Here is a 72,089-nt window from a genome sequence, read left to right as displayed (position 1 = left end):
TCTTTTACTATGTCAATCTCATTAAAAAAATGAAACAGGTATGAGGATAGTTCTTGGCCTCGTGTTAACCTCGTTAAAAGATGAAACAAATAATCTGAGCAAAGTTCCTTGTCCTCTGTCAAGCTCATTAAAAAATGAAATAAGGTCCCCGGAAGCAAAGTTCCAAGTCGATTCTTTGAGTAGATCTCGTAAAATCCTAGTCAAGTCTTTCACTTGATCTCGTAAATGGACCTTCATTCCATCCACCTAATAGACACGAGTAATCTACTTAGGTGAATGTAATGAAGCTTGGGGGGCATGCACCTAGGGGTAAAGTTAAGTTTCCCTATAGGTTATGTGAAGGGAATCACCCCATTCACCTTTGTCCCTATTTGGACGAAGCCAAAAGTTGTTGGATAACTATCCTGCTTCACCAAAGCGACTTCCATCTGGTTACAGGAGACTCTCCTGTTATAGACATTTTTGTGCCTTACAGCTCTAAGCATGAAATGTCCATAAACCAAGGGATCCTAAGTCCCTAAAAGTGTTGTTCCAGACCCTAAAGGAACAAGGTCAACAAATTACAGCTTCTCCCAGAAGTTCTCCACCAGAAACTGCTCAGAATCAGTCAAATCAGGATCATTTCAGCTGCTCCACTAGCTAGCTGTGTTGCATAGCACCCAAGTACACTAGCTAGGTGCGTTGCAATGCACCTAAATGCACTACCAGGGTGCGTTGAGTGGGATATGACAAATGGAAGTGTCATTCCGCGAGGTGGACAGACAATGGAAGCTTCCAGAATCTTCCCCAATGACACTTGCCTCACTGAGTTCGACCAAGGATGAGTAAGAGGCTCTCAGTCTCCAAGTGGAAGCAAGAAATGACAGAGAGAGGCCACTAGTCAAATCATAAGCTGACTCATCCTCTTTGCATACATCTATATATGGATCCCTCATCCCAGAGATCCAGAGGCTGGAATTTTGTACATTGCAGAGAATTGATGTTGGTTTTGAGATAGATATCAGAGTATTGGGTGATTTATGCTTTGTTGGAGGTGAAGAGGGGATTCCTTTGCTGGGAGGTTGATGTTGGATCAGGAATCATCGGTCGTAACTCCTCCTGGATCTTCTTGTTATATCAATAAAACTATTTGAGTTTCTCCTACATGCTTGTGTTTCATTGATGTTTGTTACATTTGTATGTTTAGCTTAAATCTGATCCTAAGCTATTTATGAATATAAATCCATGTCTTTGTGTAGTTTTCTTCTTCTGTGATCTTACAGGAACTTGGTGAAGCTGGGCAAGTAAGGGAGCAGGTAGCTGGAAGCTGTCAAAGAGGAGAGAGATTGGATCAAAGGACTAGCGCAAGGCACAGGTTGGTTCATCCTATTCCTCTTCGTTTATAGTTCATAAAGAAGAATACGAAAGTAGTTTTCCTTGTTTGTTTCTAAGGTCACTGTCACACCTTAGTGGGATAGGGTCGTTCTGTATAGACACTTTTCCCGTTAACATCTCCCTTTCATCATGCTAGGGGCATGTAAGCCAATTTCAAGCATATTTTTTCGTTCAAGCATAGCTTGTGTAAACATGAAATTGAATCCAAACATAGTTACCTATGGTTCAAACTTGTCTAAAAATGAACCCATTTCCACTTTTAACCCTCGTGATTGCCATTCTATCAACCTTTTCAATCAGATGAGCCTTGGTTGTTTCATTCCATCACTACCATACCTTTGGCCGATCATACGCTTTCACTTGGTTGTTTTATCCTTTTTTGAGGAACAGTTGCAATGAGTGGCCTTATTAGCCAGCCTCTTCACATAAATGAGCATGTCTTGAGAAGTTCCAACATCACTGGAATCAGTTGCTATCCTAGACACCACTCGTTCCTCAAATTAGAGTCCTCTTTAAACTCTTTTCCGATTCTCTAAATAACAAAAGATAGTCGAGCGCCTGTTTTTTTTCCAGCTTGTTAAAGTATTGGAATTGACATCTCTCTTGTATTATTTTATCCTTTTTCGGACATGAGGGATTATTTTACGGAAAAGAGCTTTTGGAGTTTTCTTTTCGTCTCTTTTCAAACTCTCTAAACATGAAAAGGAATGAGTTATCTTTGTTATTAAACTCGTTAAAATAATATCAACAAACTCATCCATCTAGATGAGACCGAGTTTCACCGTCGCTAGACTTGTTAAAGCATCAAATAACAATGGGCTTGCCTGAAGGGCGAATTAGAGAACAAGCATATGTTATCCTCCTTAAGCTTGATAAAAAATAAAGAGGTACTGGTTAGCAATGACAGGGGAAAAAGGGGAAAATCTTGAAAACTAATGGTAGCAAGTTGCTCTTGAACATGACACTTTCACTTCATCTCCGTGATCCAGTTGGGTTGGGTTATTCCATTTATTGGTCATCATACCATTGGTCTATCATACCATCCATATTTTTGGGTTAACGCTACCAATTCATCTCAGTGTCACCGATATGTTCAAGAGAAGTCATCCAGTTGAGAAGTCATCTAGTTAAGAAGTTATCCAGTTAAAGTATCATCCATTGCAATACCATAAACCTTCATTTTCATGACCGCCATTCCTGAACCTTGTGTCGACAACTCGTTTTCATCTCCAAAATCATTTTCTCCTTTTCATGTCGTAGATGTGGGATACATCAAGGCCCTCCTACAACGAGTCGCTTCTTGTCGAAATCAACTCATTATCCAAGAAGTTGACTTAGAAACACCCTTTCAGTGCTTTGAAGCTTGCATACATCAAAGGCAATTTTCTCTCTTCCGGCGACAGGTTGACATCAATGGCCTTCGACCGAATGATTTTGCAAGGTGTTCAACATTGAATCATCTTTTCACACCACGTAAAATGTATTGTTGTACCTTGAGGATCATCTTCATTATCAATGATCCCTCTCACGTCTGTTAACAACTTACATCATTGGCTGGTAATCAGACGATGTCTCTCCATGTTCAACCTCAGAAGATCTTTTTGCATGGTTTGACTTATACGTTGAGTGAAGATTGAACAAGTTTGAAGACCTCGGATCTAGTTTCATCCATCTGGGTTGTGATATATTCAGGAGTACAAAAGCATCAAATGTACACATGCTTTACACAGATGGTCATCCAATCATGGATTACAAGTCTATATCTGCAGACGTTTGTCTGATCTATGTACATATAATGAAAGTTTATAAAGTTGAGCATAGGGATACCTCCCTCAGCTAAATCATGAAAAGTCATATTATCATGTATTGTATTGTAATTGATGCAAGTCAATTTCTAGTTCAAAACTTCCGATCCTCATGATAAAGCATTTCACCCAACATAGATATTTACGACCTCATGCTTTAGGGGACAACTGTTATAGACATATTTGGGCACATCAACCACAACTAATATGTTGATGATATTAGGGTTCATCAACCCATAAAATGGTTGTTTTATGCACTAAAGAAACTTAGTCATCTGAATGCCTCATTCCCCAAAAGTTCCATCTCAAAAATCATCCAGAAAGTCCCTGAAATGAATCATTGTTGAAACCCTTGTGTTAGGGTGAGATGCATCTCAGGTGTTTCACTGTCAAATTGAGATGCATCTTAGGTGCTACACTATCAAAGTGAGATGCATCGCAGTTTGGCCTTCTAGAAAGTGCGATGGGCGAGGTTGGACAAAATGCTGGGAGAGTTTGAGAGTTGGTTGCTCATGGAACCTTCTAGAAACTTCTCCTATGCCACCTGCCTCTCTGAATTCGCCCAAGGATGACCAAAGGAACTAGGAAACCATCTCCAATTTCCCTCTTTTATGGAACCAATTTCAAGAAATGAAATGGCATTCATCATCCCCCATTGATGACCCATCCTCTTGCAATCATCTATAAAAGGATCTCTCATCCAAGAGATCAGAAGGCTGAATTATTCTGAGTTGTAAGGAAGTGCTGCTAGTTTTAGTATTGAGGTGAGAGCATTGTGTTATTGTTGGTTTGTTCTTGCTAATTCATGAGGTGAAGAAGGCTTGAAGCTGGGAGGATGGCGTTGGATCAGACTTCTTATGGGTTGTAATTCTCCTTGTTATCAATAAAGTTATTCAAGATTTTTCCCAATTGATTGTGTTAACTGTAAATACATTCATTTGTTTATCATATTTCTGATTCTATGATGTTTATGCTGTGATGGATCATTATGCTTTGATAGGTATTTGTTTCTGTAGCTGTGCAAGTATTCTCCAAGCGTGTTAAGTATGGGGAGGAGTTACGAGATCTGCCAAAGGAGAGGGAGATCAAGTGAGGATTCAAGCAAAAGTTATAGGTTGGTCCTTCATAATCTCTTTCTTATCTATCACTAATAGGAAAGATAGTGAATTGCTTTGACTATTGTTTCTAGGTTAGCTACCAAACCTAGAGGGCTAGCATTTCTTAGAAATACTAGTTTTCCCATAAACACCAATGAACTGGTCAGCAACACTGTGGAATGGTTAGTGAAGCAGCATGAAGTAGCATCCATGAGAGCACTAGCAACAACAACAACAGAGGTAAACATACCAGTGCACGACAAAGGCAAGAGAAATATTATCAACAATGCGGAGGCAGAGCAAAGATGCAAGTTCATAACATATGCAAATGTGCAAAAGGAAGCTTTGGCCATAGAGGCGAAGAGGCAACAATGCGACAAGAGGAATGCACAAAGGAAGAGATAAAAACATGGGATGGAGGAAAAAGTGAATGTGTTGCGTGAGTTGAAGGAGCAACTATGGAAGGAACAGGAGCTACACAGAAAGGAGAAGGAAGCGTAGCAAGAATAGGTACAATAGGGGGCGCAACACGTGAAAACAGATGAAACTGCACATGTACAGGTAGTAGACTCATCTGAACAACTGGCACAAAGAAGACAGGGTGAGAAGTTGTAGGAGTAGGACTTTGCTCAAGAGATTGAACGAGAACTTGAGCAAATGGATATGGATATGGAGCAACAAGAGTTAGAGCAAGAGATCGACCTCATGCCTTTCCACCAAGAGGTTGACCAACCAGCTTCACTGGATCCGAAAGCAGAGCAAGTCCCTACCAACCAAGGGGACACCGATATCCTTGGAGATAATCTGAAAGAAGAGATGCACAACATATTAGTCGACGAGTTGCAACATAGAGTTGTTCAATCACACAGAGTGTCTACTCCAGATGACAACACATCTCCTATGTAGTTTGAAGAACAAGTGATCATGTCTGATGTGTGCAAGAATCTAGTAGCATTGGCCGATGCTACTAGAGCATATGTCAAAGCCACTAGCTCGAGTGTTCACTTTTTGATAGTTGAGAATGAGCCAATGGCTAAGGAGTTACAGACGACCAAGTAGGGAGAAGAATTGGTTACAACATCCGCCCAAGCAGAGTTGCACAAGGCAATAATGGATGAAGTATCATCCCTTGAGACATTCATGTGGGCATTGTATTCCAAGTTTGGTACCGTGCATAAGGCAGTTGTCCATCTCAATGGTTGGCAATAGTGATGTGCTAGGAGAGCACATATCTTGTTAAATGTGCATACTGCTATTGACTACATGCAAACATGCAAAATGAGATACAAGGGAGCCCCGTTACACTTGTCTAAGATGATGAAGCCAAGAGTGGTCAAGTTGAAGGCATGCATCCAGAGTGAGATCCAGAACTATGAAGAACTCCCATAGCTCATCACTAGTTTGCAAGCTTCCCATGCACGGGTATTCAGAAGCATGGATGTTTTTGTGCATGCACATGTGATCCCATCTATTGGTACACTCACCAAGGCAAAGAAAAAGTCACAAGTCCAACTGGAGCTTGACTTGTACTTTGATGAGTTGATAACCATAGCCACCAGTACATAATTAGCGATTAGTGCAGACACCATGCATCTATATGTCGCTAGTCTGGCCGCAATCAAGGCAATGATGTGCATGATATTAGATGAGTTGGATAGAGGAGTGAGAGCAGTGTACCTAGATGCAACAGAGGCAAGAGTTCATTTCCAAAAAGATGTCACTACAGAGTACACGGACACCATTGCGGACTACCGAGCTTGGCATCAGTTTGCCACGATCGACCATCGTGAGGATGTAGAAGAGCTAGTCTTCCCATAGTTGTGCAAGTCATAGTGATGCCTTGCATGGCTTGCTCAAGCCTATTTTGTCTCACATGGGTACATGTGCAGATTATATGTAACATCTTTTCAAGTGGAGGTTGAAGTGTCGAAAAGTGAATGTAACAGTCGTATAGTAGTTGAAGAGTCATCAGGGTAGATGAACGGTCACAAAGGGGAATGTCAAGGGTCACCCCACCCTTTGCTATATATAATCCCTCATAACTCATTGTAGAGGCTTTTGGTCAACCAAGTTTCCGATAGGAGTATGTTAGAGAAATCTTGGAGACTATTGTAACAAGCCTTGGCTTCTCCATAGTGGAAAGCTAGTACATCTCTTTGGAGGAGTAGGTGACAATGACTATAACGTTTTGTTATTAGGACTAGTGGGTTGGTAATTGTTGTGCTGTATGATTGGAACTTTTGCTTCTTAATATAACAGAGCCAACACATTTACTCTAATATTTCAGTTAACTTGTTTACTCTAATGATATATGTATATGTTTTCTTACGCATGTACGTATGGACTCTTTCTGTATATGTATGTATGGATCTTACTGAAATGTGTTGTTGGTTTAACCATCACTTTAGATTTTTGGTTCACCTTCCTTCTATCTTGTGATGCATCTTTGCTCGTGTGTTCCCTTCAAAACTACATGTTTACAGAGGTTTCCAAGGGGCGCATTCACCTCACTCTCAGTGTGTTAGAACCGTTGATGCACCTTTCCTTGACTTTTTGCATAAGTCACACCCTTGCTACCAACAGGGACATCTTACTTGCCTCTATGGGAAACTGTGGTCAAGGCGATACCATATGACCCACTGCTCAGACCTCTTCACCAAATGGTCTGAGGTATAGTTGGGACTTCTTTTAGGGGAGATCCCTTGACATGTTGGCGGGTCCAACACCATCAACACTTAGTTAATCATTTATATTTATAAACTATTAAATTTATTATTACCATACTATTGACGGTGTTGGACTTGCCAACATGTAAAGGGATCCCCCTAATAAGAAGTCCCAATTAGACCTCAGACCATTTGGTGTAGGAGTCCCAGCAGTGGGTCGTACTATAATGCCTTGACTATCATTTCACATAGAGGCAAGTAGGATAACTCTATTGGTAACAAGGGTGTGACAGCTGCAGTGAGCCAATGAAGGTGCATGAGAGGTTCTAACACATGAGGGCTGAGATGATTGTACCCCTTGGAAACCTGTGATAGCACACAGTTAAGAATGGAACACACAGGCGAAGATGCATCACAACATGGAAGGCAAGTTAGCAAGCAATCCAAATTGATGGTTAAACCAACAATACATTTTGGAATGATTCATACATACATACACAGATAGCTATACATTCATGCGTAAGAAAACCAATATATATATCATTTAGAGTAAACCAAATAGCATAGAATATAATGCAACATATGCATGAAACATGTCGGCTCTTGTTATATTAAGAAGTGTAAGTTCCAACCATACAATACATCCATGTCCAACCACTAGTTCCAATAGCGGAATGTTACAACCACAACCACTTGATCCTCCAAAGAGATGTACTAGCTCTGCGCAGTGGAGAAGCCAAGGCTCATTACAATACTATCCAATCTTTCTATAATATACTCCTATCGAAGCTTATCTGACCAAAAGCCTTTACAATGAGTTATGAGGTTCTACTTATAGCAAAGGGTGGGGTGACCCTTGACATTCCCCTTTGTGACAGTTCATCTACCCTCATGACTCTTCATCTACTCTATGGCTATTACATCCAACTATCGACACTTGAACTTCCACTTGACAAGACATTACATTTCATTGCACATGTACCCATTTGAGACAAAATGACTTGAGAAAGCCATGTAAGACATCACTGACACTCGGTCTGTTGTGTTGAGACCAACTCTTTTACATGCTTGTGATGGTGAAGGTGGTGAGATGATGCCAAGCTTGGTCGTCCATGATGGTGTGCATGCACTCCTTAGTGATAGCTTTTTGAAGCAAACTCTTGCCTCAGTTGCATCTGGATGCATTGGTGTGGCTCCTCCATTCAACTCGTCTGCTAACATGCATATGGTCTTCTTGGGTGTGACCGAGCTAGAACACACTGATGCATAGTGTTCATGTTGATATTCTAGTGTGTGCTGGTAGTCATGCACATCAACTGTCAACTACATGTTCAGCTCCAGTTGGACTTGCTTCTTGTCTTTGCCTCGGTGAGTGTGCTGAATGAGTGGGATTGCATGTGTGCACACGATGACATGCATGCTGCTGAATTCCCTTGCATGTGATCAACAAAACTGCTCATCATGTTTGTTCCATGCCAGCTATTAAGATGGATCTTTAACTTTTACGGGTGCAACTTCATCCATGAGTGCATGTTGAGCCTGCCATTGTACCTATAATTCCTACAACATATTCTCTTGTCTATGCATCTCTTGTTCTTCCTTGAGTTGCTGCTTGAGCAGTTGCAACTCCTTCTCTGTTTCGTTTTCTAACTTCGCTCATCTTCATGTCATGTTGTGACCTCGTAGCCTGAGTTTCCAAATTTTCTTTCACCACAAGTGGATCTGCTTGAGCTTGCAACTTTGTTCCACCTCTGTGTTGTCAACAACCTTCCTCTTGCATTCATTGCATCTGGTAGGTTGCCTTCAACTGCTGTTCATGGCGCTACTTGTTGTGATGCTCCTATCATCATATATTGATGTCCTTGTCTACGAACAACTTGATGTCTTTGTGGGTAAGCAAGTTCATAGACACTTGATCGACTGCATCCACAAGTGTGCTTTGAAGGATGTCTTCGACTTTGCTCTCCTAAAACCATTATACGTGTGTTGCTAAGAGGGAGATGAACACCTTTGATACCTGGAGACATGGAAACACTCATGGCAAGCAATCTGTCAGTCAAAAACCAAAATTACCTGGAGAACTGACTTGCAACATACCTGTGTGACTAGTCATGAAGGTTGCACAATTTCCGCCAGGAGGTCGGGAGACTGACTGCCAAGACTACGCAAGGCACAATACGAGCTATCAAGAGGTTGATTGGCTGTTGGAACTACACAATGCATAGTCCAGCTCAGTTGTTGACTGCTGGAATTGTGCAATGCACAATCTCAGCTAACAATGGTTGCAGGCCCAGTGACTGCATTGCGCAATTTTCTGGGCCAGTTGTCAATGTCCTTGAGAATTGCACAATGCAAGACTGGAAGATAATCATTGGTCAAAAATGCGCATCTCCTAAGAGGAAGATAGAGAGTTAATAACCAATAATCATTTCCCCAAGAAGACCTCACACCCACTTTGATAACTCCTAGTAGAATACCCCGTTTGTTTCTAATCCAAACAAACTTCTTTCAAAGAGATTTTGGGGAGAAATATCTCCAAAACCCCTAGTTTTACCAAATCTACTCCTGGGGATTTAAGTTCTATTTCCCAAAAGGCTGATGTAAATACCCCTAAAGTTTCTCCAAAGACTTTAGGCCTTTCAGAAGAAGAGTTTCCCCCTCCTATCTTTCCTTTCACTTAACCTAAGTTAGAGAAATAATATTTTGAATCATCTTATTTCTCTTTTTGAGTCTTCTTAGAAGTTGAAGAGATTAAAGATATTGTTATACCACTCACATCTCAAGTTCTTGCAGTCACGTCACAACATGTTCCAACAACTACAGTCCCTCTTGTTTCATCCACATAGCAAACAATAAATATTCCTCCATCCCCACTTCGAAATATGGAAATAAAAGGGTGTGTTCTTAATAGATATGCCCCTTTAAATATTCCACAATCAATGAATGATATTTCATAATATTATTTGAAACTCTTACCTTGTTTCATGGGAGAAGATGAAATAACAATTGAAAAATGTGTGCCAACATCCTGTGCATTTGTTGAGAATCATAATGTTGAGCATCTTGATGTTGTTATGAGGATGTTTGTACAATATTTAAATGGGGAATCAAGAAAATGATTTAAAACCTTACCTGATAATGGAATTAATACATGGGAGGAATTAGAAAATGTTTTCATGTAGAAATGGGGAGGGAAGGAAGATCACGGGTACCTTTTAACAAAATATAATGGAATAAAGAAAGAGGCTAATGAAGATCTTATTGAATTCATAAAAATATTTAATAAAAAATTTACAATAGTCTACCAGTAAAACTAAAGTCTCCATAAAAAACTTCAAAGTTAGTCTTTGCAGGGGCCTTTGACTCTAATTTTGGCTTTACTTTGAGAGAAAGAAAATCACCTACTCTTGACTAAATATAGATTGTTGCTTTAGAGGTGGAAGAAAATATAGAAACAACAAGAAACATAAAATTGAAGACAAATCATGTTGATAGGAGAAAGGAGAAAGAAGAGGTTGGTCCTACAAGGATGCAGAGAGATATACAAGAGAAAAAGTTAGATGAAATGACTAAAGTGGTTAGAAGTATTTCAAATAAGTTGGTAAAGTGAGAGTTGCAAAATAAAATTCCTCCAAGACAAATTAAACAAGGCCCAAAAACTAATTTCAACCTCGAGTTCAAGAGGCCCCCTCTGTATATTCTATAAAGGGAGAGGAAATATCAACATGATTAGGTTCAACCAGCTTTCTATATAGAGGACGAACCATAGGAAAAGTTGGGAGAAGCACTATAATTTCAAGAGAATTAATATTCTACATTGTCAAAAGAAGAAGTTGAGGCATAGGAAGAGTGTGTAGATTTGGATCCTCAAACCCTTTTACATCTAGGAAAAAGAGATCTTTGCATCTAGGAAAAAGATTGGATCATTTATTAGTAATTAGTACTTAGTGAATGATAAGGTTCATTGGCAATTGGGAGAGTCCTTAAGCCTTTCATGTAAATACTTTTCCAATTTTGTTGATGCCCAATCATTCATTGACATCTAGCAAAAAGTTCAAACTTTACAATATTCTACAGTGTTTTGATGGTCCATCAATCCCAATGGATTTGTTGATCTTATCATTGGCCTTCAACATAAGTGTGTTATTGACATTTTTAGGAATTCTCCATTCACATCATCACTTAAGAATAATTCAATATTTTTCAACCTTTTCCTTTTTTTGTTGGTGTTGATGGTTCACTGTGATTTCCTAGTAAAGTTTCCATTAGCATTGATATTTTGGGAAAACTATTTTCTTACTTATTTCACCCAAACTTCAACAAGTTCATCGGCATTTTGGATTGACATTTTTGAGTTTGTTCCCTTTTTCAAATTTTTTTCTTTTTTGTACTTCTTAAGCAAAATATGAGATTCCTTTTATGGGTTTCACAATTTTTTGAATTATGAAATGTGAAGGAAGAAATGTGCATCAAATTGCTAAGGGAAAAAAATAAATGAATATGCATACTATGGGAAGCAAAACGGAAAAATATGAAAAATGCTCAAAGAAAACGGTACCTAAAATTTAAATGAAAATTTAACGGGTGTGTTTTGTACTCAACACCCCCTATTACTTATATATTTTGGGCTACTTACATGTGGACTTTCAAAATATTTTAAAAGGTCCAAAACCTTATCACAATTGAGGGTTGAGAAAGGAAAAACCCTAACCCTAGATGGCTTTGCATTATGTTGAATACCTAACCACTAGGAGAAGAAGGGAATTCAATTCCTTATCATTGTATCTTGTTGCATAGTTGAGAAAAAAAATCTAAGAGTGGCATCTTGTGACCATAATAGAGGAGGCTGGGGGTTCGGGTGGGGGAACATTCTCTAGCACTTGTTCAGGCCACAGTTTCAAAAGGTAACTCCATAGTGTTGTTTTTGTGACACTAGTATTATAGGGACCTAACACATAGTGAGATAACATTGCTTTGTATCTACATTTTCAAAACTAAAGCAAAGATAGAAGAGCATAGGCCTCACCTTATAGCTAGGTTTTCTCTTGTATTGGGTTTCTTATGATAAATCTAGTGTTCATTGGAGTGAATGTTGCATTTATGTGATTCTTGTATCATTTCTATGTCAATTATTTCATAAATTGAAGCATTGGTAATATTTAATCAATCTAAGATCTAAGGAAAATTAGTTTGCATAGTCTAAGATTCCAAAACATTATAATATTTTTTGTGAATAATGATTTGAGTGCAATATCCATGACAATTTACACATAAGTTTGTGTCTTCAATTCATTTTTTTCCAAATCCTAGTGGGTTAATTCAAATGGTTAATATTATTGGGCCTAACTTGAAGAAAATATGGTCATGAGTCAAGTCCTCTTCATTGCCTTTCAATTGGCATTAGATTTGAGATCATTAATTGGATTTCAAGTCATTAATATCTAGGTAGACTTCATTTCAAGAAAATATGGTCATGGGTCAAGTTCTCTTCATTGCTTTTCAATTGGCATTGGATTTGAAATTATTAATTTGATTTCAAATCATTAATATCCAGTTATCAATTCTTATTTGTAGTATTTTATTATTCATTTTTCATATATATGTTAAGTAACATGAGAAAACCTAAGGCTTTCTAACACCATCAATAGTAATGTTGGGTAAATTTATATATCTAATTCTTATTTATGGTGTAAATGGTTTCTGAGATGAAAATATGTTTTATTGTTTTGTATTATAAGTTACACTAATTGCGTAGCATTGAGTTATTTAATTAAACATTATTGTCATTAAAAAAAATATTATTGCAATATTTAAATTTTATTATTAAATATTAAAAAAAAGTTAATTATATATTTTAATGATAAATAATATATATATATATATATATGATAAACAAAAAAGTTAATTATATATTTTAATGGTAAATAAAATATATATATATATATATATATATATATATAGATATAAAACCTTTATATTTAAATTTATAAAATAATTAAAAACAAAAACACTATAAATAAATAAATTAATGTAGAATACATTGCATCAAACTAGTGGGGAGTAATAACTTTCTTTGATTCCTATTCAAGCTAATTTTTCTGGGCCAGCAATTAGAAAAGTCTAAGAAACAATCCAATAATTTTTATTTTTTTTTGTTTCAGAAAGGAAAAAAGCATGATTATCTGTTCATAAAATATATAGGACATGTTCATCCACATCAATCATGGTATGTAGGAGAGTATATCATGCATCCTCACCCAAAAGTATCAGGAAATAATTATCTTTATTTATGCATAATATTAGACATTCAAGTTTTCAGATAACTCCTTTATACCTTTCAAGAACTGTACCATAGCTAGGACAGCTATGGTGTGTTGGAATGACTGGTGCGTTCTTGTTTTTATCAACCACTTGCAAAGCAGATATCTGATACATACACACTTTATCTAGTAATATACAAAATATCAACTCATAATAGGCATTCTAACGACACCATGGCTGGACCAATCTGTTGATGTTGAGGTTATATATGGTAGATTTTGGAAATATGACGACATTAAATAATTGATTTTTTTTAATATTTAAACTGTGAAATATTTTCTTGAAATCTGACAATATTAAACAATTGATCTTTTCCCTTATGAAATATTTCCAGAATCTACATCTACTTAAACATCCTTACAAATGACACCCAAAAATAAATAAAAATTAAAAACAACTAAGAAATCATTAAATGATGATTTTTTTATTTAAAGATAATTTTAGATATTCAAGTTCTGCAAGTTGGAGTAATCAGTAGCTTGGACCGCCATGTTCGGTAACTGGTTGTGACATACCGATGTAGTTGCAGTGACTGCAATTTCTGTGTTGGAATGACTGCCACATTCTTGTGGACAGATTCATCAAATCAATTCATATATTACTCACAAAGCCAAATTATAAGTCACATAAATAGTGCTCATGAGATCCAACAGATTCCAAACAAAAGGAGAATATTCTTGAGAAAATCTCTCAACAAAACTCCAACAACCAACAACAGGATCCTACCTATATACTAATGTAAGCATTATTCCAAGTCCCCCCTTAATGCTTACATTACATCATTATAAAGATTAATAAAAAAATAACAAATACAATTTACATGTCAAGTCTATTTGGTCTTCCTCAACGCTTATCCCCACTCTGAAGTCTCCCAGAATATTCTCTTTTCACCACCACAATATGCGAGTTTTCCATTCAACTCATTTAAGACATAATAATCTCTAACCATCTTTGATGAACTTTGTATAATTAAAGCTTCTCAATCTCCCTAAAAACAATCTCAATACTGCACTGTATCTAACAATCAAATAAATTATACAAGTGACATTTCTACACTCATAGATCTCATAACATAACGTGTAATAGATGATATTGTGGCGTCGAATTTATACGGAATATGAATTTGAAAAGTCTTTCAATATTTGATCCAGATTAAGCAGGAACGCAATAGATTACAGAGATAACCATAAATACAGAGATGCGATAACCATAAAAACAGAGATGCAGCGGAAATAATACTTCATTTCATTACTGTAAAATACTGAAATATGCTTACAAATAGAAATAACCCAGCTAGGGCGATGGTATCTTATCTCTGAGAAGAGATATGTCGGCTACATGCCTCTGAACTATTTCGAACTGTGTTTACAATGAGGCTCGAAGGCCTATTTATTATTGAGAAACAATGGAAAACCCTTCACATTCCAAGGCCTAACCCTAGAAGATGAAACACCAAATTGTGGGCCCCGTTTTGGGGTGAGTTGGACAGCCAACTTCCCGGGGTCGCGAATTGGTCGTATTATGTCCGTTTGACGCGCATGATAGCCCGTTGGAAAGATCTCTCCGAGGACTACGACGGAAAAACCAATTTTTCTGAGTGGATTTCCCAAAAAACGTCGTTTAGGGCCTCAAAACGGCTCCGGAAGTTTAGGACCCGAAAAACTGCTAAAAATAGTAAATTGTGCTATAATTAAGGAAACAGAAAAACTGAAAGAGACAGTTGTGGGGGTCCAAATGGGATAGGTGGGTGGCCACCAACATCCACCTGGATCATTCCTCCCCCCTTAGGAAGCAATGGTCCCCATTGCATTGAGTTCCTCCCTGAGATGAGGAAGCTTATGCTGAGTTGGGTCTCTGGTGAGCTGTTTTGCAATCTTTGATGTGTCCAGAAATGGTGGGGAGCATGGTTGGCGACGGTCCACATTGAACACTCGGTGCAAGAGAAAGAATGGAGGAATGTTGTGCTTCAAAGCATTGTTTCCTGTAGCCTTGTTACTGGTGTAAGGACCATGTCGAAGTGGTCTGAGTTTCTGATGGGTTCTGGTAAGGCGTTCTCTCTGAAGATGTAACCAAACTTTTTCGCCCACCTGAAACTTGTGTGGGACCCCTCCGGGTAAGGAGAAGTTGTTCCTGTGTTCTGTCACGATTGTATCCCTCTGTTGCTACTGCTTTGTGGAGGAACCCTTCGCGGGGGTCATGGATGTAGCAACGATCTTCCCCTTACTTTGGGAGTGAACTAGACAGAAAATAAATTTCCTAGTCTGTGAGATGAGCTTGCTGCCTTTCTTAGAAGTGATCAAAGAGGTGGCGGTAGGTGGGGCTACCTCCGGTATCCTGTATAATGAATTATCCAAAGAAATGATGACAGCGCGAGGCCTTGACTCATACACAGCATGTCGCCTCCACAAGTATGGCTGGCCTAATAGTACATCACAAACATCCAGAGGTGTAACATCACACAATACCTCGTCTGTGAAGGGCTTGATGCTATAGGGAAGGCGGCACTGCTGGCAAACTTTGAGATCTCGTCCTTCGTGAAGCCAACCGATGTTGTACGGCTGCAGGTGTGGTGTAGTTGGTAGACCCAACCGCTTCACGACCTCTGCTGAAATGAGGTTCTTTTGGCTGCCACTGTTGACAATGAATTGCAGCGGCGAACCCTTCACCCACATCTGTGAGTGGAAAAGATGTTCCCCCTCCTCTGGATCTTCGGGCTCATTTTTCTGGATCTTGGCAGTAGCAACAGTGGCGCTGGGATCCGCATCAATGATCTGCTTCCCTTTGTCATTCCCCTTGTCGGGTTCTGACTCAGAGTCGGAACTTGCATCTGATTCAGAAGCCTTCAACTCAGCCACCAGCGACTACTTGGTCCGACACTCACTTGTGTTATGAGTGGGACTCTTGTGGAACTCACACCACTTTCCTGTGTCCTTCTTCGGCTTTGTGGTGTTGTTCTTTTCTTGCGGCTTCGACGGGTTGTCTTGGGTCACCCCGCCTTGGCTTTGTCCTTTGGGCTTTGGATTTGCAGATCCAAAGTCTCGCTTCTTCTATTTGAACTTTTTCTCGATTTTGACAGCGTATCGGTATGCTGTGCCAAGTGAGGAGATGTTCAAGAACTCCATCTCTTCCTGGATGTATCTATGTAGGCAGCCGCGGTATTTGAGTACCAGATGCAGCTCAGAATCTTTGATACCCAATTATGTGCGAAGGGTATGAAAAATGTTTGTGAACTCTGGCACATCTTGGTCTCGTCCCTGCCGCAGTGTGGTCCATTTGATGTATTTGTCCTCATAGCTTTTGACAGGGTAGTACTGCTCCTTGATGGCATCCCGGAAGTCATTCCAAGTGGGTGCGGCTGAAAACAGTGAGCCTGTACTTTCATCCTTCTGTTCGCAGTAGGTTTCCCACCAGTCCTTGACGTGGGGGGCTACTTTGAGAAGAGTGAAAACAATCTTTTCCCGACTTGAAAATTCATGAACAGAAAAGTACCCATCGAGCAGATTTAACCATTTATCTATGGCATCTGCGTCTATTTGACCCTCGAAGATGGGGATTTCAAAATTAAATTGTACCTTAAACGGTGTGGCATTTCCAGAGTAGCTGTTGGAAGCCGATGCGTCGCCTCTAGGTAGCTGCTGAAGGATCTGCGCAAAGCTATCCATCATCGCGTTCCTTTGCCGCTTGAGGGCTTCTTCGAGCAAGATTCTGATAGGATCTCCTGCCCCCTCATCTTTCTTCTCATCCGCCATGGGAGGTCGTCGAGATTTGCGAGGCTGGTCCTGCAAAGGTTCGACCAATTCAAGCCCTAACTCCTTATATCCCGACCTCGTTGGGGACATGCAAAGAAAAACAGAGAAAAAGCAGACTGCTCTGATACCACTGATCCGGATTAAGCAGGAATGCAATAGATTACAGAGATAACCATAAATACAGAGATGCGATAACCATAAAAACAGAGATGCAGTGGAAATAATACTTCATTTCATTACTGTAAAATACTGAAATATGCTTACAAATAGAAATAACCCAGCTAGGGCGATGGTAGCTTATCTCTGAGAAGAGATGTGTCGGCTACATGCCTCTGAACTGTTTCGAACTGTGTTTACAATGAGGCTCGAAGGCCTATTTATTATTGAGAAACAATGGAAAACCCTTCACATTCCAAAACCTAACCCTAGAAGATGAAACGCCAAATTGTGGGCCCCGTTTTGGGGTGAGTTGGACAGCCAACTTCCCGGGGTCGCGAATTGGTCGTATTATCTCCGTTTGACGCGCATGATAGCCCATTGGAAAGATCTCTCCAAGGACTACGACGAAAAAAAGTTTTTTATCAAAAAAATCGCTGGCGGTGGATTTCCCAAAAAACGTCGTTTAGGGCCTCAAAACGGCTCCGGAAGTTTAGGACCCGAAAAACTGCTAAAAATAGTAAATTGTGCTATAATTAAGGAAACAGAAAAACTAAAAGAGACAGTTGTGGGGGTCCAAATGGGATAGGTGGGTGGCCACCAACATGCACCTGGATCAATATTTATATTGATAATTTTTCTTAATAAAAATGTAGAATTAAAACTTAGCCTGACATGTTATCAGAACTACAAATTCCATTTAATCTTCTCTACTCAGTAACTCCTCTGTCCCTGGACAAAAAATCGATCTAGATTCCCTACTCTTTCCTCTGCTAATTTGGAACGTTAATTCTCTGTTGGTGTGTACACTGACTTATCTCTTCGAAAAAAAAATTGTATGAAAAAATTTCAATTAGGAAAATATTTGACAATATATATCTTAAATATTTAGAAGTATATAATTTTCTTTCTATAACATCGAAGGTTTTAACTCATTTTCTTCTCATTGATTTTGAAATTTAAATAATTTCTATTATTTTTTATTAATATAAACAATTTTAAAATTACAATTAAAAAAAATCACTTTTCTCCATGATTTTTTTTTATTTTCAAAACTCAAAACTTTAATATAAAATTCTTTCCTAATTTTAAAATCTTTCTAAATTCATTTAGTAATTAATATATATTTAAAAATGGTTTACTCACAAAATGGTCTTTTTCATGACCTCGTTAATTTTAACAAAAAAAAATATTTTTAAAAACTTGAGTTTAAATCCATTTGTGCATTCAAAAATGTATTTTGAACAGCAAAAATCTTGAAATTGTATTTGATTAATTTTAGTGAATTCCTACGAAAAATGCTATTTTGTTTATAAATTAGACCTGGTCTTCAAAAATTAAATATTGAAAAACAAAGAAATTGGAAAACAAACATCGTGGACAGATTCATCAAATCAATTCAAAAGTCACATAAATAGTGCTCATGAGATCCAACAGATTCCAAACAAGAGAAGAATATTCTTGAAAAAATCTCTCAACAAAACTCCAACAACCAATAACACAATCCTACCTATATACTAATGTAAGCATTATTCCAAGTCCCCCTTAATGCTTACATTACATCATTACAAAGATTAATACAAAAACGACAAATTACACTTCACATGTCAGGGCTATTTGGTCTTCCTCAACACTTATCCCCACTCTGAAAACTCCCAAAAAATACTCTTTTGACCACCACAATATATGAGTTTCCCATTCAACTATTTAAGACATAATAATCTGTAACCATCTTTTATGAACTTGGTATAATTGAAACTTCTCTATCTCCCTAAAAACAATCTCAATACTGCATTGTATCCAACAATCAAATAAATTATACAATTGACATTTCTACCCTCATAGATCTCATAACATAAAGTGTACCCGATAATATTGTGGCATCGAATTTGTAGGGCTCATTCAACCTGAAACTAAGGAGTGTTGCTCTGTCACAAACGATGACTTGCAGATCACGCAACCTGAAAATCTCTCCTACGGACTCTTCTTTATGCAGGCCAGTCTATGGCTCTCCAACATTAATGGTGTCCCACTCATGGCATAAGCGTGCACACAGCAGACTCCTCTACAAATACATCGTTTAGTCAACAGCACAAGTCGAAGGCACTCCAATACCGAATGCGGCTCTGCCCAGGTCCCATGGAGGATTCTCCAACTCCATTGTCTGTTCAGATCTTACAGAGCTTAACTCTACCAGTCTGTGTTGGCTACTTCAAACTATTGGTTGTTAGCACTGTTGGGTCAACACGACCCACGTTGCGGAGCTTTCCCAATCCAGAGGCAAAGTCCTACTGAGATCGAGACATATGAACATCGTGTTGTTGTTGGCTGGTTTTTAGATCGTTGGAAACACAGTTATATAAATAGTGCTGATCAGATTTAATGGATTCTAAACAAAATTCTAACCATCAATAATCTAATCTTATGTATATAATCTTACTTATGTATGAATGTAAATATTATTCCAAATAAAAATTTATATAAAATTTCTCTTTTATATAAACACATTTTAAAATTCAATTACAGATAAAATTCATTAACTTCATAGCCCAAGTAATTTCTTTTCTTTTTATTCCCGATTTTCAACTTTCTAAACCCTTAAAGGAAACAATGAAATTGAAAAGTACGAATTTTTCTCACTGAGTTATAATTTAGAGGACACCACTCTACACATTCATGTGCACATTAACAATTAACAAATCCGTGTGGATATTCCTTAGAGTGTAAACCTGACTTCCTTTCATGCAGACAATTAGCTACTTACCATGTAAACCACATAGAATAATCTAATGGTCGAATTTTCATATTTTTTACTCCAATTTGAGCGAACTTGGTAACTATGTGTTGAACTCTCGATGCATTAAACTTTGTTCACTGTCATGTCTTGGTGTTTCCTCACTCTGCAATAATTAAAATCTTGTGAGTGCATTGAAATATGCTGGTATATATTGCTTGTACATTAATTAAAATCTTGTGAGTGCATTGAAATGTGCTGGTATATATTGGTTGTACGTTGGTCAAAGGAAATTGAACTTTCCATGCGTAATTTTGTGGTATGTTTTGGTATTATGTGCTCGCCAAACACCAAGTTTGCTTTTGTATGATATGTTTATATATAATGTATTTACTCTTTGTTTTTATTGTAAAGAAAATTATCACGAATGGTCTAAAAAGATAAAGCACAATCTCACTTTCAAAGAATTGTGGAAAGGAGTATCTAAGTAGAAGTTGGAAATCCACTTGAGAAACCCACACTTGACAAAAAGCTTGTCCTATGGGAAAACAAAAACAATAAGGCCTATCCCTTAATTACAACATCACTCAATGAAGAGTTGAGTCATCACATTGCACCATTTACAAATTCTTTTGAAGCTTTAAAGAAGGTAAAAGACGGATATGACTCACATTCTAAGCTTGAAGTAGTCCAATTAGTGATCAAATTGCTCAATTTAGAATTAAAAGATGATGATCGCCTTGCTCTAGTCTCTGAAACTAGATCTATTATGCATGATATAGAAGCTACCAGAGTTAAAATAGATGTTCCTCTCATAGATTTTGTTAAGGCACTATATCCCACACATTCTATTTATCTTAAGTCATTACAAGCGAGTGGAAAAACTAAGGAGATTTCCTTTGACTCTCTTGTAGAGAAGTTTATTGAAAGAGAGAAATTTTGGGAAGAATAAGACAAATACTCAGTCTTCTAAAGAAGTTGTGTGCCTCGTATAGAAAGAGAAGAACCATACACATAATTCTTCTAGAGGAAGAGGTGGCAGAAGAGGACGTGGAAAGAAGAATGATAGAAACAGGGGGGCAGACATTACCAAGGAGGAAGACATGATCTTCATTGTATATGGTGCGACAGAAATGGACATGATGCTTCCACATCTAAGCTCTCTTGGGACAAAATTAGATAAGAAAGGAATGAAGAGAAAGGAAAATCACTAGATCTAGGGAAAGGTAAAGAACTCGAATTTTCTCATTATATTGTGGCACATTGCAATATTGGATTAATTGAAGACTTGTTTAATGCTTTACTTGCTTCCTAGAGAGATGCATGGTTTCTTGACTCGTGAGAAACATGCCACATGACCTTTCAAAGAGATTTATTTGAAGAATTCAGTGATAATGTAGATGGAGTAGTCTACTTTGTAGACAAGTCAAAACTCAAGCCATCCAAACTTGGCACCATCAGGCTCAAACTGTTTGCTCTCCCAGACTTTCTTCTACACCATGTTCCCTAGCTCCAGAGTTGCGAAGAAACTTGTTTTCCTTGGTTCACATCCACAAAAGGAAATAAATTTTAGGATGCAACAAGGTATAGACACCTCGTAGGAAGTTTGAACTACCTAAATACTACCAGACCAAAAATTTCATTTGCTGTTGGAATCCTCTCCAAGTTTATGCAAAAACGTTGAGAGGGTCATTGGTCTGCTACAAAAAGAGTTCTATGCTACTTGAAGGGAACTCAAGATTTTGGAGTCAAGTATACATAGATGAATGGCTTTAGCTTTATTGGATACTTTTATTCAAATTTTGATAGAGAAAAATAAAATGGAGTATCTACTTCATGTTATGTTATGATTATTGGATTAGGATTTGTCTCCTAGTGGTCAAAAAAACAATCAGCTCTAGCACATTCCAAAATAGACAACGAATATGTGTTAGTTGGAGAAGAAAAAAATGAAATTGTGTGGCTTAGGAAAATTATAGAAGATTTTCAAATGACATAAGTGCATTCTACTTCTCTTTTGGTTAATAATACTTCTCCAATAAAATTGGCCAAGAATCCAAAGTTCCATGATCGAACCAAGCATATCAACACAAAGTATCATTTGATTCAACATCATGTTGAGTCCAAGACTATTCACCTATGCCATTATTCCAAAAATGAGCAGATTGCATACATCTTCACCAAAGTGTTTACAAGAGAAAAGTTTGAAAGATTCAGAATGATGCTTAGACTCACCAACATCCCTTCAAATTAATGGGGGGAAATGTTGAAAACTAATATTTAGGGATTAAGAAACTATTGTAAAGAAAATGAGAAGGTGAAGAGACATTGGAATATGAATTTCAAAAGTCTCTCTCTCAATGTATATATCAATATTCTTTCTTAATGGAAATGGGTCATTCATGGAGTTAACAATTTCTGGCCTAATAATTTCAATATGATAATAATAAATTTAACAGTGTAGAAATATAAATGATTAACAAAGCATTTATGATAAATTAAGCTAATTTTATTTAGAAGAGGTTTGGAACAATGGCATAGGCCTATCTGACTCCCTTCCATTACAAATTGATTGTAAAAGGAGTATATATAATTACTATAATGAATAATAACAAAAATGAAATGGGGTTTTCCTATTTCTTAAAAGTCATGAATATGTTATTATAATTCATGAGTAGTTTATTGTAGGGAGTAGCATACCAAATTTTTTGTGATAATGGTAGAAAAAATGAAAATTTATAAAAAAAATAAAGCTAGAGTGTTTTATATTAATTTTCTCATCCTTCTATATTAATCTAATGTGATAAGAATAAACCAATGGTCAATGAGTGCCGTGTATTTAAAGAAACTTACTTTTGTCCTAGCTTAGTGCATTCAATGTGAGTTTGTTGATGCCATAGTGATGTCACCACTTAACAAGGAAGATTCATACTATTAACAAAAACCTAGAAGGAAATTTAACCATCATTATACGGTGGCCATGTCATTAACAAATATTAATAGTTCAATATATTAATGGATGAAGGGTTTACCAACACTTCCTCCAATATAAATTCTCATCGTTGGGAAATTTAAGGAAGTGTCAACCAATCATTCCTATAGTAAAAATATTTTTGGTAAAGGGGGCTTAAGAAAGGTTTAATTAACCCTTCCTCATGATCAATATTCCTACCAAGAGGGATCCAAAGGAAGTTTTAGTTGACCCTTCCTCCACATTAGTATTCTCATTGAACTGGGTCTTGGAAAAGCACAAAGCTACCTTTTACAAAGTATAGTATCCCCTTTAAGAAAGACCCTAGAGAAGGGTTAGTGGACTCATCCTCCACAATAGCATTCTTATTAAAGGTGTTGCAGTAAATTCTACAGACAAGGAGCCATTGTTTCGTAATCCTATGCCCTATTACGATCACTAGACAAGAAAAAGGATGGCTAAATCAAGACAACAAAAATCCCCCAATCAAATGATCATGCAAGAAAACATTCATGCAGTTCCTAATGTTCCAGGGTTTAAACTGATACCTACCCTCCTCAAAGGTTGGTGAAGGGTTTTGGGTCTGATGCAAAATTCTCTCGCTCCAACCAGGAGATATCTCTCTTCCGCTGTCGATCCCAAGCCTACATATAAGCACAAATAAACAAAGTTGATAAGTAGTCTTTTGCAGAAGACGTTAGCTCAAAACATCAAGAAACACATGAATATAAATTACTGCAACCACTGGTGTAAAGGAAGGGAACATGAATCTTTATTAACCATAAATCAAATGTACATCAATACCTTCAACTTTGGTGTTCCTCTCCTAATTTCGACAAAGTCTCCCAACTATGATGAACAAGGACTCAAGGCAACATGTAGCTCTCAAAAACTGAATCATGATAGAAACATGTGATTCCCTATAGCTCAGACTGTTTGACCATAGATTTCAGATTTTGACTTGCATGGCCATCTATGATAACACAGTATAAATAGGAAGAAGAAGACTTCCTAGAGGATAAATGAAAACTCCTAAAATGAAGATAAATTGAATAAGCTTCTCAATAATGTGTCCTAGCTAGCTTGAATAGATGAGATAAGGTGATGAGTCAAACTGATCTCTTAGAAACGTAATCATCTAGGATAAGTTACCCAACCACAAGCACAAAACTAGTGAATCTCAGTTATAACAGCAAGGAATACTTGTCATGTGTGTTTTTGGAAGGTTCCAACCACACTCCTAAGTTTCTTTGCCTATTTTTGGGGATAAATACTAGGGAAAAGAGTATTCAAAGCCAAGGTAAAGTGTCAATGTTTTAGTGACTCAAAAATACTAACCCTAGGAAATAAAATATGCTGATAACAAAAGGAAGGTAGGGGAAGGATCATATGACCCTTCAATCATATTATTCCTATTCAAGATGACTCAAAATAATGGTTGGACAAATATTTTTCCAACATATACAATTTTTATGCTCAAGGAATGATTTCTCAACCTTGCCTTAAGCATGTTATTCTTATAGAGGGTGAATTGAAAAAAGGGTTGGATAACAATTCCTCCAACATAGAATTCATATATAGGTGTAGCTTGTGGAATGGTTAGTTGACTCATCAACCAACATAGCATTTCCATTAATGTGTAATGATATAGATTGGATCATTATATTCTTTGTCATCCATGTTAAATTTAGAGTGGAAAATTTTGGAGAAATTAGTTGATATGACCATTTTTAAGAGTGGATTCCTCTTTGGCAAATTGGTTTTTGAAACTTCTAGAAGAAGTAGTTTGAGGCATCAAACAAAATATTTTGGGGGTAAACTTTTTCCACTTAAGTGTGCACTCCTAGTAAAAGTTATGCCACGCAAAACTTGACCACCATGATTCAAGATGATGCCTTGTCAGTGCCCATTATTCATGTAAAACGGGATAGATACATAATCATGATGAAAAAGGCTCTATAAGATTCATTATTATAATTCTAGTTGAGTTGAACAAGTCAAACTTAACCATTTACAACTTGGGCACTAGGAGGAAAAGGGGTTCCACTCTATTGGAGTGAATTTTGTTCCATAGATGAATAGAGTATCTGAGAGTGGATACATATAGATAAAAAAATATTTATGTATTTTAGTATCCCATAGGGCGCAAGTCTCTTTCCTTTGTACTTGCATCCATTTCCATTGAGACAAAGAGAGGTAGAACAACCTCACTTTCTAGGTGGGTTTTCTCCAATAAGGGTTTCCCAAATCATATCTTCTATTCATTTTGGGTTTTGAGTTTTATTTCGTTGTTCTATATTTTCCATATTTTATCCATTACATGCATAAGCATAACACAATAATTATCAAATATGAAAGTCTTAGAAAATATTAACCCTCATAGTATACATTTTGGATATTCAAATATATTTAAGTAGATCTATTATGATGATATTTCCAATGGAATACTATGACAACTTATAGATCACTTAACTAGTGATCTAGGTGGATATTAGTGGCCACCTACCTATTCCACTTGGACCCCCAACATTATTTATTTCATTTTCCTTAATTGTAGCTCAATTTTCTATTTTTGGCAGTTTTTTGGATCTTAAACTTCTAAAACCATTTTGAGGTCCAAAAAAATATTTTTTGAGAAAACGAAGAAACAAAAAAAGTGCCAAAATATTTTTTACAAAACATCTTTTTGAATCCTCATGGATATATTTGAAACAAGGTATAATTATATCCAAAAAAGATCATATGCCAAATTTACGAACCTCGGAAGTTGGTGATCCAACCTACCCCAACGGGGCCCAAAACCTTTGGCACTTCATCTCCTACAGTTATGGTTTCACACTTCTTCTTTATGATAAAAATGCCTCTATGCATCATTGTAACAAGGTTCATACTCATGTAGACATCACACCACTTCTCAGAGATAAGTTACCATTTCCTGATCTAGTTTATTTCCATTATGCATGTAAACAATTTTTAGTATTTGTATTAATTAATTGAAGTTCATTTTTCATTGTAGCTCTCTGTTTCTGTTTAAATTTGCGGTTCATTTCATTCTTGAATAAACCCATATCAACCGAGGAAAGGTTTACTTGAGCCCTCATAAGAAAAATGGAACTTCTATTATTGCGGAGCTCATGTAAGTGTAAGATAACACATCTTATAGAATAATGTTCTCATCAAATAGGTTCCTTAGGAAGGGTTAATTTTACCTTCCTCTCGCATAAAATTCTTATCAAGGGGAAGCCTAAGGATGTATTGGCCAACCCTTCCTCATGCAAGGTAATCTCATCTGAAATGTAATGAAGAATGGACAATCAATTATTTCTTCAAACTAGTATTCTCATCAAGGTAGAGAGAAGGTAAAGGTCAATCAACACTTACACGTCAATATTTTCATTAGAGGGTCCATTGACTCTTATTGGTGCATAGTATTATGATTTAGGGATAATCTTGGAAAGGGTCTATCAACTATTCCTTCACATTAGTATTATTAACAAAGAAATACCTAAGAGATGATTGGATACTAATTCCTCAAGCCTTGTATTCATGCTAAGAGAACTAGTAGAAAATGAGCAATTAGTGATTAAGTGACTAAAAAATTTAGTCACCATAGCTTTTCCAAGTGAAATACTACCAAAAATGAGAAATCTTAAGTGATCAAACTAAAAACGATTAACATAAATCACTAATTTAGTCACGGGTTAAAATATGTGACTAGCTAATAAGTAATACAACTAAAAATGGATGAATGAAATTAAATAAAGTTTTTGTGTGCAATGGGGGGGCGGTAGCAGGGAAGAACCTGAACTAGGGTTTTGTCGCTAGTCACCATGGCGGGGCATGGAGGAGGGAGTTCAGCTCCCTCCTACAGACAAGTGGTTGTGGATAGGAGCAAGGGATCTGGATCGCATAGCTTCAAGAAACCAATGGAGTTGGCCTGAGAGGCTATGAATATAGAAAAAGCGGAAAATATTAAACCTCATGGATATGAGGATAATCATGAGGAAGCTCATAAAGAGAAGAGGACAGAGGTTAGCAGTCAAAAAGTTGCTCCTATGAGTAAAGCAGGGGTCTGTAAACCCAAGTCGACCACTATTCCTCGGGTCGTTTTAAGTGATCCAGCACTATATGTGCACAAAGATCACATGGCGAAATATGTGGTTATCTACAAATTTATGGGGATTTGGCCGACAGAGAAGGCCCTACAAGCATGGATAAGGAACCACTGGAAACCAAAGGGGGAAATCAGCCTTCACCTCGGTTCCAAGGGTTTCTTCACAGTGGTGTTCACAAGATTAGAGGATAAAGATAGAGTGTTCGAGGGAGGACCCTATTTTTATGCTTTTGCAGGCCTTTACATGTGACCATGGGTGATGAACTTTCTCCCAAAAAGAGAAACTTTCACATCGGTACCAGTATGGATAAGACTCTACTCCCTTCCTTTAGATTATTGGCTGTCAGAGTCTCTAAAGGCTATCAGAAACAAGCTAGGGCATTTTATAAAGATCTCTGTTGCTACTCTAAGAGGCAAATATACCTACTTCGCTCGGATATGTGTGGAAATGGACTTATTTGGGGCACTTCCAGAAGCAATCATTTTAGAGGTGTATGATGAGGAATGGGTGCAGGCGATGGACTATGAACACATCCCATTTATGTGCCGTAAGTGCCATGAACACGGGCACCTATACAGGGACTGCCCATTGAACACCTTGGGATATTAATAATCTTCTCCAAAAATGCTCTAATTACAAAAACAACAAAAAAAAAGAAATTTATGGAGGATACTCCTACACCAAAGTGCCTTCTCATTTGTACTTTGAATAATTTCCATTGCAAATAAAAGAGAGAAAATCAACCACACCTTTGAACTTCATTTTCTCCTGTAAGGATTTCCCATAACACATCTTGTTGTTTGTTTTCATTTTTTTCTGATTGTATTTACATATTATGTGTTTTCTACATATTATCTATTCCATACATAAACAACAAAACAATAATAAAAAAACTTAAATCTAAAAATAGTTAACCATTCATAGTATGGATTTCCGTTTTTTTATAGATCTTTGTGACATACTATCCAATGGAATATCCATAGGAGTTATATATCATATCTTTCACTAATGCCATATTGGGACAATACATAACATGCTGGTAATATATTTCACTTCTAACCAATCTATTTGAGTCATAGATTAGCACGAGATGAGTTTGATTGGTTACTACACAAATTTGGAGATATGTATGTCCTTCCTCAAAATAATAGGTATCTATGTACCCGAGGATTTTCATAACATGTTTAGATAGTCTATGGCATTCTTGTCTAGATATGAGTGTACAAAAACATTCCATAAAGAGGTGATTGATCAAAGCATGAGACAATTGATACTTTTTCTCCCATAAGATGTCAAAGTGGACATGGCTAGTGGAATCTCTGGCATTATATCTAAGAGATGAACCAACAAAAATATTCCTTTCCAATACCACATCAATCTAATAAGTAGCCATGTATAATGAGTTTATCATACTTAGCTTGCTTTCGTGAGGCTGCTCAATTTTGGCATGAATCCATTTATTAATAATGGATCTCAATTTGGATATCTTCCCATGCATAGTTATTGTGTATGTTAGTGGCACTCATGATTATATGAATTTGGATAATCATTTTTATCCATAAAATCTACAAATAAAAAGCATGATGCACCTATATGAATACCATAAATCCGTCATAGGTATCCCACCTCTAGAATTGTTGAATAATTTTTAATCATCTTTCCACTAGTTGGCTAAGATTTTTCTCACATCATGTTTATGTTAAAAAGAAACCAAAATGTTGTTACTAAATATTTCCTTAGCATCATGGGATTTGTAATATTTGTTGACTTCATGTGGGAGAAAATCCTAAATAAAATCCCCTTTTTAGTATTAATAGATTATTTTCACAATTAATGTGGTTGATGATCAATTTTATCACTTTAACGCAAAGAAAAACTAGCATCCCTATTGTGGATGAGTGTAATCAAGAAGATTTTATATTTAGTAAAAACTAGGTCACCGACCTCGTTGAGGTTAGGGTCATTATGTGGTATGGAATGAAAATTCTCTTCATTCTTAAGCTTAAAGAATATAACATTCCAACCTAAAAGGAGAACTTATGTCTTGTTGCTTAGCTTAGGGTCTCCATAGAGAGGTGTTTGTGAGACTAATTTCCTTGGGAGTAGTGATATGATTGATTCACTACCCTTTGCTAAATATGGATATACCTCTTGCATTAGCATTGGGATGTATGTCTTGGTTGATTCTCTTCCCTTGCTCTCTTACCAAAGGTTTTGTTGTAGTTTAAGTCTTGGTTTCTTCCAAAAATATTAAAAATTAAAATAAAAATATATATTCAAAAATAAAAATACAAAGGAGAAAAGGAATTTGTAGAAGGGTTAGAACCTATCTTTATTATTTTTATTATTAGCACTAACCATTCAGGCTTGCTACATAATACAAAAAGGGTGGACCCACAACAATTAAAGCCAACCATTAACCATAGTGCACTTCCGATGATAGATCACGTTCCTTTCAATGAGAGTCACATCACACTCAATTGTGATGGAGAAAGGTGCATGACTTTTAAAAATTAGAAGGGGTGGTGCAAACCTGATTTAATATCCCACTCATCAAGCGATTAATAGCCAAGATTCATTATGCCACCCACAACCTATTTTTTAAAATCCACTAGAGAGGGGGGTTGCAAAGCAGTGAATGGTTTCTTTAAACCACTTTCAATTTCATCACGTCACGTGACCACTTCACCTGTTAAATGAGCCTGCTTGCTTTTCTCACCCTACCACCTCATCCACCCTCATCATTGTCCACGTTCCTCATCTATCATATCATCCTCTGTCATCCATATTCGTCTTTAAGTTTATTTTCCTACTCGACAAGAAGGGTTAAAAGGGTTCGTTTGACCATTCCTCCTATCAGTTTCTTGTCTTTTTCATGCTCAAATAGCTATGCTAACCATCGTCTAGGTCAGCCAATGACCAGTACACCTCAACGTCTACTGTTTTTCTCCAGTACCAGGTATTTACACTATGTTCCAGACCTAAATTTCTTGTAATGATTAATTTAAAAACAGCTCCAAAGTTTACCCCAAAATGTAAAAAACCCAATCCCACCTCTAAGGAGCCCTTAATGGACATCGAGGCTGAAATTCATGATTCTTTTTATCCTATAGACTTTGAATAATTTTAGTTTGAGCCTTTTGGCCTTTTTTGAATAATGAAGATTATTTTAGCTCTATTTAGCTTGGTGTATATTACATCATAATTCCAACCACATACCACTTCTCTGAATTTGTAACCTAGCTAGCCTCTTCCTATATTTCCCAAAGAGATTATGTTGCTTCATCCAAGCGATAAAATGTCATTGAGGTTACAACTAAACTTATCTAAAAGGCCTTCTATTTCCCCAACTATCCAAACTCACAACCATTCACTAACACTTCATTACTTTTGAGTTTCACTTAGTTGTCAAAGGAAAACAAACAAGCCTTCTTCAATCAAATTTTACTTCCATTGTGATAGACTCCACCAACACCTAATTTTTACCCCAAGTTTGTGCTTTCTGAAGATGCACAGAAAATTTTGGCCACAATTTTGCTATTACTTGGTGTGGATGATACAAGAAATGCCACCAAACCAACTTTAGGGTTCCTAATTCAAATTATACACCCAGATGGGGTGTTGTACATACATTTCTACCTAGCTCAATCCATCAATTTCCAATTTAAGAACTTCTACTTGGCCAATTGCTTCAAACATCTTTCCATTCTATTCTGTCCTTTCCTATACACTCATATTGATAAATTTGATTCTCTAGGTCAAAGAATTTTTTATTCCAAGAAGAGGAAGTCAATAGTTGAATGGACAAATGCAGTCAAAAGAAAGGCTGACAATGAAGGCTTTTCTCAATTTTTTACCACATACATGGCAAGTACCTACACTATTCTAAATGGTGCACCACCTCCAAGAATTATACCAAAGAAGAAGTTGTTACAACTCAGTAAAGATACCAAGGTTGGGGATTGGTACCTCTTTAAGGAATTAACAAAAATAAGACTATATGGATGTCAAGTGAAATCTTACAGATTACCAATATTCATATCTATGTTAATATTCTCCCTAGATTTCATAAGACGAAGCCTACATGTAGACGAAGTTAATTTTATTCCTAGATGTAGGGGGTATCTATTTAAATTGGAGAATAATATTGGTCTATTCTTAGTGAATTCAAGATAGACCCTTACTCAAATATAAGAAATGATGAAGGAATTTAATTTTGAATTGGTAGAGAAACAGAAATATTACCCACATTGTTATTTATAACAGAATAAGAAGTGTCAAGTCAACTCCGCACTCCCATGAAAGGAGGTCTGAAAATGAATGGAAATAAAATCAAGAAGTTTGGCCTATTAATTTAGAATTGGAAATTGAAACTCCTACAACCAAAGAGAAGTCTCTAAACAGAAATATTGTTGAAGCAATGGATATAGATGTATATGTAGAGGAGATAAAACCATACAAGAAAGCCAAAATAAAGTGTGAAGGTGAGGAGGAAATGCTAGTGAAGTTGATAGAATAGACCTTCGGTTAACTAGGTTTTCAAATGAATCTAGAAAACCCTGAGCTTATCATTCCCTCCACTTCAAAAAATTTGACAGTGCTCATAGTTGGAGTAAGTTCTTATGTGATTGATACAACAGTAAAGAACTACCAAGCCATTAAATAAAATAGTCAAAAGGTGAAAGGTGAGATGATGTCTCGATTGACCATGCAGGAATATTCTTCTTTCCAAACCAGGTTGCTTTCATTAATGGACCTAAAAAGGAACCAACTGAAACTATATTTGTTACATCCTACTGTTTAGTCTCTTCCTTCAGGTGCTAAGTTTAAGAAAATATATTTATCCATCAACATTATTGATGTTACTTTACCTGATAACATTAATTTTCATTGGCAAATAGGTGAGATGTTATATAATGAATTGATTAGAGCTTCATTGATAGTTAGCAAAGCAAAGAAGCCCTTAGAAAATGTCTCAAACAGAATCAAACAAGAAAAGGTAAATTCTAGAGCTCTATATTTATAGAATGATGGTTACAAGGAATTGATTATAAATTTGGGTGTTCACCCAAATGATAGAGAAGCTATAAAGATATGATATAGGGAAGAAAAATTGAAATGCAGTCAATGTGCCAGAAGTTGAAAATTCCCGTGATAAAACATGTGCAAACTGCTAAACTGACTTTTGTAGAGGAAGAAAAGGAACAATTGATAATTCAACTCACAAACATAAATAAGGAGGTTATATACTTAAAAGATATGGTCCAAGACCTAGAGAGTACTATCAAAAATCATGTGTGAACAATTGTAGTGCCCAATGAGTTTGAAGACCCTTCAGAAAAACCAACACAAGTAATGACTGAACTCACATTTCCAAGGGAAAATATGAAAAATTTCTAGGATAATATGACATTGTCTCAGGCATAATTCAGAAATAATGAAAAACAATTGAAGTCTGTAAATATATTAAAATAGAAAATCTTTGAGAAAGACAAGTAATCTTAAGATTAAATAAAGGAGCTGAAGAGAAAATTGAAGGGAAACATGTCCTTAATTGAAGCCATGTAGGTCGTTTAGGATAACATAATTCAATAGGTGTGTTCAACTTAGGGATTATTTCAAAAAAAAAAATTAGGAAAGGGCTACTATCACTAGTATCACAAAGGTTGTAGCTTCATGTAAGAGGGACATGCAGATAGAAGCTCAAAGAGCCATGGAGATCATCAAGTTTCTGAATGAAAATTCCATAGAAAATTTGAAAACAATGCATATTGTTAACAAGGCTATATTTATTTTGGATATTAACAAATCCATTGAGGGAAACTACCTGTGCATCCAAACTTAGGGTAACTTGGAGATGGTAAAAAAAAATTGTAGCTACTTTTGATTCTAGGTTTGATTAGAGACACATAATTGTGTTGCCAGGATGTTGAAGCATGGATGGAAGATTTCTACCTTGGGAAAAATATGAACAAGAACTCATAGCTACGACATGTAGACTAGATTCATCACTTGAGAAGACTGTAGTTTTGACGGGAAAAATAATGGCCAATTTCTTCATTAGGGGAATTTTGAGGTCTAAAATGGACCTCCTATGAAAAATGTACAGCCAAAATATAAAATTTATAAGAACCAATAGGATTCAAGATGATGATGTCAACCACGGGGAATGATTCACCATTTTTGGAGTAAAAAAAATAAAAATAATAAACTACTATTTCAACTCGTATTTTCAACTTATCTCCTTTTCATGGATTGCAATCACATTTTTCATGTATTTCTGATTTTTTGTGTAGTAGGGTCCATCGAAAGTATGCAACATGGGTAGTCCTTGGATGAGGAATCAAATTCTGCATCCAGTGATTGTTACCACTCGAAATTTGAGTAAATCCATTGGGAGATAAGTTGAAAATACGAGTTGAAAAAATAGTTTTATCTTTTTTCCCTCTAAAACTTGATGATGTAATCTAATATTATTTTATTATTTATGCTATTATTTTATAATTTCCTTAGGAGGCCCATTTTACAGCAGACAATTCCCCTAATGATTGTAACATCCTCCTCCCACATCTACCCAAGTAACCGGCCAACCGGGCTAGACATGTGACGAGAAGTTACTTTGATATCCTAAGTCACCTTAAGGAAGTGGAACCAATGGAAAGACACCATACATAGCTTCCACATAAGAAACAAGACTCTCAGGAGCCATCCCAACCACTCACATAACCAGCCCCTAAGACCAAATGAAGTTTTAGACCACTAAACCACCGGAAGCTCCCTTTATATGGGAAAGCATATGTCCAGGAGGCTCTAGATGCTCCCACAACATGGGTATGCATGCATCTAGGGAGTTTTTATCCTAGTGGTGTGCCTACATCTCCAGGGTTTGATCCACTATTTTATGTCTAGATCCCAGGTCACTGCCCAAAACTTAATGACACTTTCGGAAATGAATTTACACAAAATAACAATGATGCATTTGCAAAAACAAGGACAATGTCTAGACTGAACCCCTACTAGCTATGACAGGGATTTTGTCAACCATATCACAGAGATGCAATCTATAGGTTTAAACAACATAGCTAAGAATAGGGGTCTCATACTTATCTGAGAACCAATATGAAGCATTTATTCCTTAACATATTAGCTGTAATTTCCTCTATTAGGCCATAGATACATTGTTCATTCATTTACAAGTAAAAGCATGATGAGAGCCATACATAGCCACTAGCATAATACATGTTCATATCCATCATAATAACAACAGAAATACCATGGAAATCGCAACCATATCATCCACATATAAACCAGTATAATACTCATGAAGTAACAAGGAGAAATAACCTCATATTAAGGATGCAAAGGCCAACCAGTTGTGGGACTTCCATGAACCACTCGACTGCAGACATGGCTAAGCCAATTCTCTATTTAGCTTGTCACCCCCATGCCATATTCCAAGCATGGATGTGGGATCTCATGAAACACATCAAACAAAACCATTCAGGGCTTCCAAATGCCAAACCACCTCAACCCATCAAACAATGATTCCACCTCACTGTCAGACATCACAAAACCATCATCAAATTTCTCTCTACCCAAGCCTTCTAAGGTTCTAGAGCATTTTTTCCAACCAAGGCTCCCGGAAAACATAAAATCCAAGAACATGAAGCAAACAAGAGAAAATCAATAAGAATACGACACTACAAATAAAGTAGTATGGCCATACACCAGACATAAACAAAGTCACAATCAAGAACAACAAATCAAAAAAGACCAAAACGACAAGAATAGAAACAAAAAACATCACTCAATCCCCATGGTTCCCAAAGCCTCCAAGGGAAAGCCCAAGCTGAGCCTTCTTCACAAATACATGGCAATTCCCTTTTCCATGAAATCCCTTACATCATACTGACATAAACACATAACTGCCAGTGCATAAATAAACATAAAAATAAACCAATTACCTTATCTTGTTGCTCCAATAACACTTCCTTGTAGCCGAACACATTTGTTCTATGTCGCAAGGGACTCTAATTCCCTTCACAGAACTAGCTATAATTAGACACTAGTTGTTATACTTGTCAAATAAATGTCCATGAATATAGCACATATCCACATAATTTCAGATACATTATGGTTAAGAAGACTTCCTGTATGCAATTCACTCATTTGTTTGGAATTTCAATTTCCAAACATAACCAAAGGAATTCTCACACAATTCCTTTATTTTACCTTTACCTTGTTCTAACTAAGTCTTACTATGTATTGTCACATCACCTAATGGATAGTTATATAAACAAATCAACTATTACCTTTTCATACTAATGTCAAGCATGTTACCTTGAAACTGCTCACACATGTCAAACACATGTTCCAAATATCAAGAAAATCATATATATCAATTGGAAATCAACCTTTACCAATACTACAATCATGTCATAATCCATAGTCAACTCATAGTCATTAGACATAATGCTACAACTGTCACCTATTACACTCAAGTACATGTCATATATCTCAACACATATGTGTGAGTAAAACCATCTTAAAACAAGGCCATTTATTCATGCAACCTTATAGACACATACTCATATCATGCGATTAATCTGAAACATTCAAAAAGAGATAGAAGATATAATAGACACCAACACTCAAACATCAAATAGATGGCATAATCAAACATTCAAGCACAAAGTAGACAACATAAGAAATCCCATACCTTAATGTATCTCAGAGGAGGCTATCTTGTCTGCACAATCAATCTAGTTAGCATGATATAACTTCACAACACATCACCGCAAACACAAATAAGATCACGATATCCATAATAGTCACTAACTAACATGTTAACATCATAAAATCATAAATAATTACCATTCATACGTAATAATCACATCTACACATTCATTCTAAATTAGTATGACATAATATCACAACATATTAACTCATACCTAAATGTCATAACCCTAACCATCAAGTTACTAGAATATAACAACAACGACATATAACCTAATCATTAAGTTAACTATCATATAACAACAACAAGTTAACCTATAACATACTCATCAACAACATATAACATAATAATCAAGTTATCTAACATAAAACAACAATAGCAATGCATACAACCATAGGTTACTATCATTCATGACTATCTGACACATGTACATATGATTACAATAATCAACTAGCATCTGTCATGTATGTAACCATAAAATAAATAGAATGAAAGGAATAAACATAACCATAATGCATATAACAATCCTTAGCCTACATACCTATGTGCCTAACATAAAAACTTGTATGACGATGATTTGAATGTTGGGAAAACTTGTTAATGCTATGCACACTCCCTCATCAATATTAAAAAAAATGTGTCTAGGATCGTCTCAAATTAACCAAAATGTGAGGAATTATGTGTCAAGTGTTGACTGTATTTTATGAGCAATTTATGAGGTTAATTAGCTATTTAAAACACATATACAACAGGTAAATTGCAAAGAAGTAAAACAAAGCAACTCATAACACAAAGATGATAAAGTAGTTCACCCCTCCTAGGCTACATCTCCTTGGACCTGCTTCAATGGCTAGGCCCTCTTTGTATTAATGGTAAATTATCTGACTACATGTGCCTGTTGTGCTCCAATGGCTTTGAAACTTGCTCCATTATATTCAGAAGACGCAAAAACCCCAAAAATGACTATCCAAGCTCTGCAATTGGACTTCAACTGATATAGGATTAATTGCGTCTCCTAGTGGCTATATGCTTCCTTAAACCTCAACATAGAAAAATCATGTATAGAAGTGCCTATTTTTACCTCTGCAACCTATTCCATTGTGTTTAGAATAGCCAAATCATTTAAGAATGACTCTTTCTGAGCCAAAATTGGTCGAATTTTGTAAACACCCGCCAAAATTGGAGCAATGCCGAATTTATCGGGCCTACTAAAACTGTCGCCAGCTTAATTTCTGATTAATTAAGGGATAATTATGTTTTAATTAGTTCTAATCCACACTTAGTGTGTTAAACGCATGGTTAGCGTTAAGTGTTGGCCTTCAATTTTGAGGTGTCATTCATATGCAGAGGGGGCTGGCGCTCTCCTCCCCCAACCGCCACGTGCTACCTCTTTAAATAAAAATTGCACATATTGTTTGTTAAGTCATATGGTTGTGGTATAGTGGTAAATTATGGGGCTTGTGTGGGTGAGCTCGCCAGTTCGACTTTGTTGGCCTGCCAAATAACATTTTACACAACCTTTGAGAGGGCCTGTGGTGGCCTCCAGGCTTGCCACGTGTTAGCCTCTCATTGGTCCACCTCAAATGCCTTTGACCAATAACATGCTGACACTTGTCACATTCCGATTGAGCCACCTGTCAAAATATTCCAAGGAATATACCTTTTTCTAACTGGGCTTTACGGATGCCTAGTCAACATCCCAGTCAGCCTTATACCCAAAATTTTGCTTGTTTGACAAAGCGAACAAAAGTCTCTATCTTATTCCAAGGAATATTCCTTTTGCTAACTGGGCTTTACGGATGCCTAGTCAACATCCCAGTCAGCCTTATACCCAAAATTTTTCTTGTTTGACAAAGCGAACAAAAGTCTCTTTCTCATATGGGCTTCGTTTTGAGTGAAACGAGTTGCATTGGAATCATATCCTCGAGATGAATGTGGTCGTTCAACTTTTGAGTGATTCTGAGCACTTTGATTTTTGAGCAAATTTTTACCTCTAATCCAAATTCCAATCACTCCTTTCCACTGATAGGATTTTGGACCCACAAAAGCTAGTTATCTGATGAGAGATGATGCTCTTCTCCTTTCAAAATTTATCAATTGATTATACTTGGAAAAATCTCCATGAAAACCACTTGGGTTCATTGACATGACTTGGCTTGCAAATGGCTTGGTACTTCATCCAATGTTCTCTTTTGTTGTTTACCTAATCCAACACTTGTTGGCTGCTTACTAATTAAACACCCTATTGTACCAAATCCACCCCTCGGTGCTTGGAAATCTGACTGATGGCCTTCCCACTGAGAATCCTGTTCCTCCTTTGCAACACATACATTTGATGCAAGCTTCTCCTTGGACACCACTTTTCCAAGTTAAGCCCATTTGAGTGAACTACAACAAGTTCCAATATAATAACAAGAAAAGAAATGACCATTATTTTACCTCCATGGTTCCAAATTCCACATATGGAAGAATGCATTTCCCATCTCTTTTGCTTCTTGGTGTCAACACATCAAATGGTCTACAATGGCTGCAAATTGTTTTTAGCATTTTTGTCCACTTCTGCTTCTTAATTCCATCATCCTCTAGTATTAACATGTTGCTCATGTCATTATTTGAGAATGAAGGCTAATCATGAGCCTCTTTCTCAAGCGTGGACCTTCCAAAATCCTGCGACATCTTGTCACAAGAAACACCATTAACCTTGAAAAACACTCATGCAAGAATATAACTTGAAAACCTCTTCCTTTTGCTTCTTCAAAGCAACAAATGCCACATGATATGAACATCACCATGTAATATTACATCTTGGTGTATAAACCAAACACAAGTCAACATAACATGCTTCTTCAAACAACTGACTTTCAAGTCAAACAAAATCATGTACAACAACTTGACGATTTACAACAAGAATTCCACATTCTCATGAAACAATTCGTCACATCTCCCTTTCACCTTTGGAGAAAAAATCAACTCTTTCAAGTCGATATAACATTTTTGTAACAATCAATCGACCACACAAGCTGACACTCAGGCATGTGCAAATGATCAACATTCTCAAGTTGACAAGATACATGTTAACAAAGTAATCAACCAACACAAGTCAATCACTCATGCATGTTCAACCACAATGAAACTATTAAAAATTCCACTGTTCACACACAAAAACTCTCATGCATGTATAACAATTCTCAACTCTCTCAAAAGTACAATCACAAGTACAAGAATCCCATTGGTATGTATGAGTACTTAAAGAGATGAAATGACCAAATTTTTTGCAATAAATTGAGTCAACATACTCCACTTTCGAACACCTTCCTGGCATGAACATGCAAGTTCAAGAATGCAACATGCATGCAAATTTGTAGTTGCAAATTGCCATCTTTTCTACATCTAAGTGAGTCAACATAACTCTAATTTTCAAACATCTTGCTTCATGCAATATGTAGCAACCTTTCAGGATGAAAAAAATGCATCCAAATAACAAGGAAATGCATCAATAAGGCAACATTTGCATCACTTATGAAAAGAAATGCAAGGCCTTAATTGGTTAAGAAAACTAACCATGTCTTTCCAAACTATTTCAATGGCGCTTCCTTCAGCTGCAGTTCATCGTGTGTATCATCCTGACCCACATCAATTATGTAATCCATTTTTCCATCCTTGCCAAAATCTCTCTCTACCTTCAAATGTCGTGGATGACTTGTTATATGCAAAGTACAACACTTGTCTACAAGATGACCCTGCTTATGGCAATGAGTGCAAAATAATTGTATCTTCTTTTCAACATGGTTTCCATTATCCAATGGACCTTTAGATTTCTGTCTCTTTTGTTTTGAAAGTTTCTTGTGTATGGCTATCCTCTTCCAACACCTCGAAACAATATGGGTATTCAAACCACAAAAGGAACATGTAAATTTTCTCCAAATATTATGTGAAGGTTTATCATGTTTATCATAATCAAAGGAAACTTGATTAAAGGAAGAATTATACCTTGCACATTAACCCTTGTCACCTTGCTGAAGAGGTGAATTTGATGACGTAGTGGCTCTCTTCAGAATACCAACAATGTTTTCAATGAGCTTAGAGCTTTCAACATCCTCTTGTTTTCCATTTCCACTAGTTCATGCTTATGAGCATCTTCTTGCAAAGTGGGTATAAAACTATTGTATTCCTCATGAACACAAACTTCACAAGATTGAGGTAATGAACATGTAATGAAATTCCTTCTTGGAACACCTTTATGTGCATCCTTGGCTTTGAAGCATTCTCCATCATCTTCTCCATAACCAAGTCCCAAATACCTAGGCATTTCCTCAACAACAATTGGCTCAACTATGCCTTGTGCATGTTTGCCTAACCCTTTACCTTCATAACCCATATTCATCAATAATTTGGACCCTATTCCTCTAGTTTGTCTTTCAAAAGCACCAAAACATTCATTTTGAGAGGAAATTGAAGATAAACTTGAATTTCATGGCTGATGTTCCTTGGTCTTCCAGAAGGGGAGCCATGTCAGAAGAGGATCGAGTTTTGAAATCTGTTATGGGGATACTTAAGAAATTGACTCTGGAAAAGTTTGATGTTCTCAAAGATCAAATTGCAAATTTGATGATTAACTCAGCAGACATTCTGGTGAGAGTAATGTTTCTTATTTTTGATAGGGCAGTGATGGAACCAACATTTTTCCCAATCTATGCTGAGTTGTGCCAGTACCTCATTTTCATGCACATACCTAGCTAGGATTTCCTTGGTGTCATGGAGTTGAATCTCCATCTCTTCCATCTTTTCAAGAAGCTCTTGCTTCTCCTCCTTCATGGCCATCAACTCCTCTTGAATTATAGTTTCCCCCTTCATATATCCATTCATTTCTTACACCATACATCTCATGATGATAAGCTCTTGCAACATCTCTTTATCAAAGAGTCTTGCTAAGGAAGATGGATTAGAAACATCACCTGTTGAAGATGCAATCACAATCGTAATGCATCAAAAAGTTTCACAAAGATTCAAAAAGTTTCTCAACAAAGAAGCATCTCAAACCATCTCCCTGCTTCAACTTACACACATAAAATTGCACATAGTTAAATTCTCCTTCCACAAATACAAAACCAATAGCTAATTTTCTAGCTAACCTTGGCAAACCATCTCAGGGTTTGAATGAGCTAACAATGCTTTGATACCAACTTGATCTAAATGTTGCGAAAACTTGTTAATGCTATGTAATATCCCTCATAAATATAAAAAAAGAATGTGTTTAGGATCATCTCAAATTAACCAAAATGACTATCCAAGCTCTGTAATTGGACTTCAGTTGATCTAGGCTTGACCAAGATGATGGCCCTAGGCTTCCTTAAACTTCAACATAGAAAAATCACTTACAAAAGTGCATTTTTTGCCTCTGCAGCCTATTCCGTTGTGTTTAGAACATCCAAATCATCTAGGAATGACTCTTTCTGAGCCAAAATTGGTCGAATTTTTCAAAATTTATGGTCCCTTCAGCTTTCCCTAGGAAAGCGCTACGAAATATGGAGAAACGTGAGTTAGCCCCACCAAAATTGGAGCAGTGTCAGATTTATTAGGCCTGCTAAAACCGCCACCAACTTAATCCATGATTCATTAAGGGATAAGTATGTTTTAATTAGTTCTAATCCCCACTTATTGCATTAAATGTGTGGTTAGCATTAAACGTTGGCCTTCGGTTTTGAGGTGTCGGTCATATGCAGAGGGGGTTGACCCTCAGGGCTAGCCCTCTCCTCCCCCAACCACCATGTGCTACCTCTTTAAATAAATGTTGCACCCATTGTTTGTTAAGTCATATGGTTATGGTATAGCGCTAAAGCATGGGGATTGTGTGGGCAAGGTCGTGGGTTCGACTCTGCTGACCTGCCAAATAACATTTTACATGACCTTTAAGAGGGCATGTGGTGGCCTCTAGGCTTTCAATGTGTCAGCCTCTCATTGGTCCACCTCAAATGCCTTTAACGAATAACATGCTGACACTTGTCACAATACAATTGAGCCATCTATTAGAATATTCTGGGAACATTCTAAGGAATATTCCTTGGAATATTCTTTTTACTAACTGGGCTATATGGATGCCTAGTCAGCATCCCAGTCAACCCTGTACCCAAAATTTTGCATGTTTGACAAAGAAGGTAGAAGTCTCTATCTTTCTCATACTGGCTTCGTTTTGAGTGAAACGAGTTGCTTTAGGATCGTATCATTGAGACGGATGTGGTTGTTCATTTTTTGAGTGATTCTGAGAACTTTGATTTTTGAGCAAATTTTTGCCCCTAAACCAGATTCTGATTAGATGACATGCTCTTGCCTCAAGGTCTAATGTTGAAACTTCACTTTAATGGTCTGCATCTCCTGCTCTATCTCAGTCGATACATTAGCATCATAACATACCAATATCATCATGATGGCCTAATTTCATACAATGACTTCACAATGCATGTCTGGCCTACCATACCTGCATAACCATAACCATGAAAATTCATGCATAACAACATATAGACACTAACATGCATAAAAAATGCATATAAAACCATACACTCATGATGACACATTCCACAACAACACCATCAACCTTCACATGACAACATCACTACAACCATGATCAAAACCATGGAAATGCAACAAGAACATGGACTATAAGCATAAGGAACACATATGGAACCAATGTGAATGCATGGAAAACACACGACCCATCCTATACGAGGGGTGAACCATGCTCTGATACCACTTTGTAACACCATCCTCCCACATCTACCCAAGTAACTGGCCAACTGCGGTAAACATGTGATGAGAAGTTACTATGATATGATTCAACCTCCTAAGTATGATTTAGGAAGTGGAACTGATGGAAACACACAATAGCGACCTTCCACACCAATAATAGGACTCCCAAGAGCCATCCAAACCACTTAAGTAACCAGCCTATGAGACAAACTAAAGCTTGAGACCACTAAACCTCCAGACACTCCCCTGATATGGGCAAGCAGGTGTCCAAGAGGCTCTAGGTGTTCCAACAATATGGGTTTGCATACATACATGGACTTTTCTTCCCAGTGTTGTGCCTAAGTCTCCAGGATTTGAGTCACCTTTTCAGGCCCAGAGCCCAGGTCATGGCCCATAACTGAATGACACTTTATGAAATGAATTTACACAACATAACAATGACGCATTTGCAAAAACAAGGACAAGGTCTAGATTGGACCCCTACTAGCCATGATAGGCATTTCGTCAAACATATCACCAAGATGAAATATATAGGTTTAAACAATAGATCTGAGAATAAGGGTCTCATACTTATCTGAGAATTGCTAGAAGCATTGATGCGTTAAAATATTAGCCACAATTTCCTCTATTAGGCCATAGATAGATTGTTCAGTCATTTACAAGTAAAAACATGATTAGATCCAACATAGCCATTGTCATAATACATGTTCATAGCCAACATAAGAACAACAAAAATACCAAGGAAATCACAACCATATCATCCACATATAGAAAAATATAATACTCATGAAATAACAAGGAGAAATAACCTCGTATTAATGATGCAAAGGCCAAATAATTGTGGGACTTCCACGAACTACCTGACCATAGACATGGCTGAGCCAATTCTATCTTCAGCCAGTCATCCTGGTGCCATATTCCTAGCATGAATGTGGGATCTCATGAAACACATTAATCAAAAACATCCAAGGCTTCTAGAGCCCAAACCACCTCAACCCATCAAACAGGGATTCCACCTCACGGTTGGGCATCACAAAACCATCATCATATTGGTATCTAAGCAAGCCTTCCAGGGCTCCAGAGCGTTTTTTCCAACCAATGCTCGAGGACTAGTAAGTCAATGCACAAATGTTGTTAGGATCTAGAGCGTTTGTCCAACCAAGGCTCTAGAACTAGTAACTCAGTGCACCAAGGGCTCCAAAATGTTTGTCCAACAAAGGCTCCAAGACTAGTAACTCAACCCAAGGTGTTACAGGGCTCCAAAGCATTTGTCTAACCAAGGCTCCAAGAAATAGTAACTCAACCCAAGATGAAGGAAACATGAGAACCAACCAGAAAATAGAGAAATTAGCCCACAACACCATGGTTATCCAGTAAATGGAAAGACTATGAAAATCCACTTTCAATCCAGGAAATCCTCCATGCTAGTGACCGATCATGACCAATAAACCACATGCATATGCCATGCATGCCAAAACTAGTGAGGAAAGCATACATGCAACTCAATACCTACAAGAGAAACCCAATGTATCTATTGATCCCGATGTCCTCTTGTGCTTTCGTGCTCTTCCTTTACATTCTTGCTCCAAACTCCAAGTATGCCACAGTCCTCCAAGGGTGCTCCAACAAAAATCTAAGTGTCCAAGAGAATGAGAGAGAGAGAATAGAAGAGAGCTCCACCAAAACTTGTCAAAATATTGCCAACTAATCCTCAGAAACCTTTTTATCAATGAGGTCTCTATTTTCTTCAATTTCAATTATTTTCCTTCAATTTCCTCCTCACATGCAACCTATGACCTTTCACCTTCATTTTCTCCTAATTTCCATTATTTTCATAAATAAATGTTCTAAAATTCCATTTACCTTTCTGAAGTCTTTTCCATTGCCTTTGCCAATTTTCTTTAGCCATAATAACTTAAATGAACACCCACTAGGATTTTTTTCCCACCATTCAGCTTGGAATACATGTCCCATGACCGTGTTCTTATATATTTTTACATGGATGTTTAACCAGGGTTGTTACACTTACAAAGAGACTTTTAGCTATTGTGGATGATGAAGATTACACCAAAATTGCAGATTAATAGGTGGCTTTCCAAAAGATGAATCAACGTCCAGCTCCAGATAAAATTCCTTGGGAAATATGTGAAACTTTACCCTAGCAAGCTACAATTGAAGTTGAGGAACCATGTGTTGAACCCTAAGGGAAAAATTATGTGGCCCATTTGAATTATTAAAGTATGAAAAACTTGTATTTTTTAATAATGTATAAGTTTTAGTTAAGAGATATTTAGACAGTTAGATGCCTAGATAGTTCAATACTGATATGTAACATTTCTTCGGTTTAATATTTATTTAAAAAGAGTGGAAGAACCAATCTAAGGGGGTCCAATTTTTTTTCCTCAAATACCTTTTTTTAAGCGCTTTTTTGTGTGTAATTTTGGGAGCTCTTTTGGAAGATTAATGAAGTTTCAAAGTGAATCCAGATGTTTGTTTGTTATAGTATGTGATTCTCGTCTTGATAATTCTTTCATGGTGTATGTTTATCTTTGAAATTAATGGATGTAGTTGTTGGTTTCATTATTCATTAAACAAATTTATCAATGTTGTGAGAGTAGTAAAGGATACCTGTAAATATTTATTTAAAGAAGCCTTATTGAAGTGCTCAACAATTTCATCATTTTGTCCCCCTTTTTCCTGGTTTCTACTAATATTTGGTACATAGGGTTTTGTTTAGCCCTATACATTTGATATTTATTCTCAAGAATTCTTCTCACCGTACTACAACTTCATAAAATACTATAACCATAGATACGCCCCTTTTGAAGTAGTTTGTATATTCTTCCAAAATTTAAAATGCATTACTTATCAAGAGTTGGCCATTGGAAAAAATAGAAAATAAAATGTATCTATCTTTGTTTGAACTACATGGATTTCCTAGGCACTGACCTCCTTTCAACCACAGATGGTATATAGGGTTACATATTTTGGCACTGTTGTTGGGGAATGGATTTGAACATTTTTACGTGGGAATTTGTTTTAGCATTTCTTTGATTGGTGAGAAAAGAAAGTGTGGGTTGAGATCACTCACTAGAGGGAGTTAATAATCAGTAATCATTGCCCTAAGAAGACCTCACACCCTCTCTGATACCTCATAGCAGAATACACCATTTTTTTCTAATCCAAATAAACTTCTTTCAAAGAGATTTTGGGGAGAAATATCTCCAAAACCCCCAGTTTTACCATATCTACTCCCAGGGATTTAAGTGCCATTTCCCAAAAGGCTAAAGTAAATGCCCCTAAAGTTTCTCCAAAGACTTTAGGCCTTTCAAAAGAAGAGTTTCCCTCTCCTTTCTTTCCTTTCTCTTAACCTAAATTAGAGAAATAATATTTTGAATCATCTTATTTCTCTTTTCGAGTCTTCCTAGAAGTTGAAGAGATTAAAGATATTGTTATACTGCTCACATCTCAAGTTCTTGCAGTCACGTCACAACACGTTCCAACAACTACAGTCCCTCTTGTTTCATCTACATACCAAACAACAAATATTCCTCCATCCCCACTTCGAAATATCGAAATAATAGGGTGTGTTCTTAATAGATATGCCCCTTTAAATATTCCACAACCAAAGAATGATATTCCATAATATTATTTGAAACTCTTACCTTGTTTCATAGGACAAGATGAAATAACAATTAAGAAACATGTGCCAACGTCCTGTGCATTTGTTGAGAATCTTAATGTTGAGAATCTTGATGTTGTTATGAGGATGTTTGTACAATATTTAAATGGGGAATCAAGAAAATGATTTAAAACCTTACCTGATAATGGAATTAATACATGGGAGGAATTAGAAAATGTCTTCATGTAGAAATGGGGAGGGAAGGAAGATCACGGGCACCTTTTAACAAAATTTAATGGAATAAAGAAAGAGGCTAATGAAGATGTTATTGAATTCATAAAAAGATTTAATAAACTTTACAATAGTCTACCAGTAAAACTAAAGTCTCCATAAAAAACTTCAAAGGTAGTCTTTGCATTGGCCTTTGACTCTAATTTTGGCTTTACTTTGAGAGAATGAAAATCACCTACCCTTGACTAAATTTATACTGATGCTTTAGAGGTGGAAGAAAATATAGAAACAACAAGAAACGTAAAATCGAAGACAAATCATGTTGATAGGAGAAAGGATGAAGAAGAGGTTCGTCCTACAAGGATGCAGAGAGATATAAAAGAGAAAAAGTTCGGTGACATGACTAAAGTGATTAGAAATATTTCAAATATGTTGGTAAAGTGAGAGTTGCAAAATAAAAATCCTCCAAGACAAATTAAACAAGGCCCAAAATCTAATTTCAACCCCGAGTTCAGGAGGCCCCCTCTATATATTCTATAAAGGGAGAGGAAATATCAACATGATCAGGTTCAACCAGCTTTCTATATAGAGGACGAACCATAGGAAAATTTGGGAGAAGCACTAGAATTTCAAGAGAATCAATATTCTACATCGTCAAAAGAGGAAGTTGAGGCATAGGAAGAGTGTGTAGATTTGGATCCTCAAACCCTTTTACATCTAGCTCTGGAGGTTAGATGCAAAGATCACTTTTTTCTAGATTTTTTTCTTGCGCATCATGAGCCTAAAAATTATTTATTTGATGCTTCAGAGCTCATTCTTCACATCGAACTTGGAGCTCTGACATGCCACAACACATCCAGGTGTCTTCGACACATCTAGCTCAGTTATTTCTGGGTAAGTTCACTTAACTTGTAGTTTGCAGCATTTCTAACGCTTTTTGTGTTTTGGCTTCTGCGAGTGATGTCTGCTTGATTTTTGTGAATTCTTGTTGTCATTTGCATGCATGTTAGCATGTACAAGCACCATTTTAGTTTTCGTTAGCTTCTCACTGTTGTCACATGCATGACACTGTTTTGCACAAACAATCACTGTTTTGGTGAATCGTTTCATACACGTGCATGTTGTTCCGTTTTCTGAATCTTGCATTCATTGTTTGCATGCATGATCATTCACCTATGTTTACACTCAGTTTCACCATGCATTCACATCTTCATTTGCTTCCAGTCGCCCGTTAGCTACCTCACCCGGATAGCATTGCACAATTCTGAGAGGAAAGGCTCTGCCTCCCTCCCAGAAAATGCACAAATATGGCCAGTCACTGCCCTCTGGTCTAGCTTTGCACAATTCTGAGAGGCAGTGGCTGTTGGCCCAGAAAATTGCACAATGCAATCCCTAGGCCTGCATCACTTGCCAGCTGAAATTGTGCATTGCACAATCTCAACACCTAGTAGGCTAGTTTGGATTGTGCATTGTGCAATTACAATAGTCAACCAACCTCCTGACAGTTTGGACTATCTTTTGCACAGTTCCGGCAGTCAGTCTCCCCACCTCCCAGTGAAAATTTCGTAAACCTTACCAGCAGTTCCCTAGGTATGTTGCATGTCATCCCTCATTTTCTTTGTTTTTAACTGATAAATTTCTTGGCATGCATGTCGCTATGTCTCCAGATATAGTAGTTGTTCATCCATATCTCAGAAGTTCAAGATCAATGGCCTCCAAGAGCGAGGGTCAAATGACACCGATGAAAGCGAAACTGGAGGAGTAGTTGAGTGAGTGTCTACAAGTTTGTTGATCTATGAAGACACCAAGATGATCGTAGACAAAGACATCAAGCTAAACTGGAAAGACGTCAATGATGCATTCTTAGACACATTTGGGGAATATTTTGAAGACCGCCAAGTCTATGTGAATATTCACAAGTCTATCTTTTACCGAATTTCATGGAGGTATCCCGCATTCCCATGCGCGGACATGATACATCAGATCATCTTATACAATGGTCTTGAGACGATGACATTGAGCAGTGTCAGTGGGATAGAGATTGGTACCTTCAGGGCATAAGATTATCAGCAGATGTACCACTTGCTGAAGCCAATGATCACCATGGAGACACCCTTCAGCATACCCAACAGCAATTCCAACTCTATAGATGTCTTAAAGAATTGGGTGAAGGATCCAGCCAAATTTAGGATGACACCCAACCACATTTACAAGATGAAGATACTGTGGAAGGTGTATCAATACTTGGTCATCTTTTCATGTCGCTTGTATGACCAAGAGAACACAGAGACCTTCCCTCAAAGTTGGGTGATCGTGTTGGATGAACTGGACAGTGAGGGAAAATCATGCAACTGGTTCGACATGTTGGCTCACAGGCTGAAGGAATAGCTAACAGCAGCTTGAGAGCTGCCAAAAGGCCAGCAAGCAGAAATCTACATGTCCACCTACATCTGGGATGCAATCTGTTCCCGATAGGAGTTCCTAGGCATGAACTGGGCATGGACATCAACGGAAACCTTTGTCATTATTTATTGTAAATTATTTTTCGAATGTAGCTTTAGAGGGGTTATCACACAATTATTAGATCATTTTGTCACCCCAGTGTATAAGATGATATTTGAGCACGATCCACCTTGTGTGTCAAAGGCAGTGAGGGAGGCACTGATCGACATACCGGATTGGTATGCCTCACCATCCGGCACCTTCATACGAATGTACATCACAGAGAAGCCTCCAAATGTTTTGTTGAAGTTTTCCATGGAGAAGCTCATCATGCAAGAAGTGTCATACCACATCTAAACTAGATTGTCAGCTAGGCTGCACCGAAAGAATAAGGCACCTTGGCCCATGATGAGCCCCAAAAATGGACAAATATTTGGGCTCATCCAACCTCCTAATTTGACTTAATCCACCATTCTCAATTGTTTATTGCATGTTTTCGATTATTTTTATGTTAATAGAGTGAATTTGGTTAGTCATTATGCCAACAAGTCTAATGGGTGCTTTGTGTAGCCTTTTTGGTCAACTTGGAGACAAATTTGAAGGTCTTAATGAGCACTTGGCAGCCAAATTCGTGGGAGAACAAGCTAGAGGATTTGTAGGAAGGTGTCCCCCTCATTTATGGGCCCTTACCTCGAATTCTCCACCATCAGCTCGGAGTTCAAGGGCCACCGAATCAATCAGCTCAAGGGCAGCCAAGCAAGTCAAGTTGGACTGCTGTTAACTACAAGTCTTGGGCAGCCAAGTCCCTAACTTTTAGGAGGACTGTTGGGTCCTCAAATTGTATAAATGAGAAGGCTTGGGGCCTCATTTTGGTTAGCTAGTGGGTAGTCATTTTGTGTAGCTAGTTAGTCAATTTGGGGATAGCTAGTTAGTCAATTTGGTTAGTCATGTTGTAGCTCGGTTTTTGCTCCTTGTAAGCCAGTTTTGGCATGTCATTAGATTCATGATTATTCAATAAAGACAGGCAGATTTTGATCCAATTCTGAGTTTTTAAGAGAGCAATAGACCTCCTCTGTTTTGTAATGTTAATTTCTTTTTGTTTCAGCACTTTAGTTCATTGCTTTACCATGCAATTCGAAATTAAAGGTTTGCTGAGTTAGTTTTTATGAGATTGAATGAGTTCAGCTTATGGTTGAATTGCTTTCGGTTGTTTAGTTAGACTAGCAGGTTGATAATACATTGGAGCTCCAAGGAAAACGGTTGAGAAAGCCTCCACTGCCATCTCTGTTTGGAGATTGGAGTGCAGCCTATACCAACCACAAAAATACGCATTTCTTTACTTTGTGCTTGCTGCAACACAGTCACGGTTATGTTAGATTATTTCATGTACTTCACACCTGCACTACACACCTTTATCACAGCTTCATGCACATTTCTCTTCACGCTTTGGATTGCTGTTCATTGAATTCATAGCACAGATAGCCTAGGTTAATGAATCTTTGTCTTGGTGACAGTCATAAGCCATTTGTTTCCTTTACACTGCTCTCCCTCGTTCCATTACCTCCTCCTTCATCTTGATCACGCATGCAACCACATCCTTGACCTCTGCTCCGTTCTGTTAACTCCCAAAGTCCTCCACTCCTCACGTAACTTCATTCTCTAGCCCTTTCTTTGACATAGCCCTCTATCTTCCAACCTACTTCCTACACTCATTCCCCATCCTATTCCTCCACTTCTGAGCCATCACCAGCCTTATTCCTACCTGACACATCTCCCCCTACAATTCCATCACTCCTCCATCACTTCAAACACTCACGGTAGGTCATCCTGTAGCAGTTTGTAGACATCTTGTAGAAACCTCTGCGTATCCTGTAGGATCCCCTGCAGACATCCTGTAGGAGGCCACTCACTCGGTTGCTGAGCTTCTGAATGTGAGGAACCTCTATGGATGGATGCTAAGGATCCCTAGGGACCTCTCCTAGCCTCCCCAACCTGTCCCACGCTTTCCTTCCTTCTCCATCCCATCTGCACAACCAAACCCTAGTTAGCACAAAATCACAATCATTCCATACACTTAAAGGAAAAATACAAAACATGTCTTTTATGATGCAAGTAGCTTAGATCCATGCATTTTCACTTATTAGAGGTAATGACAGCATTGGTAGAAGTTGCATTCACATTCTTTGCATTATAGAGGTTAGAGTAGTCAAATTAGGGTTTCCTAGGTTTACATGCTTTGATTTGCTTTCAGTTCATTTTGTCAAGTAGAGTAGCTTTCCTTTGAGAATAGCTTTCGTCCATCAATTAGCAAGCTTCTTCTGAGAGCCTATAGAAGTTGGCTTGAGCCCTAGCGGACTTGTGCCAGCTGACCAAGTGACAGCTGCGACAAGAGCTAGTACTTGTGCATATAGCACCGTCGCTTCCAAGTTTGTACGAACTACCGGGTTGATAAAATTAAGAGACAGGAAGCCCCAGGAGTTGTAGCATTATTGCTACAATACTGGAGCTCACCATCTTTTTGGCGCCGTTGCCGGGGAAGCGGCAGAGTATTGGTGATTGTTGCTATTCTTCTATTTTCCTTTACAACCTTCTGCTAAGTAGTTTATTTCATTTCCCTTATGCAATTTCATTTATGCAAAAGTAGATTAGCATTTCTTGCTTTCATAGATTAGTATTTCCTGCTTTCATAGATTAGCCTTTCCTGCTTTCATAGATTAGCATTTCCTGCTTTCCTAGATTAGCCTTTCAATTCCGCAATTTCAATTTTGCAAGCGTAGATTAGTATTTCAATTCTGCAAGCGTAGACTAGCCTTTCCATTCCTGCAATTTCATTTGAGCAAAATAGATTAGTCCTTTCCTGCTTTCATTTCAATTCCGCATTTTCGTTTTAGCAAGATAGTTAGTTGCAGTTCAATCTCTTTCAGTTTTGCAAGTAGAAGTAGAAAAAAAAAGAAAAAAAACCAAAAAGATTTCGTTTGATGCTTTGTAGGAGTAGAGATAAGTTAGAAAAATGATTGCACAACCCCCCCACTGCTTCACACAGCCAACGTACTTCTTCGATGGCTGTGATGAAAGAACCCCTGGGTGGACATCAAGACATATCTGAAGAACCTCTAGGGGAGAAGAAGAAAGAAACACTCCTCTGAAGCAAATGGCTACAAGCAGAAATGATTGGAGCAGTCCCTTGTCCAAAGATGAATTTGAAAATCAGATCGAAGGTTTCAAGAGTGATATGAGGCAGTTTCTTGCCATGCAACTGGATACCTTGCGGATCCAAAAGAAGCAAGAAGAAGCCAAGAGGGCTTTGGCCATTTTTTGTCCTAGGTGCACTAGAAAGCATCCTTGGAACGAATGTCCAATGCACTCTCTAGAAGTGTGTTTCATCTGTGAAGAATACCATCCTACAGATCAGTGCCCTTCCTTGCCGAGAATCAAAGCTACATATCAAAGAGCCAAGGGAGCCACTGAATCACTCTGTTATATGAACCAAAGGAGGCCACATGGACCCGTACCCTACCAGCAGGAACTACAAGGGACACCCGAGACCTATTATGACCCTTACCAAGCCACCTTCATGCCTTCTTGGGGTCCCCCTGCTCATCCTTTCTGGTCTACACCTCCTCCTTGGTCATATCCTCCTTGTTCCTTCACAGATCCATATTATGCCCAACCAGTTGCTCATTCATTTCACTCTTATGCTCAGCCACAGCCTCAGTGGAATGCACCTTATCAGGAGTGGAGGCCCCAGTACAACTCTCATCCCATTCATTTTCCTCCACCACCTGCTCATCCACAACCATCGCCTCCTCCTCCACCAAGGCAACCCCAAATGCCTACCCAACCACAATGCCATCCATCTCCATCTCAATTTCACACCTCCACTCAGCTACCCATACCTCCATTTCCAAAACCATGCAATGGAGCAGCTCAACCCAATTGCAAATCTGAGGCACAACATGTGCAAATGATTCCTCGTGAGCTCAATGATGTTCACCAAAGCTCAGGAAGAATGTTGCAAAAGAGGGAATCTATTGACAACATTGAAGGACCAAAAGCAAAAGAAGATTCCAAAGAGGAGATCAAAGAACCAGGGGCTGCACTTAATGAAGAGAAGAGATCAGAATCAGAGATGGAGAAAGTTCCCTCATGGTTACCATCAAATCTTCCATGTGTTCAAGAGAAAGATCAGCAAAAAGAGGAAGATCAGAAGGTCATGATAGAAGGTGACATGAAGAATGATCCAAATCAGCAAGATGACCAAGGATATCAAAGCTATATTGAGATATGGTTTCAGAAGGTCACTAAGTTGCAGCAGCACTCTCCTCCTCAGCTATGTTTTGTACTCTCAAAGTCAGATCATTTTGTCTCTGAAAGTTGGATAGTTGTCCAAGCATGCATTTCGAGCCTTCACATCATTTTTTCTCTAATCTCGATGTGCACATGGCTCCATTGGAAGTATGCTTATACTTGAAAATGATTTTGTTTTTCAAGTAGGGTAGGGTAGAAAAAAAAAAGTAAAAAAAAAAATAAAGAAATGAAAAAATGAAAATAAGAGAAAAATAAAAATCTAAGGTGAAAACCCCCTCGGAGGCGCCTTAGATTGGCTCATTGATTGAAAACCTCCATGAGGCGGTCAATGGGTTGGAAAGAAAAGAAAATAAAAGAGAAAAAGATCTTTGGGTGAAAACCTCCCTTGGAGGCGCCCAAGGCAGGCAATTAGGGTGAAAACCTCCATGAGGCGCCCTAGTTGTTTTTCAAAAAAAAAAAGAGAAAAAAGAAAAAGAAAAATAAAGCTAATCATCATTGAATAATTTTATGTTGCAGCAATGACATTTCAGGTTGCAAGAAGGATGTTTCATGGCAGGAGGAGCACTCAAATCAAGGTCAAAGGAGTTTTTGTGCCTTCTACAGGAAGTTTCGTATCTTCTACAGGAAGCTTACAAAAAAGCCAAATTGATCTCCAAAGAGGACCTGAAGGCTTGGAATATGTCCCTGAGGCCTACACTCATCCATGTTTCCACTCCTCACCCCTTTTCCATCATTTTTTCATGTCATTATGCTTCTTTCCTCAAAACTGTGTTTTCTACAGGAAGCTCTGTATTTCTACAGGAAACATCCTGTAGAACCTTTGGACGAGCCAAATACAATTTCAAAAATGAATCTAATGGTGGGAATCTGTTGATCAGGCCTGCAAGCACTTGTGTGTCCATCCCTTGCCTTTCTCCATCATTTTTCCACCTCCTTGTGCTTCTCATTGTGCTTCTACAGGAACTTCCTGTAGAAATTGTGGGAAACTAGGCATGCATTTCAAAAATTGGTTTGGCGAGCATGGTAGCTTCCTCAAAGGTTCAGAAGTCCTCATGCAATCTTCCAACTCCTCCTCCATCATCTCCATACATGCATCACAGCAAAAATTTATTTTGTCATACCATGCAAACACATGCAAAATGCCTTGAAGCCAAAAACACATAGAGCAGAATTTGTTTTTGCCATAACTTGAGAACCATGCATCCCTTTGACAAATCATTTTATGGGGGATTGTACAAGGTCGATGACAACATGCCTGAGCAGTTTCATGCAATTTCGGTGCACGGTTTCCAAGAAATCAGCCTCCATCACCATCAGCCATTTTTGCATTTTCTCCATAACCGTGCATCCGTTTCAAAACCTGTTTCATGGGGAGATGCACGTGGGTGATAGTAGCCTACCCAAGCAGTTTCAGCCAATTCCGATGCACGGTTTCTGAGAAATCGAGCTCTGAAATCTTCAGCCATTTTCCAATTTTCTCGAAATCCATGCATCCATTGATCACGAATTTGCTATGGGAGATGCTTCATGATGGTAGGAACATGCCCACTGAGTTTAAGCTCAATCCGGTTTGCCGTTTGTGAGAAATGGCAAAAAGAAGTTCTGGTCCTGTGAAAATTCAATGGCAGCGGTTTCAGGATGTAGATCTGAACGTGGAAACGAACTCTTGCTGCATGCATCTGGCCAGAGGACACCTGCACAAGAAAACCAGCCATGAATCAGCAACCAAGCCCTCATGCAACCATAAAATCAAATACATGCAGCAATGACAGCCCACAACAGCTCACGGCAGCCATTCAACTTCGAGGTACGTGACTTAACCTTGTTCCTCTCTTTGCGTAGATCTAATCTAAAGCAATGCATGAATGAATGAGATGAGTGGATTCAGCCAAGAAGGGAGCCACGTCCAATTGCACTCAGCAAGGCAAAAATCATGCATGCATGGATCAGCCATTCACGTGAAGTTCAAAAACAAAACACAGCCAGTTGTGGATAGTTTAAACTCCAGTGAAACAAATGGTAAGGGATTACAGGCAGATGGAACTGCAGGGGATGAACAATTTGCATGGGCTAAGTGCAGGTCTCTGCCACCTCACCACAAATCACACAGTGAATAAAGGAACGCTCGGCTGAAGACTCACGTTAATTGTTGTTCATGTACACTTGCTAACTGTTGTTCATTTACACTTGCAAATGTTAAACTCACGTCCTTCATCAATTTTTTGGGCTTGTTAACAATTCTCCCGCATGCAAAGATCATTCAAAGGCCGAATCACGCTCTACAGGCGTTTCTACAGGATGTCGTCTACAGGAAAGGCAGAGAACAACTCTGCAGAAGGAAAACGCTGAAAGATTCAGTTGGCTTTGTGCAAACACCTTCTTGATAAGTATGACAACATTATTAGCATGGCATTTAGCAATGATAAAACTTTCCAAAATGCTTTGAATTCATCATTGGGATTCTTTATTAATTTGAATACAATGTCACCAGAATATATTTCTTTGTTTGTTGATGATAACCGTCGGAAGGATCCAATGAAATCAGCGAAGAACCTACTTTGGCCGTGCAAGTTCTCACAACAGGTTCATGGCCAACACAGCTAGGTGCATGTTGTAACCTACCCACAGAAATCTGGGCTGTGTGTGAACTTAATGTTTCCACTTATCAGATGTGTATTCTAATGCTGTTTGAACAGGCAACAAATATCCTAGCTGCAGATCTGAAAAGGTGCTTACAATCTCTTGCCTGTGTAAAGGGAAAATGTACTGCGTAAAGAACCTATGGGCAAGGATATAGGTGAAAAAGATACATTCCAGTTCAATGACAGTTTCGCCAGCAAGTTTTACAAGGTGAAAATAGGAACAGTGGCTGCAAGAAAAAAGAAAAGAACCACTCATACAAGGCCTGTTCATTCGCACAAATACCACATTAGAACAGTATTATTGAATGAATCGATGTAGAATGTCAAGCCCCACTTGCATACAGCCTTATCCATTCTTTTGATGTTTCCACAGCCTCAATTTCATTTGTCTTCCAGTGTTTTGCAATATTTTCAGAAAAGAGGTTCATCTGGATTTGGTGCACTTAACAGTGCTTGCATACTCAGTAAAATTGTTCGAATTTGCAATGCTGGACTCCACTTGATGGAGACCAAAGAGATGCAGTTGCAGGATCTGTCCTATGATCAAGGAGCTCAACATACAGTTTATATTGGCTTGAATACCTCAATGTGAACTGCAAAATTGATATCTCTCAATGGGTATTTGAATTCCACGGTTGCAATCACAATTTAGACACACATGGAGATCTAACCTTCAGGTAGACTTCATGGATATGATAAAGAAGCAACAGTGAGGGTCTCAATGATGATGTAACAACCATAAAAAGACCACCACAGAAGGAACAGGCAGAGGAATGAGGAAAAGGACAAGCTGTTGATGCCAAAGCAGGGGGTGGTAAAATAACACAAATGCCAAGGGAGAAGCGGTTGCAAGCACGAGCAGAGGAGACTGAAAAAGGCCAAACAAGTAGGGACACACCCAAGGTAGCCACAGCACAGCTCAAGGAGAAGGCACCCCCAGCCAAGCAAGCAAAATCAAAGAAAATTGGTTCAGAGGAAGTTAGCAGACTGTTTCTACAGGATACAGTGGTGCTGACTGTTTCTACAGGAAGAAAGAGTCTGTTTCTACAGGAAGACAGAGACTGTTTCTACAGGAAGACAGAGACCGTTTCTACAGGAAGCCAAGAAAGGAGAAATCGGCTGAGATGTTAGCCAAGGAAGCCACCAGGGCCATCAAAGACAAGGGGAGAGATTTGGTTGCTCAGAGGATGAGCAACACTTTCAGTAGGGGGGTGATGATGAGCCCCAAAAATGGACAAATATTTGGGCTCATCCAACCTCCTAATTTGATTTAATCCACCATTCTCATTTGTTTATTGCATGTTTTTGATTATTTTTATGTTAATAGAGTGAATTTGGTTAGTCATTATGCCAACAAGTCTAATGGGTGCTTTGTGTAGCCTTTTTGGTCAACTTGGAGACAAATTTGAAGGTCTTAATGAGCACTTGGCAGCCAAATTCGTGGGAGAACAAGCTAGAGGATTTGTAGGAAGGTGTCCCCCTCATTTATGGGCCCTTACCTCGAATTCTCCACCATCAGCTCGGAGTTCAAGGGCCACCGAATCAATCAGCTCAAGGGCAGCCAAGCAAGTCAAGTTGGACTGCTGTTAACTACAAGTCTTGGGCAGCCAAGTCCCTAACTTTTAGGAGGACTGTTGGGTCCTCAAATTGTATAAATGAGAAGGCTTGGGGCCTCATTTTGGTTAGCTAGTGGGTAGTCATTTTGTGTAGCTAGTTAGTCAATTTGGGGATAGCTAGTTAGTCAATTTGGTTAGTCATGTTGTAGCTCGGTTTTTGCTCCTTGTAAGCCAGTTTTGGCATGTCATTAGATTCATGATTATTCAATAAAGACAGGCAGCTTTTGATCCAATTCTGAGTTTTTAAGAGAGCAATAGACCTCCTCTGTTTTGTAATGTTAATTTCTTTTTGTTTCAGCACTTTAGTTCATTGCTTTACCATGCAATTCGAAATTACAGGTTTGCTGAGTTAGTTTTTATGAGATTGAATGAGTTCAGCTTATGGTTGAATTGCTTTCGGTTGTTTAGTTAGACTAGCAGGTTGATAATACATTGGAGCTCCAAGGAAAACGGTTGAGAAAGCCTCCACTGCCATCTCTGTTTGGAGATTGGAGTGCAGCCTATACCAACCACAAAAATACGCATTTCTTTACTTTGTGCTTGCTGCAACACAGTCACGGTTATGTTAGATTCTTTCATGTACTTCACACCTGCACTACACACCTTCATCACAGCTTCATGCACATTTCTCTTCACGCTTTGGATTGCTGTTCATTGAATTCATAGCACAGATAGCCTAGGTTAATGAATCTTTGTCTTGGTGACAGTCATAAGCCATTTGTTTCCTTTACACTGCTCTCCCTCGTTCCATTACCTCCTCCTTCGTCTTGATCATGCATGCAACCACATCCTTGACCTCTGCTCCGTTCTGTTAACTCCCAAAGTCCTCCACTCCTCACGTAACTTCATTCTCTAGCCCTTTCTTTGACATAGCCCTCTATCTTCCAACCTACTTCCTACACTCATTCCCCATCCTATTCCTCCACTTCTGAGCCATCACCAGCCTTATTCCTACCTTACACATCTCCCCCTACCATTCCATCACTCCTCCATCACTTCAAACACTCACGGTAGGTCATCCTGTAGCAGTTTGTAGACATCCTGTAGAAACCTCTGCGTATCCTGTAGGATCCCCTGCAGACATCCTGTAGGAGGCCACTCACTCGGTTGCTGAGCTTCTGAATGTGAGGAACCTCTGTGGATGGATGCTAAGGATCCCTAGGGACCTCTCCTAGCCTCCCCAACCTGTCCCACGCTTTCCTTCCTTCTCCATCCCATCTGCACAACCAAACCCTAGTTAGCACAAAATCACAATCATTCCATACACTTAAAGGAAAAATACAAAAACATGTCTTTTATGATGCAAGTAGCTTAGATCCATGCATTTTCACTTATTAGAGGTAATGACAGCATTGGTAGAAGTTGCATTCACATTCTTTGCATTATAGAGGTTAGAGTAGTCAAATTAGGGTTTCCTAGGTTTACATGCTTTGATTTGCTTTCAGTTCATTTTGTCAAGTAGAGTAGCTTTCCTTTGAGAATAGCTTTCGTCCATCAATTAGCAAGCTTCTTCTGAGAGCCTATAGAAGTTGGCTTGAGCCCTAGCGGACTTGTGCCAGCTGACCAAGTGACAGCTGCGACAAGAGCTAGTACTTGTGCATATAGCACCGTCGCTTCCAAGTTTGTACGAACTACCGGGTTGATAAAATTAAGAGACAGGAAGCCCCAGGAGTTGTAGCATTATTGCTACAATACTGGAGCTCACCAGCCCACTCTTCCGTTATGGGTCAAGTTGTACGAGATATGAAATCTCAAGCATGTGGATGTCGAAATAGAGGATATCAAGAAATATATTTTCGACACCCGAAGCTATAATCCATGTGACCCGCATTGTTTGGTGAAGGATCACTATGTGAGAGTACAGTTTCTGTAGATCCATGGGGCATGTCATTGGATGGAGGAAGACTGGTGGAGATATTGTTACAGCTTCTCCAGGCCCAATTTTTATAGACATATTTGGGCACATCAACCCCAATTCATATGTCGATGATATTAGGGTTCATCAACCCCTAAAATGGTTGTTTTATGCCCTAAAGAAACTTAGTCATCTGAATGTCTCATTCCCAAAAAGTTCCATCTCAAAAATCATCTAGAAAGTGCCTGAAATGAATCATTGCTGAAACACCTGCGTTAGGGTGAGATGCATCTCAGGTGCTGCACTGTCAAAGTGAGATGCCCTAAGTTAGGGTGAGATGCATCTCAGGTGTTGCCCTATCAAAGTGAGATGCATCACAGTTGGCCCTATAGAATGTGCGATGGGCGAGGTTGGACAAATACTGGGAGAGTTTGAGAGTTGGTTGCTCATGGAACCTTCTAGAAACTTCTCCTATGCCACCTACCTCTCTGAATTCGCCCAAGGATGACCAAGGGAACTAGGAAACCATATCCGATTCCCCTCTTTTATGGAACCAATTTCAACAAATGGAATGGCATTCATCATCCCCCATTGTTGACTCATCCTCCTGCAATCATCTATAAAAGGATCTCTCATCCAAGAGATCAGAAGGCTAAATTATTTTGAGTTGTAAGGAAGTGTTGTTAGTTTTAGTATTGAGGTGAGAGCATTGTGTTATTGTTGGTGTGTTCTTGCTGATTCATGAGGTGAAGAAGGCTTGAAGTTGGGAGGATGACACTGGATCAGACTTCTTATGGGTTGTAATTCTCCTTGTTATCAATAAAGTTCTTCAAGATTTTTCCCAATTGATTGTGTTAACTGTAAATGCATTCATTTGTTTCTCATATTTCTGATTCTATGATGTTTATGTTGTGATGGATCATTATGCTTTGACAGGTCTTCATTTCTGTAGCTGTGCAGGTACTCTCCAAGCATGTTAAGTATGGGGAAGAGTTGCGGTATCAGCCAAAGGAGAGGGAGATCAAGCGAGGATTCAAGCGAAAGTTACAGGTTGGTCCTTCATAATCTCTTTCTTATATATCACTCATAGGAAAGATAGTGAATTGCTTTGACTTTTGTTTCTAGGTTAGCTACCATACCTACATCAATTGACGATCAATTCACTGATGTTGTACATCATGTACTGGGGGCATTGGAACCAGATCTCTCTTTCATGACCTCTTATGAGTTGTGATTGAATATGAGGATAGTTCGTTGTCTTATGTCAACCAAGTTAAAAAATGAAATAAGGGTATGAGGATAGTTCTATTACTGTGTCAACCTCGTTAAAAATGAAACAGGGATGAGGATAGTTCTTTTACTATGTCAATCTCGTTAAAAAAATGAAACAGGTATGAGGATAGTTCTTGGCCTTGTGTTAACCTCGTTAAACAATGAAACAAGTAATCTGAGCAAAGTTCCTTGTCCTCTGTCAAGCTCATTAAAAAATGAAATAAGGTCCCCGGAAGCAAAATTCTAAGTTGAGTCTTTGAGTAGATCTCGTAAAATCCTAGTCAAGTCTTTCACTTGATATCGTAAATGAACCTTCATTCCATCCACCTAATAGCCACAAGTAGTCTACTTAGGTGAATGTAATGAAGCTTGGGGAGCATGCACCTAGGGGTAAAGCTAAGTTTCCCTATAGGTTATGTGAATGGAATCACCCCATTCATCTTTGTCCCTATTTGGACGAAGCCAAAAGGTGTTGGATAACCGTCCTGCTTCACCGAAGTGACTTCCATCTGGTTACAGGAGACTCTCCCTTTCATCATGCTGGGGGCATGTAAACCAATTTCAAACGTAGTTTTTCGTTCAAGCATAGATTGTGTAAACATGAAATTGAATCCAAGCATAGTTCACTATGGTTCAAGCTTGTCTAAAAATGAACCCATTTTGTTATGAAACCAGCTCAAGAAAAGATAGAAAAGATAGATCAACGCCTTAGAATTCAGCCTCTTCGAGGGGGCAACCTCCTTTACATTACATAAATGAACAATTCTTGGATGATACAAATGAAAAAACCTCCTTTCTATATATAGGAGTCTAAGGAGTCACAATATAATCCAGCCGACCTAACAATAATAATATAAATCCACAAAAATAACAATAGAGGGATTCTATGGGGCACAGAAATAACAACATGAGGGTAATAGGGGCACAACAATATAAATAAGGGGTATAACTACAATAGTAATGGGGTAATCACTAGTATTATAAGGACCCAACATGCCCCTCTCCCTCAAAAAAGTGTTGTCGTCAATGCTTGAGTAGTTCTGGGTACTTCTGCATAAAATTCTCATCCTCCCATGTGGAATCTTTAGCAGATAAGTTCTTCCACTTGATAAGATACTCTGAAATTGATCGATTTCATAGCTGTCGAGTTCTTGTTTCTGTGACTGCTTTCGGTTCCAATATAATTTTTCCTTCCTCGTCAAATTCTGGAAATATTGTTTGAACTGGGAGCTTGTCGCCTATAACCTTCTTTAAACATGAAAACATGGAAAACTGGGTGCAATCGAGAAGCTGCAGGAAGCTCCCATTTGTATGTCATAGTACCAATCTTTTGCAACACCTTGTACGGACCATAATACTTTGGTGATAATTTATTATCCTTCTTAGCTTGCTTTAGGGACATTTTCTTATATGGTTGTAGCCGTAGGAATACCCAATCACCTACATCAAAACTTCTTTCACTGCAATGTTGATCTGCCTGTTGTTTCATTCTATTTTGTGCCAACACGAGGTTATCCTTTAAGAGTTGGAGGACTTGTTGTTGATGTTCGATGTGATGTTCCACTGCATGAACCTTAGAATTTTCTCTTAAATATGATGTGATGGATGGTGGTTGATAACCATAAAGTGCCATAAATGGGGTCATTTTTGTTGTTGTATGGAAGGAAGTGTTATACCACCATTCAGCCAGAGGCAACCATTTGACCCATTGTGTCTGTTTATCAGATACAAAGCAACGAAGATATCCTTCCAAACATTTGTTTACTATCTCAGTTTGCCCATCAGATTGAGGATGATGTTGGGTCCCTATAATACTAGTGATTACCCCATTACTATTGTAGTTATACCCCTTATTTATATTGTTGTGCCCCTATTACCCACATATTGTTATTTCTGTGCCCCATAGAATCCCTCTATTGTTATTTTTGTGGCTTTATATTATTATTGTTAGGTCGGCTGGATTATATTGTGACTCCTTAGACTCCTATATATAGAAAGGAGGTTTTGTCATTTGTATCATCCAAGAATTGTTCATTTATGTAATGTAAAGGAGGTTTCCCCCTCGAAGAGGCTGAATTCTAAGGCGTTGATCTTTCTTTTCTATCTTTTCTTGAGCTGGTTTCATAACATTTGGTATCAGAGCTTTGGATTCTAGGGTTTCGCTGCTCCAAACAGGTCATCGTGGAATTTTCGCTATAACTTTTTTTCTGTGACGTTTCAGAAGTCGCAAAAAAAACCCATTTGAGAAGAAATCGTGCTGAACCTTGGGTCCAAATTTCAGAGCTTTTCGCGCGATATTTTCGGAGATATGATCTGAGGAAGTTGGTCTTTTTGCAGACTCCTGAATTACATTCCAAACAGGTGACCTGGGGAAAATCGTCATAACTTTCTCTCTGAGGATCGGATTGAAATTTCGTAAGAAGGTACAGAAAGAGGACGGACTGTAGTTTCTTTTATATATTTTTCAGATCAAAGGTTGAAACAGTGACTCGTGGCACGTCGTACAAGTTCGCTCTACTGAACTAGTCTATAATCAAGTCACTGTGGGAGATTTCACATAACTCTTCCTTGGAGAATCCAATTTGGTCAGACTTGTGGCATTGGAAAGAGGACACAGAGGCTACTACAGGTCACAAATTCAGAACTAGATGATTAGAAAGTACAGAGATACATCAGAGGCAATATCGAGCTCCTACAAAGTGAAAAAAGGTGTGTAGATTTTTTTTAATTTTTGCTTAAGCTTGGTTTGAAAATTTATTTTGAAGGAATTCAAAGGGCATAGTAGAGATTTATTATCGGTAACTGATGCCCCGAGGAAAGAAAATGCAAACACCTAGTAAGGAACCTGAAAGCTCTAGCATGACTCATGAAGAAGAGGAAGAAATGCTACATGATATATCAAAATTACAAGAACAAGTGCAACAAATGTCACTTGCACAAAAAGCAACAGAATCTAAAATGGATGGTTTAAGGAAAGATGTAGAAGCTAAGATGGATGGTTTAAAGAAAGGTGTAGAAGCTAAGATGGATGGCATGGAAGCTAAGGTGAATGGCATGGACGCTAAAATTGATGGCATGGATGATAAGATGGATAAGTTGCTACAAGAAATAGTCACTAATGGTGAAAGGTAGTAAAGGAAACTCATGATGAGAACAAAAGAAATGTTAATCATGATTCCATAGACTCTAATGTTGGATCGAAGACTCACCATGTTCCAAAAATCGATATGAGGAAGTTTGATGGCAAGGATCCCGCCACATGGATATTACAGATGGAGCAATTCTTCGATCTCAATAATGTGCAAAACACACAAAAGGTACGTATGGCAACTTTATATTTGGAACCAAATCAGTTTGTATGGTATCAATGGCTTTGTTCTCGTAAACAATTTATCACTTGGGCAATTTTTACGGAAGAATTGATAGCACATTATGAGGATACAAAAAGCAACACTTTTTTTAGCCAATTGATAAGTCTCAAACAAAAGGGTTCAATAATGGAGCACATTGAGGAGTTCCAAAAATTGAACATAAGGGTAAAAGATATTCCAGAGGAGCATAGGATTGATGTGTTCATAGGGTCTTTAAAGGATAATATCCAACATGATGTGCGCCTTTGGGAACCTGATTCATTAGAGAAGGCATTCAGGTTAGCAAGAAAAATGGAAAGCAAAATTATGGCAACTAGGAAGCATACCATTCACAACTATAAAGACGGAAGTGTTGTTGCCCATAGTCTTCCACAACCTACAAGGTTGACACCACAACAATTGGAAGAAAAAAGAGCAAAAGGGCTTTGTTACAATTGTGATAGCAAATACACAAAAGGTCATAAGTGTGCTGAGAAGAAATTATTCTACATAGATTGTGAAGAGGAAGAAGAAAAGGAGCAAGAAAGGTCAAAAGAAGAGGATATATTCCAGGAACAAAGCCTAGATGAAGAACAAATAAATCCGACCATATCTTGTAATGCATTGGCGGGAATTACCACTCCTCAAACCATCAAGATAGAAGGACAAATCAAGAAGAAAAAGGTAATAGTGTTGATTGATTCAGGAAGCACCCACAATTTTATTCATTGTAGGGTAGCAAAAGAATTGAATTGCTTCCTATATCCAGCACCAGAGTGTCAAGTGATGATTGCAAATGGAGGAACAATAAATTGCTCTGGAAAGTGCCATAATATCAAGCTATCCATGGGAGAATATGTATTGACTAGCCCAATGCTTTCCATTCCAATGGGAGGTGCTGATGTTGTACTAGGAGTCCAATGGCTACAATCCTTGGGTACAATAGCTTTTAATTTTCAAGAACTTTTCATGAAATTTTCTGTGGAAGGAAAGGAAGTTGAATTAAGGGGTATTGCAGGGAAACCAGGAAAGATAATCAGCTCTAATGGCATGACAAAGCTTCTAAAAAAGGAGCAAAGAGGTGTAATTGCACAATTATGTTCGCTAGATGTTTCCACATTGGAATCATCTATTTCTCCAGATCTCCAAAAAGTCCTGGACAATCATTCCAAGGTATTTGAGACTCCCAAAGGTCTCCCACCTATGCGTGATCATGATCATGCTATTCATCTGATTCCAGGAAGTGTTCCTCCAAACATCAGGCCGTACAGATATCCCTATGTCCAAAAAAGTGAAATTGAACGTATGGTTGCAGAAATGCTAGAGGCTGGTATAATTCAACCGAGTCAAAGTTCTTTCTCAGCTCCAGTAGTATTGGTGCACAAGAAGGATGGATCATGGCGCATGTGTCCAGATTATAGGGAGCTCAACAAGCTCACTATTAAAGATAAGTTCCCCATTCCTGTCATTGATGAATTACTGGATGAATTGCATGGATCAATTTACTTCACCAAGTTGGATCTTCGTTCGGGATATCATCAAATCAGAATGAAGATTGAAGACATTCCGAAAACGGCATTTAGAACTCATGAGGGTCATTATGAATTTTTGGTCATGCCTTTTGGCCTTACCAATGCACCTTCAACATTTCAAGGTTTGATGAATTCAATTTTCAAACCATTCCTTAGAAAATTTGTGTTAGTATTTTTTGATGATATACTAATCTACAGCAAGTCTTGGAAGGATCATGTTGAACATGTTGACAAGGTGCTACAACTATTGGAGGAGAAACAATTATATGCAAAAAGATCCAAATGTTTCTTTGGAGTCCAGGAGGTGGAATATTTGGGTCATATTGTATCTCATGAAGGAGTTAAGGTAGACCCTAGCAAAATTAAAGCCATTAAGGAATGGAAAATCCCCACATCCATAAAGCATCTGCGAGGATTTCTTGGGTTGACAGGGTATTATCGCAAGTTTGTTAAGAATTATGGGAGAATAGCAGCACCTCTAACAACATTATTGAAGAAAGATTCATTTTCATGGACTCCGGAAGCAACAAAGGCCTTTGAACATCTTAAAGAGGCAATGTGCCAAGCACCGGTCTTAGCTACACCGGACTTCACAAAAACCTTTATTGTGGAATGTGATGCTTCAGGAAATGGAATTGGTGCTGTTCTAATGCAAGATGAAAGACCCATTGCTTTTGAAAGTCGTCCAATCAAGGGAAAGTTTTTAAGCAAAGCTATTTATGAGAAGGAAATGTTGGCAATACTCCATGCACTTAAGAAATGGCGACCCTACCTAATGGGAAGACACTTCAAGGTAAAAACGGATCATGATAGCCTTAAATACTTTTTAGAACAAAGATTATCCTCTGAAGAGCAACAAAAGTGGGTCACAAAGATGTTGGGTTATGACTTTGAAATCATCTACAAAAAAGGGAAGCAAAATGTGGTGGCAGATGCACTCTCAAGAAAGGATGAGGATGTGGAAGCATTGTTGTGTGCCATTTCTATTATCCAACCAGATTGGATAAACGAAGCAAGGAGGAATGGAAGAATGACGAAGAAGTGTGGGCACTTATTCGAAAGCTACAACAAGATTCCAGTACTTCTGATACATTTAGCTGGCAAAATGATTCGTTATGGTACAAAGATCGCTTATACCTCTGTAAGAATTCCCAGCTAAAACAAAAGATTCTTATGGAATTGCACACTTCTCCCTTAGGAGGGCACTCAGGATTTTTAAAAACTTACCACAGGGTTAAGAAGGAATTTTTTTGGGATGGCCTTAAATCAGATATTCAAAAGTTTGTGGCGGAATGTTTGGTTTGCCAACAAAATAAAGTTGAAACAATTAAGACACCGGGTCTATTACAACCTTTATCCATTCCAAGCCAACGTTGGGAGGAGGTTTCAATGGATTTTATCACAGGTTTACCCAAGTCTGAGGGAAAGAGTGTCATCATGGTGGTAGTTGACAGACTTACCAAGTATGCACACTTTTGTGCATTATCACATCCATTTAAAGCCAGTACAGTTTCTACTGCATTTATGGAAACAGTTCAAAAGCTACATGGAAACCCAAAGATTATTGTAAGTGACAGAGATCCCATTTTCACTGGAAATTTTTGGACAGAATTATTTTCTTGTCTTGGTACTCAGTTAGCTCATAGCTCATCTTATCATCCTCAATCTGATGGGCAAACTGAGATAGTAAACAAATGTTTGGAAGGATATCTTCGTTGCTTTGTATCTGATAAACAGACACAATGGGTCAAATGGTTGCCTCTGGCTGAATGGTGGTATAACACTTCCTTCCATACAGCAACAAAAATGACCCCATTTATGGCACTTTATGGGTATCAACCACCATCATCACATCATATTTAAGAGAAAATTCTAAGGTTCAGGCAGTGGAACATCACATCGAACATCAACAACAAGTCCTCCAACTCTTAAAGGATAACCTCGTGTTGGCACAAAATAGAATGAAACAACAGGCAGATCAACATCGCAGTGAAAGAAGTTTTGATGTAGGTGATTGGGTATTCCTACGGCTACAACCATATAAGCAAATGTCCCTAAAGCAAGCTAAGAAGGATAATAAATTATCACCAAAGTATTATGGTCCGTACAAGGTGTTGCAAAAGATTGGTACTATGGCATACAAATTGGAGCTTCCTGCAGCTTCTCGATTGCACCCAGTTTTCCATGTTTCATGTTTAAAGAAGGTTATAGGCGACAAGCTCCCAGTTCAAACAATATTGCCAGAACTTGACGAGGAAGGAAAAATTATATTGGAACCGGAAGCAGTCACAGAAACAAGAACTCGACAGCTACGAAATCGATCAATTTCAGAGTATCTTATCAAGTGGAAGAACTTATCCGCTGAAGATTCCACATGGGAGGATGAGAATTTTATGCAGAAGTATCCAGAACTACTCAAGCGTTGAGGACAACACTTTTTTGAAGGAGAGGGGCATGTTGGGTCCCTATAATACTAGTGATTACCCCATTACTATTGTAGTTATACCCCTTATTTATATTGTTGTGCCCCTATTACCCCCATATTGTTATTTCTGTGCCCCATAGAATCCCTCTATTATTATTTTTGTGGCTTTATATTATTATTGTTAGGTCGGCTGGATTATATTGTGACTCCTTAGACTCCTATATATAGAAAGGAGGTTTTGTCATTTGTATCATCCAAGAATTGTTCATTTATGTAATGTAAAGGAGGTTGGCCCCTCGAAGAGGCTGAATTCTAAGGCGTTGATCTTTCTTTTCTATCTTTTCTTGAGCTGGTTTCATAACAGATGATAAGATGAGCTATGAGCTAACTGAGTACAAAGACAAGAAAATAATTATGTCCAAAAATTTCCAGTGAAAATGGGATCTCTGTCACTTACAATAATCTTTTGGTTTCCATGTAGCTTTTGAAATGTTTCCATAAATGTAGTAGCAACTGTACTGGCTTTAAATGGATGTGATAATGCACAAAAGTGTGCATACTTGGTAAGTCTGTCAACTACCACCATGATGACACTCTTTCCCTCAGACTTGGGTAAACCTGTGATAAAATCCATTGAAACCTCCTCCCAACGTTGGCTTGGAATGGATAAAGGTTGTAATAGACCCGGTGTCTTAATTGTTTCAACTTTATTTTGTTGGCAAACCAAAAATTCCACCACAAAATTTTGAATATCTGATTTAAGGCCATCCCAAAAAAATTCCTTCTTAACCCTGTGGTAAGTTTTTAAAAATCCTGAGTGCCCTCCTAAGGGAGAAGTGTGCAATTCCATAAGAATCTTTTGTTTTAGCTGGGAATTCTTACAGAGGTATAAGCGATCTTTGTACCATAACGAATCATTTTGCCAGCTAAATGTATCAGACGTACTGGAATCTTGTTGTAGCTTTCGAATAAGTGCCCACACTTCTTCGTCATTCTTCCATTCCTCCCTTGCTTCGTTTATCCAATCTGGTTGGATAATAGAAATGGCGCACAACAATGCTTCCACATCCTCATCCTTTCTTGAGAGTGCATCTGCCACCACATTTTGCTTCCCTTTTTTGTAGATGATTTCAAAGTCATAACCCAACATCTTTGTGACCCACTTTTGTTGCTCTTCAGAGGATAATCTTTGTTCTAAAAAGTATTTAAGGCTATCATGATCCGTTTTTACCTTGAAGTGTCTTCCCATTAGGTAGGGTCGCCATTTCTTAAGTGCATGGAGTATTGCCAACATTTCCTTCTCATAAATAGCTTTGCTTAAAAACTTTCCCTTGATTGGACGACTTTCAAAAGCAATGGGTCTTTCATCTTGCATTAGAACAGCACCAATTCCATTTCCTGAAGCATCACATTCCACAATAAAGGTTTTTGTGAAGTCCGGTGTAGCTAAGACCGGTGCTTGGCACATTGCCTCTTTAAGATGTTCAAAGGCCTTTGTTGCTTCCGGAGTCCATGAAAATGCATCTTTCTTCAATAATGTTGTTAGAGGTGCTGCTATTCTCCCATAATTCTTAACAAACTTGCGATAATACCCTGTCAACCCAAGAAATCCTCGCAGATGCTTTATGGATGTGGGGATTTTCCATTCCTTAATGGCTTTAATTTTGCTAGGGTCTACCTTAACTCCTTCATGAGATACAATATGACCCAAATATTCCACCTCCTGGACTCCAAAGAAACATTTGGATCTTTTTGCATATAATTGTTTCTCCTCCAATAGTTGTAGCACCCTGTCAACATGTTCAACATGATCCTTCCAAGACTTGCTGTAGATTAGTATATCATCAAAAAATACTAACACAAATTTTCTAAGGAATGGTTTGAAAATTGAATTCATCAAACCTTGAAATGTTGAAGGTGCATTGGTAAGGCCAAAAGGCATGACCAAAAATTCATAATGACCCTCATGAGTTCTAAATGCCGTTTTCGGAATGTCTTCAATCTTCATTCTGATTTGATGATATCCCGAACGAAGATCCAACTTGGTGAAGTAAATTGATCCATGCAATTCATCCAGTAATTCATCAATGACAGGAATGGGGAACTTATCTTTAATAGTGAGCTTGTTGAGCTCCCTATAATCCGGACACATGCGCCATGATCCATCCTTCTTGTGCACCAATACTACTGGAGCAGAGAAAGAACTTTGACTTGGTTGAATTATACCAGCCTCTAGCATTTCTGCAACCATACGTTCAATTTCACTTTTTTGGACATAGGGATATCTGTACGGCCTGATGTTTGGAGGAACACTTCCTGGAATCAGATGAATAGCATGATCATGATCACGCATAGGTGGGAGACCTTTGGGAGTCTCAAATACCTTGGAATGATTGTCCAGGACTTTTTGGAGATCTGGAGAAATAGATGATTCCAATGTGGAAACATCTAGCGAACATAATTGTGCAATTACACCTCTTTGCTCCTTTTTTAGAAGCTTTGTCATACCATTAGAGCTGATTATCTTTCCTGGTTTCCCTGCAATACCCCTTAATTCAACTTCCTTTCCTTCCATAGAAAATTTGATGAAAAGTTCTTGAAAATTAAAAGCTATTGTACCCAAGGATTGTAGCCATTGGACTCCTAGTACAACATCAGCACCTCCCATTGGAATGGAAAGCATTGGGCTAGTCAATACATATTCTCCCATGGATAGCTTGATATTATGGCACTTTCCAGAGCAATTTATTGTTCCTCCATTTGCAATCATCACTTGACACTCTGGTGCTGGATATAGGAAGCAATTCAATTCTTTTGCTACCCTACAATGAATAAAATTGTGGGTGCTTCCTGAATCAATCAACACTATTACCTTTTTCTTCTTGATTTGTCCTTCTATCTTGATGGTTTGAGGAGTGGTAATTCCCGCCAATGCATTACAAGATATGGTCGGATTTATTTGTTCTTCATCTAGGCTTTGTTCCTGGAGTATATCTTCTTCTTTTGACCTTTCTTGCTCCTTTTCTTCTTCCTCTTCACAATCTATGTAGAATAATTTCTTCTCAGCACACTTATGACCTTTAGTGTATTTGCTATCACAACTGTAACAAAGCCCTTTTGCTCTTTTTTCTTCCAATTGTTGTGGTGTCAACCTTATAGGTTGTGGAAGACTAGGGGCAACAACACTTCCGTCTTTATAGTTGTGAGTGGTATGCTTCCTGGTTGCCATAATTTTGCTTTCCATTTTTCTTGCTAACCTGAATGCCTTCTCTAATGAATCAGGTTCCCAAAGGCGAACATCATGTTGGATATTATCCTTTAAAGACCCTATGAACACATCAATCCTATGCTCCTCTGGAATATCTTTTACCCTTATGTTCAATTTTTGGAACTCCTCAATGTGCTCCATTATTGAACCCTTTTGTTTGAGACTTATCAATTGGCTAAAAAAAGTGTTGCTTTTTGTATCTTCATAATGTGCTATCAATTCTTCCGTAAAAATTGCCCAAGTGATAAATTGTTTACGAGAGCAAAGCCATTGATACCATACAAACTGATTTGGTTCCAAATATACAGTTGCCATACGTACCTTTTGTGTGTTTTGCACATTATTGAGATCGAAGAATTGCTCCATCTGTAATATCCATGTGGCGGGATCCTTGCCATCAAACTTCCTCATATCGATTTTTGGAATATGGTGGGTCTTCGATCCAACATTAGAGTCTATGGAATCATGATTAACATTACTTTTTTTCACATCATGAGTTTCCTTTACAAAATTTTCACCATTAGTAAGTATTTCTTGTAGAAAATTTGTCAAATCTGTCTTCAAATCTGCCATGTCTGTCTTCAAATCTGTCTTCAAATCTGCCAATTTTGTCTTCAAATCTGTCTTCAAATCTACCATGTCTCTCTTCAAATCTGTCTTCGAATCATCCATCTTAGCTTCCATGCCCTTTATCTTAGATTCCACGCCATTTATCTTAGATTCCACGCCATTTATCTTAGCTTCTGTTAGCTTTTGTGAGCGTGACATTTGTTGCACTTGTTCTTGTAATTTTGATATATCATGTAGCATTTCTTCCTCTTCTTCATGAGTCATGCTAGAGCTTTCAGGTTCCTTACTAGGTGTTTGCATTTTCTTTCCTCGGGGCATCAGTTACCGATAATAATGCTTTACTATGCCCTTTGAATTCCGTTAAACCAAGCTTACACAAAAATTTAAAAAAACTACACACCTTTTTTCACTTTATAGAAGCCTGATATTGAATCTGATGTATCTCTGTAATTTCAAATCATCCAGTTCTGAAATTGCAACCTATAGT

The sequence above is a fragment of the Pinus tabuliformis genome, chromosome J (genome assembly GCF_031772625.1).
Source record: "Pinus tabuliformis cultivar Carrire ecotype Pingquan chromosome J, CPIR1, whole genome shotgun sequence".
Taxonomy (NCBI): Eukaryota; Viridiplantae; Streptophyta; class Pinopsida; order Pinales; family Pinaceae; genus Pinus; species Pinus tabuliformis.
This window is presented reverse-complemented; position numbering follows the sequence as displayed.